A 72,089-nucleotide genomic window follows, 5' to 3' on the forward strand; every position below is an offset into this window, starting at 1 on the left:
CAACAACTGATCATATGAATTTCTTTGTTAAACCATTTTTAAATAGAAATTTTATATCCTTTAAATTAAGTGACTACTCCTATTTTAACCATCTTCCCATGTAGAAGAATTTGATTGATAAATAAGGCTAAAGAATAAATTTTACTTAGAAGGAAAAACTTATCGAGATAATATGAATAAGAATATGATAAGTTAGATGTGATATGTCGAAGGGAAGCAATGAAACCAATAACTGATCATAGGAATTTATTTATTTATTTTTTTGTGTAAATCAACATTTTATATTAAGACAATAATACATATTTACAAAAGGTCTGCTCGTGCAGACAGAAGACTGCTTTCCTAGTCCGAATACAACCAATCATGACCAAAATGACCTCCTAAAGAACCCCAGGGCACACCACGCAGGGCGGCAGAGAAAGTCAGGGGTTGACAAAAAAACAAACAGTGAACCAGCAGAATAACAGCAAAACCATAGTATATCCAAATCCGAGGCTCACTGAGACCCACATAGAGTCTTAGACAACTACTGAGAGAAAAAAAACCAAAAAACTGACAAAACAGATAAGTTCCAAGGTCAGTGATCGAATGTACAGACCCATGCCCCAGGAACTCACCCAGTGCTTGCAGAAAAGACCCATTACATCTCGAGAACCACATAATTCTTGGTGGATTCCTGAAAAGTTGGAGCCTTGGCTCTGCCCGCCTCAGGAAGCGATGAGAGTGTGCCCTGACTGGTGCCCATTTTCTCCTCCGCCCTTTCCCCAGCACTCACAGCTTCCTGACAAATGGAGTGACGCAGAAGGCTAATCAAGATTGTTAACTTTTTGGAAATGCTATCGAATTGCTGCTCCAGACCGCTGATTTTAAAGTCCAAGGCTTCCAAGATCGCCGCATGCTCCGCAGAAGTTACAGAAATATCTTGTTGAGCCTGTTGAGCCTGGCTGATATAATCACCTTGCATGCTTATGGATTTTGCCAGCATCGTCTTCATCCGCCACATTTCTGCCTGTGTGCGGACATAGTGGGTGGCCCAAGTTGTAGATGTTCCAGGGTCCTGGACCCACTCCATATCCTTCTCCAGTTCATGCTCCTCCAAGTTCTCCTCTTCCTTAGCCACTATAGCCTCCAGCTCCTCAATCTTACGTTTTTCCCTCTGAGAGGTCCTTATTTCATAAGTTTCCCGAGCTTGCTTGAGATCTCGGTTGGCAGAAGCATTTCTACTACCCTCGCCCGCCATTGTCTTGAAATTAAGCACCGAACAACACCGTATTCTGAGGGCCGAGAAAATGAGTTTCTGCAGACTAACAGAATACACAGTGGTGCTACTGTTATTGGGGACCGAAGATATAGAGTAGAGAGTGGGTGAGTCACTTGCTGCGTTCCATCTTGTCACCTGCTGACCGCAAATTCTTTCATAATTATCCTTGCTTCGTGGTTCACACTTTCGATGATGTATCGGATTTTTGCTCTTAAGTTTTCCCCGCTTGAACCTCTCCGATGAGTGCCAAGTGTCCATACTTTTAAATGGGTGCCGGCGGAACTCATACTTTTCGTTCATGGATCTGAAGGGAGTACCTCCTGCCTGCTTGTGCATTGAATGCTCATTTCCTTCCTGTCCTTCATTCTTTTGCCGACCCTTAATTCTCCCAGCAGTACGATTGATAATAATCATATCCCAATACCTGCAAAGAGCGTCGTCCCTCTGGCCTTATCTTTCGTTAACCATGTCCTGCCTCGAGAGCAGAGTACACTTGTTTCTTACTTCCGGGCAGGTGACGTCCTGCCAACAGCTGTCCATGATGATAGTGGGGTTCTCTATACCATAATTTTCCAGATGATCCGCTACGGTATTAGCTTTGCGGCGAACTGCCTGAAAGATTAAACCATTCAAACGCACAAGATGTTCGGCAATACTCTTTGTCACCTTGGCCAGTCTCCAATGCTGAGTGACTTTGCTTGCTTTGGCTCCCGCATACATCCTTCTCGCTGCTGTGATTGCGAGCTGAGAGTCCCCTTCTACCACTGCTGCGCCCGCCTGTAATTTCCGAAGAATTCTCAGACCCTGTTCCAACGCTGCGAACTCCATCTCATTATTGGTTCCTTCCCCTAAGGCTCTGCTATAGATGTACTGAATTTCTCCTTCGTTGTTCCTGAGAATGCCTCCGATGCCGGCCAGACCTGGATTACCCCGAGAAGCACCATCGAAATTTAGTTTAAGGAAGCCTGAAGGTGGCCGTTTCCAGATACTTAAAGTGGTATTTATCTCCTGTTGGCGATTCACAGTAGCCGCGAAGGTTCCTTTATCCAGGTTGAAAGCTTTCAAGATTTGTAAGTCCCCAGTTGATGCTTTAGTATCTTGTTCTGGCCTTCCTTTGACAAGAACCAATTGCCTGATATTTTGTATAATAATATCTATAGAGTGATTAATATTTCTAGTTTCGTTTAAGAATACTCTTCTATTCCTTTCCTTCCAGATTGACCATGTAATGAATCCTGGCATGGTTTTCCAAATGATGTTAACCAATTGATTGCTGGAGAAATTGCCTCGCCAATTCTCGATGGTTTCTTGAATGGAATCTCTTATTCTGTCCGTTTGCTGCCAAATCACATGTGTTGAAGAGATGATTCATTGTTTCTTCTTCCTTTCCACACATGGGGCATCTAGATGGGCCACATAACCCTTTCTTTCAGAGATTCTCCCAAGTGAGAGTTTTCCTGTGCATTAGGAGCCAAAGGAAGGTTTTAACTTTCGGCCAGAACTGTGAATCCAAAACCTTGTTGCTCCATTTAACTTTTTCTTCTTGCTCCGAATCTTCAATGAAGTTTCTGGCTTCTTTGAGCGTAAAATTTCCCCCTCCTTTCCTTCCCCATCTTAGTTGGTCATTGTCTTCCGCAATTCTAATTCTTCTTTTGTTTAACAGTGTTTGCAAGTTCCTAATGTCATTGTTGGCTTCGGTCATGTGCTTTGTTTCATTGAATACCTAAGTTCTCCACTCCTGGTCCCTATTATTAGGATTCCAATATTGATTCACCGTCATTCTCCCAAGTCCCTGGTAATTTCTTTGAAGACCTGCAAACTTAGGCCTTTCCAACTTGGGGAGTTGTTGCAAGGCATCCTCCCAAAAAAGGGCAGTTTCTCCATTGCAAATTTCCCAGAAGCTATTCTCCTGTATAATGTGTGGGTTTTTTCTTGCTAGGTTCCAGATTGGTGAGCCTTCTGGGTTCTCTTGCATTCTGATCAGGTACTGTGTACTATGCATTGGAATGTATTTTTCCTTCCAATGTCTAGCCCAAGGAAGTTTGGGTTCCTTCAGCCATTTCCACCACAACTTAGCACCACAAGCCCTATTGATGGTGAAGGGGTCCTGCAAGTTTAACCCTCCCAGTTGTTTGGGCTTACACATTTTATTCCATGCCACTAGTGCCCACTTTTTCTTCTCTGAATTCCATGACCATAAGAAAGTTATCTGAATTATCCTCATGTGCTGAAGGACTCCTTTAGGAGCAGGAATTATGGAGAGCATATATTGAGGAATAGCTTGAAGGACTGCTTTGGTTAAGACTAGCCTACCAGCAAAATTGAGGGCCCTATGGGTCTAGTGACAACATCTTTTCTCCAAGTTTGCTAGGATCTTTTCCCAATGGATTTTTTTTCCCCAGTTTATCAGTTAGAGGAGCTCCTAGGTACCTAGAGGGCAGGCTGCTTCTCGGGAAGCCTAGGATGGTAGAAAGGTTTTTTTGCACTGCTAAATGAGTATTAAAAAAGAAGATGGTGGATTTAGATAGATTAACTTCCATACCTGAAGCTTTGCTGAAAAGATTGAGGATCCGTTTATAGCCCAAGGCTTCTTTGACTGTGGGAGTACCATGTAAGATCGTATCATCAACAAATTGTTAGTGAGTGGTCATTGGAATGGAAGGCAGGGGTTGCAATCCTTTGATATTTCCTTCCTCCTTAGCGCTTCGAATGAGTCTACTTAAACCTTCCATCAGGATTACAAAAAGGAACGGTGATAATGGGTCGCCTTGCCTGAGCCCTCGTGAGGGGGAGAATTGATCTGAAGGGGCACCATTTACCAGAATAGAAAATTTAGTAGATTTGATCAGAGCTAAAATCCACACTATCCATTGACTAGCAAAGCCAAAAGATTTTAAAATTGCTTCCAGGTAATTCCAGTTGACCTTGTCATAAGCCTTTGATAGATCAAGTTGCATCATCATACCTGCCATCTTTCTGGATTGAAGAGTATGAATCATTTCTTGAGCTAGTAAAATATTGTCCAGAATTTGTCTCCCCTCAACATATCCAGATTTCTCTTCAGAGATGAGGCCCGGAAGAATGGGTTTCATTCTGTTAGCTATGACTTTAGAGATAATTTTATATATAACATTGCACAGAGCTATAGGCCGAAATTTTGCAGGGGTGTTGGCTTCCTCTTCTTTTGGAATCAGGGCAAGGAATGTAGAGTTGAGGGACTTGAGGATTGAGGCAGAACGCCGAGAGTCTTCCACAACTTCCCAGACCTCTGTTTTAACAATGTCCCAGCAAGCCTTGTAGAAGTTGATGGTAAAACCATCAGGCCCAGGAGCTTTATCATTAGGCATATCCTTCACCGCTTCTTCCACCTCTTCCAAAGAAATTTCTCGAGTCAGTGCCAGGTTTTGCTCATTAGTGATTATCTTGGGGATGGAGTTGATGAGTTCATCAATTGCTTCTGTTCTGTCAACCTCTGGCTCTTGAGCTATGCTGCTGAAATGCATAGTAAGAAGGGTTGAAATTTCTTGATGTGTCTGTAGAATGGCTCCCTGTTCATTTTTGAGACTGAGGATTTTGTTAGCTCCTGTAGAAATTTTGAATAATTCAACACATATTCAATGGAGATTATCCTGATCATGTACTATTGCGGAAAACATACACAATGCATAAGCTCCTCTACGTTGATCATCAATATAGCAGCATCAATATCAATAAAACATCAAGAGCATTCACACATTAACACAGTATGTATCCCGGGGAAAGCATCTCGCTAAAAACCCCAACTATCTGTATATTAATGATTAAGTCATGTAACATTACACAGCATAATACTTCTCACAAGTATCTCCACCTCTGTTACACACAATACAGCTCAGATCTGATCTCGAAATCTCTTCCACTGCTTGCCTGCCTCCACTGCTTAATACCTGCTCAAGAACTGATGAGAATGGCTCACCAAACTCGTTTTTCACCTGAAAAATAGTCACTCACACTTTGTTGGACGTGAGCCAAGCTATAATGTGGGCAAATACGTGAGCAAACTCATTGGCATACTCAATCCCTTGATTGTGCAAGATCTAGTGCACAACTATAGTCACAACTGATAGCAATCTGATTCTCTACCACCTGTCCCTGTTGAACTGAACATGCACTGACATGCAACTGAGTTAACTGATGTATTCATTAGTTGTATTATGAGTTAATAACTTGTGAATTAATTAATAACTAATTCACCCAACTCATCTCTAGTCTATTTTCCAGTTAGACTAAATACAACCAGTTTAACAAAGCTAAACTGAACACAACTCCATCAACTCCACAATCAACTCCACCAAACTCAAATGATTGAGTTCTAACTGAAGTCATGCATGCAACAACTCAACTGAATCATAAGAAAAGCGTATTTCCTTCTGACAGCTGCATGTGCCACCTCTGTAGCTCAAACTGAAGTGCTCCAAGAGAATAAGATTAAGTTTATAGTCCAAATATTATTGTGAGATAATAATATTTGACTTTTCTATTTTTGACAGCCAGTCTAAAAATAGACTTTGATCACTCACACTGTGATCACTCACACTTTCATCAAAAATAGAAGTCCATCTATTTTTTCCCAACTTGATCAATCATCCATAAACAACAACCTGCAATCCATAGACATGATCCATATGTCTAAAAATAGACATAGTCTAAAAATAGACTTGTGCCAAAAATAGCCTGCGGGCCCACTTAGTGAAGGCGACTCTTTTCACTAAGCTCCATCATCTTGTTGCAATCTCAACACTCCCTCTTGACAAGATATGGATTATCAGCAACCCCTATCCTGCCTCGGTGGTACTCGAATTTGCTCCTGGTGAGAGCCTTCGTCAGAATATCAACATCCTGATCCTCCGTTGGAATGTACGAAAGTAACATGATCCTCCGCTGCACACAATCTCTGATATGATGGTACCTGATGTCAATATGTTTAGATCTATCATGAAATACAGGATTAGCCGAGAGTTTAATGCAACTCTGGTTATCACAGTAAATCACAGTAGGATCCAAATGAGAACCGAACAAACCAACTAGGATCTTCCTCATCCATATACCCTCGCATGCAGCCAAACTTACTGCCATATACTCGGCCTCCGCTGAACTGAGTGCCACGAATCTCTATTTCCTGCTGTACCAAGAAACTGCTGTCGATCCAATATTGAAGACCCCTCCTGATGTGCTCTTTCTGTCTGTTGGGCTCCCTGCCCAATCTACATCCGTGAAGCCACATAGCTTCACCTCATCCTCCTGTCTATACCACAAACCATATCCCGATGTGCCTCTCAAGTAGCGCAATACATGCTTGCCCGCCTTCCAGAAGAGCTTGGTAGGCTTAACCATAGCTTGTGAAAGCTGGTTAACTGCATAGCATATATCAGGTCGTGTATTGACCAAATACATCAGCGACCCCACCAACTGTCGATAAACAGTGGCATCCACTTCTTCTCCCGAAGTGGCATCCTCCTTCTTCCAACCTCCGGGAAGAGGAGTATCAACAGGCTTGCAGCCATGCATGTTGAACTTCTCCAGTATCTCCCGAGCATACTTGCCCTGAGAAACAAACAGTCCACCACTGCACTGCCATATTTCCAATCCTAGGAAATAGTGAAGGAGGCCCAAATCCTTCATCTCAAACTCTGTAGCAAGATCCTTCTTGCATGACAGTATCAACAGCTCATCACCCGTTAGAATCAAATCATCAACATACAGTACAATGATAAGCAACTTACTCTCCACCACAATCTGGTATAAGTTCGGATCCGCCTCGCTCTTGGAGAATCCAAGTCCTGTGAAATAGCTGTCTATCCGTGTGTACCAAGCACGTGGTGCTTGCTTCAACCCATACAACGCTCTCTTGAGCCTGCACACATGTGACTCGCTGCTGAAGACTTCAAAGCCTTCGGGTTGCTCAATGTACACCTCCTCCTCAATGACTCCGTTGAGGAACGCAGTCTTCACATCCATCTGATGAATGTGCCATCCCATCTGCGCTGAGGGAGCAAGAATCGTCCGTATGGAAGAATACCTTGCGACAGGTGCAAAGGTCTCCTCATAATCGATCCCCTCAATTTGTGAAAAGCCTCGGGCAACAAATCTTGCCTTGTACTTCTCCATACTCCCGTCAGCTACCTGCTTAACTTTGTAGATCCATCTCGAACCCACCACTGATTTCCCTTCCGGTCTAGGAACAATCTCCCATGCACTGTTTCTGACAATAGAATCATACTCTTCCACCATGGCGTCTACCCATGCGGGATCCTCCACAGCTTCCTCGAAAGAGGATGGCTCAGTCACAACACGCTTGCTCATAAGAGCCATGTATCCAGTGTACCGATCAGGTGACTGTCTCTGCCTGCGTTGGGCTGTAGGTGGTCCTACAACTTTCTCTGCATCTTGAGCCAGTCGCTCAGCTTCTGTCAAGCGCTTTCGCCCTCTGATGGTTGGCGCTGCATGAGTGGTCTCTTCCACTCCATGAACCTCGTCCTGTGGCTGATCCACGTCCTGAAGCTCATCCTTAGGAACTAATAGCTCCTCATCTGCATGCAAGTGTAGCTCCCTCTCAAGCGAACACTTCATGGCTTTCTCCTCCTGAAATTTTATATCCCGTCGCACAACCGTTTTACCACTGTCTGGAAAATACACACAATAGTTGTGGGGCGTATCAGTGTACCCCACAAATATCCCAACCTCTGTGGTCGGCTCCAACTTCTTCCTGACATCCTTCGTCACATGCATGTAAACGTTAGCACCAAAAATCCTCAAATGAGAAAGATCAGGCTTGTTACCAGAATAAGTCTCCTCAGGTGTACTCATGCCAAGTATCCTATGAGGACAACGGTTCTGCACATAAACTGTTGTATTGCATGCTTCCGCCCACAAGTGAAGGGGTAGGACCTGATCATGCAACATTGCCCGTGCAGCACCCACAATCGTTCTGTTCTTCCGCTCAGCTACCCCGTTCTGCTATGGGTTATGGGGAGCTATGAGCTCTCTACGAATCCCTTCTGTCTTGCAGAAATCCTTGAACTCGTCTGAGATGTATTCACCACCATTATCGCTCCTAAGAGCCTTCACCTTCTTCCCCGACTCCTTCTCGACTAGTGCTTTGAATTCACAGAACTTTGAATATGTCTCGCTCTTCTTCTGCATGAAGAAGATCCAGCACTTACGAGGGAAATCATCAACAAAAATCACATAATACCTGTGTTTTGCTATCGAAGCAACTGAGAAAGGTCCACACACATCTGTGTGAATTCTCTCAAGGATCGTCGTGGCGCGACTATCCTTCTCGTGAAAGGTGGCTTTCACAAACTTCCCCAAAGTACACCCCTTGCACTGATCTGACTGCGCAAGTGTGCCTTTAGGAAGCCCTGTAGTGATCTGCTGCAGTATCTTCAAGGCTCCATGGTGAAGGTGACCCAATCTCCTGTGCCAAAACTCGCCATCATCCCAGCTCACCAAGCCTTCTGCCTTGCCTACCATTGCTGCGCATCCATCTACATGCAACTGATAAAGGTTCCTTACTCGAACCCCTATCTTCCGGGTCTCACCAGTTGTCTTGCTGCGCAGGAAGGCCTTTCCCTCGCTGAAAACAACATCATACCCCTTGTCTTCTAACATCGCCACTGAGATGAGATTCTTCTTCAATCCTGGAACATGCATGACTTCCTTCAATACAAAGGGTTTACCAGACTCCCTCTCAAAGGAAATGGTACCGATATCGGTCGCACTGTATCTACCATCATCGCCCATCTCAATGTGCACTCCAAGATCTTTGTCCTCCAGATCAGAGAACAAATCTCTATCTCCCGTCATGTGAAAAGACGCACCATTGTCCAAGAACCACACTGATCCCATCACACTTGAAACCAAGCATGCGATCAATGAAAAATCAAGCTCAAACTGTGAGGCTAGAGCCTCTCCTGCTGAAGATCCAGCAGCTTGCTTGTTCTTCTTCTTCTGCGGATAATTAGTGGCATAGTGTCCGTGCTGGTGACAGTGAAAACACTTCACCTTGGACATATCCTGCTTCTTGCCTTTCGCACCGGAATGAGAAGCTTTCTTGTTCTTCCCCTTCTTTGCTTTGGCAACCAAAGCGCAATTCTCTTCATCAGATACCTTTGATGAAGATCCATTCTCACCTTTATTGTTTCTGAGTTTATCCTTGAGCGCCAGGTCGCTCTTGCTTTGGAATAACATTTGCAATCCGTTGAAGGACATTTTCAACAACACTGCTGCAAATTCGAATTTCCACCAGCTCCAACTCAACCGCTTCCAATCTAGAATTCGTGAGAACACAATATTTCTCGTACAGAGATTGACTGTATGAGAATTCACCGGATATCTCACCTTCCAAAGGAAGGATGAATCCAGAGGCTACCTGGCTCGATTACAGACTCTGCCTGAAGAAATAGAATGTAAACACTTCCTGAATAGTAGATCTGATGATCAACAGCTTCGATACCATGTAGAAACTTTTTCTACAATTATCTAGCTCGCTCCGATACCATGTAGAAATTTTGAATAATTTAACACATATTCAATGGAGATTATCCTGATCATGTACTATTGCGGAAAACATACACAATACATAAGCTCCTCTATGTTGATCATCAATATAGCAGCATCAATATCAATAAAACATCAAGAGCATTCACACATTAACACAGTATGTATCCCAGGGAAAGCATCTCGCTAAAAACCCCAACTATCTGTATATTAATGATTGAGTCATGTAACATTACACAGCATAATACTTCTCACAAGTATCTCCACCTCTGTTACACACAATACAACTCAGATCTGATCTCCAAATCTCTTCCACTGCTTGCCTGCCTCCACTGCTCAATACCTGCTCAAGAACTGATGAGAATGGCTCACCAAACTCATTTTTCACCTGCAAAATAGTCACTCACACTTTGTTGGACGTGAGCACAATCTATAATGTGGGCAAATACGTGAGCAAACTCATTGGCATACTCAATCCCTTGATTGTGCAAGATCTGGTGCACAACTATAGTCACAATTGATAGCAATCTGATTCTCTACCACCTGTCCCTGTTGAACTGAACATGCACTGACATGCAACTGAGTTAACTGATGTATTCATTAGTTGTATTATGAGTTAATAACTTGTGAATTAATTAATAACTAATTCACCCAACTCATCTCTAGTCTATTTGCCAGTTAGACTAAATACAACCAGTTTAACAAAGCTAAACTGAACACAACTCCATCAACTCCACAATCAACTCCACCAAACTCAACTGATTGAGTTCTAACTGAATTCATGCATGCAACAACTCAACTGACTCATAAGAAAAGCGTATTTCCTTCTGACAGCTGCATGTGCCACCTCTGTAGCTCAAACTGAAGTGCTCCAAGAGAATAAGATTAAGTTTATAGTCCAAATATTATTGTGAGATAATAATATTTGACTTTTCTATTTTTGACAGCCAGTCTAAAAATAGACTTTGATCACTCACACTGTGATCACTCACACTTTCATCAAAAATAGAAGTCCATCTATTTTTTCCAACTTGATCAATCATCCATAAACAGCAACCTGCAATCCATAGACATGATCCATATGTCTAAAAATAGACATAGTCTAAAAATAGACATAGTCTAAAAATAGACTTGCGCCAAAAATAGCCTGCGGGCCCACTTAGTGAAGGCGACTCTTTTCACTAAGCTCCATCATCTTGTTGCAATCTCAACAGCTCCCCTGTGGTCCATTTCTGATATATGGAAGAATTTTGTATTATGTTCCCCTTCCTTAAGCCACTGAATGCGGGACTTTTGTTTCCATAGGGTTTCCTCTTGTTGGCAACGAAGCTGCCATTGCTGCATCAACATTTTTTCTTTGTTTACTGTTTCTGGATTAATATTCCTAGTGATCCAACCTTTGTGTATCTGCTCTAATTGCTCCTCTAATTTGGCTTTTTCTTTGAATATGTTTCCAGAGATTGTTTTGTTCCAAATTTTGATCTTGTATTTGATAATCTATACATTTTGGTACCTCTGATGCCTACTGGTTCATTCCACCATTTTTCAATGAGTTGAATGAAGTCTGGATGGGTAAGCCAAAATTTCTCAAATCTAAACGACTTGTTTCTTGGAGTGCCCTGGATAGCTGCAATCAAAGAAATGGGCCAATGGTTTGACCCTCCACTAGGGAGTATATCTGATTCTACTATAACTCCCTCCAACAGAATACTTTCGGAGATTAGAAATCTGTCTAGTCGAGAAGCAATTTGTCTTTCACCTCCCCTTTTGTTATTCCAAGTGTAAGCCCCACTCTTGGGGTGGACATCCACTAGATTAGCTATTTTGATGAAGTCTAAGAAAGCTTCAGAATCTTTGTTGAGTTTCCTTATCCCTCCTTTCTTTTCCATGAGGGTAGTTATCATATTGAAATCCCCTCCTATGACTGCCTTTGCTCTGGGATATCTTAGCTTCAGATTCAGCAGAGTTCTCAGAAAAAGAAACTTCTCTTCTAGCTTCTGAGGCCCGTAGACATTAGTACACAAATAGGTTTCCGAATTTCCTACCACCTGAGCTTCTACAACTATGAAAGATCTGGTCGCTTCAGAGGAGAGGATTTTGATTACTTGCGGATCCCACAGGGTGATTAAGCCTCCCTCCCATCCATTGCTGGCAGTTTCCAGGTATTCCATGTGTTTGCCTAATTTTTTGCTTACATTATGAATAGTACTACTTGCACATTTGGTTTCTTGCACAAATATAATGTCTGGTTTTTCCTTTTGGACCTTCTTCTTTAAAAGTCGTTGTTTTATTTGGCTATTAAGCCCTCTAGCATTCCAAGAGATGACTTTCATTTTAAAACAAGATTTAGTAGTTTAGAGAAAAAGCTTCTAGAGCTTTCATCTTACCAGAGTTTAAGAGCATTTGTCCCAATTCCTGCAGTGCCTCATTATTGGTTCTGCGTCCTCTCTTTTTCCTTTGTTTGGAACTTGTGGAGGTTTGAAGTAGACCTTTTGTTCAGAGTCCCATTCCTTTGGCTACGCCCAGGTTCTTGCTTTGCATTTCTATTTCTACTCTTTGTCATGCTATTAGTATATCATTAATTCTCCTAACTTCCTCTTCCGATATGTGTTCCATCCCCTTCTTTTTCCAGTTTTCCACCATGTCTGGTAGATTAACTCCTTATTGCTCTAGTTGTCAGTAAGTTCCATCTCATCACTTCCGATGTCACTTATGAGCATTTCTGAGTCTTCATCAACCCCTTCTATTACCTCTTGGTTCTGTAGTGTAATGCTTGGAGGATTTTTTTCCATTGTTTTAGTTTCAGGCTCTGTTGTAGTTTTGTTTGCTTCAGAGGTGTTTTGTTCCTTATTGTTGTCCTCTGATTCGGTTTCAGTTTCTAGAATTTCGAAAGCATTGCTATTATTACCTTGTGAAGTGCTTGCTTTGGTTAGGCGTTTCCTGTTAGCTCTTTGTCTCGCTCTTGGTCGAGTGAAGAATTCCCTGTTCTTCTCTGCCTTGTCTACCTTAAGGTCTTCCGCTATTTTATTTAATGGGAATTCTCTGATTAAATGTCCATGCTCATGACATTTTCTGCATCGGAATGGAATTTTCTCATAATCAATGGCTTGGAAATAGTCTTCATCCCTATATTCCAGCCACAGTCCCTCATGCAGTGCCCCCGACACATCCATTTCCACACAGATTCTGGCACAGGAGGTGTATCTTCTCTGCAAAGTAGCTTCTGAAGCTTTGATGAAGGTCCCTAATTTATCACCTATTTGTTTTAGAGCTGCATATCCCCAATAGTCTATTGGCAGGGAGAAGAGGCGTATCCAGACAGGCACCTGCTTGAAGGTTTCTTTTTCTGGCACAAAATTGGGCTTCCAAGGCCTAATGTATAGGCCCGCAGAAGTGAAGAAATAAGGTCCGCCATCAAATATTCTATCCTTATCCTCTAGATTTGAGAAAACAATAGTGAAAAAACCTTTGGCTCCTAAGTGCAGTCTAACATCACCTTTGGGTTTCCATTGCTGCTTTATCCATTGGCACAACGCCCTTTCTGTTGGCCAGAGTCCCATGAACTTGCAGATCACTGCATGTTCGATCATGTGATCCCGGTAGGCTTGAATGTCTGGGTCTGTTATCACCACCCTTAGGGTTTCTGCCGCCTTAGGTTTACATGGGCCTTGAGTTTTTTTACCATTGAATGTTTCTGTTTTGTCTCCTTGTTCCTCCTTCTCTTTATTCAGAGCCCCTTCTTCTTCTTCTGTCTGCTTCTTTTCTTGTTTGTTTTCATGGGCGGGATGTGCTTGCGTTGGCTTTTCCCTGCCTCTGTTTTCTGTTCGACTACCGTCCGCCTTTCCTTTCAGCTTTTGAGTATTGTGATCCTCATTGCCTTCATATCTTTTCCTTCCCTTGTTGGTCACGTCCTCTTTCTGTGACCTTTCATACCCAGCTATTTGCACACCTTCCTGTGCTGTCTGTTTGTGCATCATTATTTGTTTATAAGATGGGGTCCCTATGGACCCCTTGTTTTCCATCTGTCGGGTCAGGATCTGTCCTCTTCTGTATAGCTCTGCCACTCTGACCCTGTTCTTTTCCAGTTTCGAACCCTAGATCTGATGAGTCCGTGAACTACAAACCCTCGTTTTCCCCTGTGCGCTCCCCAAACATCCATTTTGTGAATACTTCCATAGGAATTTCTTTGTTAACCATTTTTAAATAGAAAATTTATATCCTTCGGTTAAGTGACTACTAATTTAACCATGTTTCTATGTAAAAGCATCTGATTGAGAAATAGGGCTAAATAATAAATTTTACTTAGAAGGACAAACTTATAGGGATCATATGACATAAACAAAAGATGAAAACAAATATCCAAGTTTGTAGGAAACACTAAGCAAGGAGGTAACACTTTGAATTGACATGAAACCATTCCTACTTAGATGCCTTAGATGTAATCTTGGATCTCACCAATTTCATGTTGCTAAGATCCAATAGAAAAGTGGAGTGAATTACCTTGATTGTTCTCTAGTTAATAGAAGTTCTTTTGAGGAGAACATGACAATTATATGCTAGAGGTTAGTGTTCCTAAAGTTCAATGATTTTTGCTATCAACATAATTATACATAAATAATAATAAATTAATTAATTAAATGAAAATTCAAGGGGGACGTACCCTTTCACCTCATGAATAATCAATGCTATAAGTAAACCTTCATGAGGGTTTTTGTATCATCAATCATCCTATTATTTATTTACCAATATATTTAAAGAATTACAAATACATTATCTTCAAATACAAAAGAATAAGCTATATATGCTACATTAGTATTAGAGTCAGTTTCTTCATTCTACTCATGTAACACCATCTACTGTCCATGCCAATCCATACTAACCATACAACTCCAAATGTTATTGCCTATCTTTAGCTAATATGATATGAGAGCCTTGGCGAAGATTGTATTCTCATGAGTTATATCAAAGAGGGGAAAGAGACCTATTATGTCATTTATTGTTCTTTAACCTTGTTCATTTTGTTCCTTAACCTTGTTTATTTTCATCGTTTCTTTATTTCATTAATTAATTAACATTTCCATCATATTTTAGCTCAACTATAGAAATTGAGTGGATAGTAAACTACTATGTAAATTGAATGGATGGTAAACTTTATTAATGAGACTATAACTTTATTATTATAGTAAACTATAGCTCAACTATAGAAATTGAGTGGATTGTAAACTACTATGTAAATTGAATGGATGGTAAACTTTATTAATGAGATTCTTAACCTGTAAATAGGTATTGTGTCAATATCATGGCCAATACTATGACTTATTAATAATATATGTCCAAAAAACCATAGCTCATTTCACAATCAAAATATTTTATATATATTTTAATTTAATTTAATTTTATATGAATTTTTGAATTAAATTAATAGGATCATAGCTACCTTTAAAATAAATATCAACCCATTATCCTTACTATTATTATAAATATTTCATAGATATTTGTCAAGATTAAATCCCTACCATTTATTAAAAATATTCTATATAAATATTCCATAAATGTTAAATCCCTATCATTAATGTATTAGATATTAATAATTAAATTAGGATTTTGGAAACCACATTTCAAAATAAACATCCTTATCAATGTAATTAGTTAATATAATGTTAAATCATAATACATTAATGCCAAAAAAGAAGAATAATGTTTATTACTATTTTTTTAAAATAATTAAATGGCAAATCTATTGTGTAAGTTGTTTTTGGTTTTGCCTAACTATCATAAATTTTATGAATATTCCATAAATATTAAATCCTTATCATTCATGTATAAGATATTAATAATTAAATTAAGATTTTTGGAAGCTACATTTCAAAATAAACATCCTTATCAATGTAATTTTTTAATATAACCTTAAATCATAAAACAGCTAAAGCCAAAGTGAATAATTTTTTTTTTTTAATAATTAAATGTCAAAACAATGGTGTAAATTGTTTTGGCTGGTCTAACTATCATAAATTTGGGAGTTTTTGGTTAGAATTGATTTGAAATCATGATACATTTTGGAGTTTTTGGTTTGAATTTGTTTGAAATCACGATCTTTTGTATTTTAAAATATGTTTTGACTACATATATAGATTCAACACCCTAAAAAACTCATGGGACACTTAAATTGTGGAGAGTTCACAACTCATACTTGTCTTTATCTTTTTTTTGTGAACTCATGCTCTAAATTTCTATTAAAATAAATTTTTTTACATTCACCTCATGTTGTAGTGCCTTAGAAATATCATCACCCAGACTACAAAAATCACTTAGAAATATCACCACCAAAGCTACAAAAATCATCTTCATGCTACAACATAGAAACTAGAACATAATCAACCTAGATCATACATATAAACAAAAACAACCAACCAATAACACAGATACATAGTTTCAAAAACCAAACAACAAGAGTGTAAACTAGCAACCCATTAATCATTCCAATAACACGTGGAAAAAATATCAGCCAATCATCCAAAACATTATCCTTAACCATTAAACTCCTCATCAAAATTCCAACAAATTCTTATAAAATTCTAGAGAACCCATTAAACTAGCAACCCATTAAACTAGCAACCCATTAACACGTGGAAAAAATAGCAGCCAATCATCCAAAACATTATCCTTAACCATTAAACTCCTCATCAAAATTCCAACAAATTCTTATAAAATTCTAGAGAAATTCAACCAAAACATAAATCCAAAAACACTTAAAACATACAACGATTGTTTTTTACTATTCACATGTTTAGATTGAACTTTACCTGCAGCAAGGACATGCCATTGTGATGTCTACCTGTCCAATACAGCTTTACACTGCAAAAATAACGTGTGAGGTCGTCAAATTCCAGGCGTGGTTGAAATGGACGACTTCCTACAATGATAATGCACTGCATAAATACCACGTTTTTCAAGGGTCGGCCTGGGTGTGCAATACAGCTGTCATTATTTGGTACATGAAAATTCAATCAATTATCAAACCAACGAGTGATCAGGTTGCAGAGTCTACCATTTTAGGTTTTGTCGCTTTCCTTCCCGTGGGGACTGCACTGGACAATTTCCATGTGTTTGAAGGCTCTGCGTTGTGTTATATAACACCCCGCTCCCCACTGTTTGGGTCAGGCTAAGCGTCAAATATATCTCAATTCTTGCCATGGCGTTCATGTTGGCATCGGCCACCATATTCAAGTTTCTTTTGTTCCTCTTCCTGGTCCTGCTCAGCACGGCTGCAGCCAATGGGTCGTCCAAGTCGAAGCATTGCGGCCGTTCTGCCTCCTCCCGGTGCCCGGCCTGGAGATTGAGCGTGGAGACAGGCAACCTTAAAGATTGGGATGTCGTCCCAGCAACGTGCGTGAGCTATGTGGAGAAATATATGAAGACAGGAGGCCAGTATTGGGAGGATTCCAATGTAGCAGTCGTAAATATTTTGAAGTATGCGGAATCGCTCACACTCGCGGGAGACGGGATGGATGCGTGGGTGTTCGATGCTGACGAAACTCTGCTATCCAATATCCCTTATTACGTAAATTATGAATATGGGTATTACTTTACATATCGTCCATCCTTCTCGCTCCCCTATATATATAATCTTTATTTTTCAAGTATATGTGTGCCCGGCAATTTAGATGGGGTTGATTTTATTATTTTGTTTTAACAGGGGCTTGGCATTCGATTCGAAAACATTTGAAGCGTGGGTATTAGAAATGAAAGCACCTGCGCTGCCGTCGTCTCTGCTACTTTTTGACCGTTTGTTAACTCACGGCTTCCAGATCTTCATTCTAACTGGCCGAGACGAAGCCCAGCGGAATGTATCGGTCCAGAATCTGGTTGAGGCTGGCTACAAGGGCTGGGCTGGTTTGATACTGAGGTACAACTTTATATATTTATTTTAATGTTATTTATCTTTTTGTTGTGAGGTTTTTGTGATCTATATTGCAATCTATATTTTGTGTAGTGTTATTTTCTAAAATCATCGCATTCATGTTTGTTGTTGGAATAGACGTTTTATGTTTATTGGAATAAACATTTCGAATCAATCTCTATAATTTATTAAAAAAAAACTAGCTTTAATAGATATACCTATGTTTTCACTTTTACTATAATGGCTAAATCGCTGGCTCAAACTTGAAACCTAGTAGAAAGGATTGCAAACCACCTTCTCAATAACTAGAACTAAGAACCATTGACTAGTCTTATTGCTATTTATTGATAGAATCCTAATGAGAGTGGACAGGGAATTAATACATATATGGAATGTCTGAATTGCAAGGCAGGAGAGCGATCAGGGTACCTCGGCGAGTGTGTACAAGCCCAAGAAGAGGGGAGAGCTGGTGAAGAAAGGTTATCGTTTATGGGGAAGCGTGGGCGATCAGTGGAGCGATTTGAGCGGACCCTATGAGGCATCGCGGTCTTTCAAGCTTCCCAACCCTATGTATTATATTGGTTGAAGTAACCTCCAGAAGTACATCTCGTATCTTACGTGACCGATACAATCCGTTTTCGTTTCAGCAATGCGACCTCATCTAATTTCCTCCATCTCCATCTATCTGTTTTTATGAAAAAGTAGTGTTTCTGAGCCAAATTATTTATTTTTTACCTTTTGTCATGGACTGACCATGTTAATGAACATGGTTATTCTCTTTATGTGATTGCTTCACAATGTCAATGTTGTTATCTCTCTAAATCCCTGTAATGTTGATGCCAAAGTTTTCCATTATGTCCTGTAATGTGAATGTCAAGTTTTTATGAAAAAGTAGTGTTTCTGAGCCAAATTATTTTTTACCTTTTGTCATGGACTGACCATGTTAATGAACATGGTTTAATGAACATGGTTATTCTCTTTATGTGATTGCTTCACAATGTCAATGTCGATGTCAATGTTGTTGTCTCTCTAAATCCCTGTAATGTTGATGCCAAAGTTTTCCATTATGTCCTGTAATGTGAATGTCAAGTTTTGTATTAGGTAACTAATACTCCTTTTCAAAACGAAAAAAGGAAAATAATTCCCTTCTTTTTCACCAACATGATCTTATCACTGTAATAATCTGCGTAATATTCTTTTCTTCTCTGTAACAGTTTTGGTTTTAAATCATTTACAATATTATTTCTAATTTTTTATTGTTATTTAAAATGTGTTTTTAATAAATAAATGATGTTTTTTTTTTTAATTTTTAAATTATTTAAATTATACTAATTTTATAATCCAAATTTGTAATTTCAACACATTTTTGTTAAAGAAAAACAAAAAAATCTGATATAAAAAACAATACAAATTCTTTACATCTACTAGCTAAGCAAATAAGAAAATGAACTATGATAAATTTACATTTAGTGAAAAAAGTATGCTCTAATAAAAGTAAGAGATAACTTTAAATTAAAATTGTGTTGTAAAGTGTAATGTGACATAAAAAGTAACACTTATTCCTTATATCTATGACACTTTCCATCTAGACAAATAAGAAAAGGAACTACCATCAATTCACATTTAGGTAAAAGAAAGTATGCTTTAATAAAGGTAAGAGGTACCTTTAAATTAAAATTGTGTTGTAAAGTATAATGTGACGTTAAAAACAACACAAATTCTTTATATCCAAGACACTTTCCATCTAGACAAATAAGAAAAGGAACTACAATAAATTGACATTTAGCTAAAAGAAGTATCTTTAAATTAAAATTGCATTGTAAAGTGTAATGTGACCTAAAAGCAATACAAATTCTTTATATCCAAGACACTTTCCATCTAAACAAATAAGAAAAGGAAGGAACTACAATAAATTGACATTTAGCTTAAAAAAAAGTATCTTTAAATTAAAATTGCATTATAAAGTATAATGTGACCTAAAAAGCAATAGGAATTCTTTATATCCAAGACACTTTCCATCTAAATAAATAAGAAAAGGAACTACGATAAATTCACATTTATCCAAATATATATATATATATATATATATTCAAAACACTTTCCATCTAAACAAATAAGAAAAGGACCTACGATAAATTCACATTTATCCATATATATATATATATATATCCAAGACACTTTCCATCTAAAGACACTTTCCATCTAAACAAATAAGAAAAGGAACTACGATAAATTCAAATTTATCCAAAAAAAAAAATATGCTCTAATAAATGTAGAAGTAGCTTAAATTAAAATTGTGTTGTAAAGTCTAATGTGACACGACCTTCAAAGCTAACAAATTTGTTTTTTTTGTAATTATATAATTTATCTGGTTTATTGACATTTTAATATTAAAAAATAAATCTGATTTATTAAAAATAAAAATAAAAAAAAAAATTTAATATTTTTTTAACATTTTTCTTATTTTTATATATATATATCCAAAAAAATATTTAATCCAATCAAGTTGAAATAAAATAAAATAAATTATTTTTATATATTTATATTAAATTAAAATATAATTATCAACTGTAGTTAGTTATATAAACTATAAGAAAATATTCTATAATAATTATAAACATTTATAAGAAAATATTATATAATAATTATAAACTTATATAAAAATTGTATTGGGTGAAATTTATAGAATAACAAAATTACTATCAAAAGTGTATAATAATTGGTAAATGGGTGTACTAGTAAGACACTCTTTGTGTATGTTAACTAGTTTGAAACATTATGGGTATCTCGCTTGACTAATTATTAACTAAAAGTTATAGTGATAATGATGAAAACAACTCATGTAACACAACTACAAAATCATATATACTTACTTTGAATAAAAATAGTGAGAAGCAATAAGATGTCATCCTAACCAATAAAAGTTCAAAGGTTAATAATTTGAAGATAAATATTTCTGGTTGAAATTTCAAAATGGAAAAGTTCATAAAATTTAGAATTTTTAACTATTTGTTTTTATACCTTTAATCAAAATTAGTAATAAATTTAAAAAACAAATCAATTATATTTAAATAACAAATTAACTTAAAACAAAATTTAAAACATATTATTATAATAAAATAATAAGTTTCACAACCGCCCACCCATCATATTATCATATTATTAGTAAAAACCAAAACCCAACAGGGCTACGAGACCAGTCTTTAAATGTGTTTCAAATTATATAGAGTATAGTATCTTGCTATTGTGTGGAGCTTAAGGAGTAGATTGCCCCGAGTCTAGGCTCTTGCCAAAATCATAAGAAATTAGTATATCCAGCTTACAAGTTGTTGGATGTATTTTTGATGTTATAGTGAGTCTCACTTAAATTAAACCTGACAAAAAACCAAAACCCAACACACGAATTTCATCACTGCTAACAATAATTTCTTTAGTACCATTGGCTTACAAATAGTAAGCAATCTGTTAATCGAATAAATAGAATATCCCATTCAAGGAAGAATATTATTCACGATGTTAACCGAACAAATAGAATATCCCATTCAAGGAAGAATATTATTGCCGATGTTAACCGAACAAATTGAATATGACTTTGAAGGAAGAAAATTATTCACTATGCTGCGCATCATTGCTTTGGATGTGCATCATTAGTTTGTTTATTACAACCATGTATATCCACATTCACACTGCAATACTGATTGGTAATATAGATATTGATTATCACTTTTAATTGTTACTTTATATGTTGTGATATGGGATATCTTCTCTTCTGTCTTGGCCCACCACAAACACATACAAAACACACCCTCTGCCTGCTGCCTTAGTTGGAAATAGCAAAAATAAAATTTAACTGAGTGGGAGTGGGTGGGCTTTAGGTTGTTGTGATTCCAACTGATTTTGTGGGTTTCAGGGTTTTTGATGCAGAGACGAAGACACAATTATGAGGTTGATCATCATAATTTGGTGGCCTAAATGTCACAAGGAACTGCCGATTATACGACACTGATCTCACGAATTCTCCAGAATGCTGGTCCACTTACTGGCTGACACCATGAATTTTTTTTTGTGATCAGTAGGCGACCCAAAACGTGTAATGTCTGTATTTTGTCCATATTGTGCAGAGTAGAGGCAACATTACAGTTTTTAAGATAATTATTTTATGGTTTATATTGGTTTTCAAGGGAATATTAATTTTAATGTTTATCAAGGATTAGAGTGTGTTATATAGTTTGTTAGGTTGCATTGATTTTTAATAAATTTAAAAAATTAGTTTAGTGTGGCTATTAATTTCAAATGGATTTGAGATTATTCCAATTCTAATAAAATGGTAAAATGGTCCATTTTACAATAAAATGTGTAATTCTTTTTCTCAAATTAAATTAGATTCAAGCCACATGACTCCCGGCCTACCAATTTCTTAGGGATTTGAGATTATTCCAATTCTAATAAGATGTGTAATTCCTTTTTTTCCTCAAATTAAAATTGACCCATAACTTTTTTATACATGATTAATCAGGGAAATATGTACATTATAAGATATTCTTTGTGTCGTAATAATTTTTTTGCTATATTTATAAAACTTTTAACTATATCAACCACATTAATATTTTTAATATAACTATACTATCTTTAAAATTATTAAATTTAATTTAATAAATTATTGGCAGTTTCACCATCTAAATTAACCACCTGCTTTTTTAAGACAGAAAAACCGTTTTCATTAAAACACTTTTTATCTTTAATTTTTTTTTTAAGGCAGAAAAACCATTTTCATTAAAACACTTTTTATCTTAAATTTTTTTTTATTTATACCGTTTGGAATATAACAATTTTTTTTGTTTGATTTAAATTGAATTTAAATTATATATTTTTTAACGAATAAAAAATTATTATAATTATTTTTAATAATATTAATAGAAAAAGAATACTAATAAAAAACAATTAAATTTGTTAAAAGGTATATCGTTTAATTTCTTAAAAACACTTATGATACAATTCAATTTAAACAAAACATCACGACGGAGAAAAACTTTAACCAATCAATATGTACAATGGAAGACCATTATCTTATTAACAAATTCATTGGTCATTATGACGTATGTAGGGTCGCTTATATATACAACTTATTTTGACTAGAGAGAAATGCATAAAGAAACGCTCTTGTTATTTGATTGCTACATGTATGAATGTTAAATAGTTTTTTTATTCAATTATTTATCAATATTTATTGATAAATTTTTTAAATTTTTTTAAAGATTATTAATAAATATAAAATAAAAAAATTATTATAAATTTTAATAAGGGTGAATATTTAATAAAATATTATTACTATTATTTGTTTATGAGATATTGTGAGTTTTGAGATAATCAATAAGTCTAATATGTAGTTTGAGTAGCTATAATTTGGGGATATCTAAGCTATCACAATTATTCGGGGATAATTTTTGGCTTAGGTCACATGATCCTTTAGCATGAGTGGATTATTGCTCTCTAATGAAATTTACAACACATAGTGCCTTAACAAAACACCCTATCATAATATCTAAGTGCGTGGGGTAATAAAAATTTACTTTTAATAAAAATGAATTAATCTTTTTTTTAAGATAAATTAATATAAAGGTGCAAATAAATTAAATTGAGTTAATTGGAAAATTAAATTAATTAAAAAATACAATAATCAATTATGTTGAAAGTTGTAAATGATTTGAATTAAACTAGCAATTGCACCACATGTTTCAATGGAAAAACCATAAGGTTGTAGTATGTCATAAGAAATTTTAGAAACTCCATAAATATTGGATCATCCATATGAAGTTTTCTTTGACTTCTTACTAAAATAACTTATATAGGTACTTTCCACTTACATTACAAAAATCAATCCAATGACTTAAAAAATCAAGTTATATATAAAAGCATCGCAATGCCTAATAAGACCTATGAGGCTTGCAATAATAAAACTTAAAAGTAAGAAAATATGAATGATCTAAAAAATATTACTCATAAACATGTTTTTATTTATAATATGTCTCAAAAATTACCACAACAATTTTTTGCTATATTTACTTTCATCTCATTCAAAAAAAATATTGTGATTTTAATTTTTCAAGAATATAATGCATATCTACAGAAAAAAGTGAATGGAAAACTACTGAATGCCATGCTAAAAGAAATGTCCAAAAAATTGCACAAGAAGAGTGCCATGCTAAAAGAAATGTCCAAAAAAGTGCACAAGGAGAGAGTAAAAAAATAAACATAATTGCATCACAAGAGGATCCATCCCATTGATGTATCAAAAGTATGTAATCATTGATTTATTCTTTTAACTACATTGAATATAATTATTGCATACCATTGATGTATCAAAAGTATGTAATCATTGATTTATTCTTTTAACTACATTGAATATAATTATTGCATGAAATATTTTTTTTAATTGTTCTATTACAATAAATAAATAAAAATGGAACCCATTCAACACATAAGACAAAATGAAAAGGAAGAAAATGGTTGATCACAAAGTTTTCACATCCCTCTAGTACACATGGTAATATAGGCATGAATGCATTCATATGAACAACAAAAAACTTAATACACACCAATGCTTTATTTAGGCATATGAGCAATTAAAAAAAAAAGAAGGAATATGCTAGAAAACAAAAAAGAATGACACAATGCATAATATTTATATGAGCATTAGTGCATCATATAATAAGAAAGAAAGAACCTTACCAAATATTTTTAGATTTAGGTACACATCGAGATATGATAATTAAACATGCACACTTATTACCAATTACAACATTTAAAAATAAAACTTATACTAAAAGCTCTAATGGCTCAAAATTTTTAGTTGTAGGAAACATTTGTTGAAACCTAGACTATGAATGACATTGGTTGTAGTAAATGGTTTTTGAAAAACTTTCTTAGTCGTACTACACCAACATTACTTGTAAAAACATATGGGACAAGGTGTTTTTCTCCCGGTGATTGGGAGGGAGGTGCAGGTTCCTAGTTCTAGGTCCATCCATTAAAGCACCAATAATCACACTCATTCAACCATGAGTTAGTGTCATCTTAGCTAGTACCTATAGATTACCTAGTAGAAGACCGTACAACATAGGGAGGAATACAAGTAGCATGCCTTACAATTTCCTTTTAAATTTGATGAGTTGATGAAATACCTAACAATTTTGGTTAAACTCATTTCTATTGCTCCTAAATTCATCTAATATTGATCCAAATTATCTATCCCCTCTCTCAATTATATATAATCAGTAAAAAAAATAAAAAGATTTTATTTATCTCAATGTAATAAAAATACTATTTAAAACTATAATTTATAAATAATATAATAATATTTATAAAATAATTTGTTTTATTAGTATTAAAAATGGTGACTGAAACCATTATGGAGTAATTTACTATATTTTTAACTTGTTATTACATCCTTTGTTTGTATACTAAGTAATAATAAAAGTAAAAGGAAATCATAAATGTACAAACTAGGCAGCGACTCGGAGCTATTTTGACTCAAGAGAGGAGCTATTTTGAGTCAAGAGGATGCCCTCTAATCTCCTTGAGCATTCAATCGTATTGAATAGAAGCGCTCATAATGATGTGTAATGTTGGGGAAGCCATACCAATTGGGTGAAGACAGTTCTCGGGTTCCTCGAATCTCTTAGATCTTATGCATTCACGAAGAGAAAGGAATATGAATTGGGGAAATCTATTTGGCGTTCCATTCCATTGATAGTTATTTGGTTCATATAGAAGTGGAGGAACAAAAGAATCTTCCAAAACAGTAGTGAGAGTTTTGGAAGTATTATAGACAAGATTATTTCATATTACTTCTTTTTTCTACAAATCATGCCACCACAGAAAAATCAACAGATGGCTTCCTCTGTCCAACAGCAGCTCATCTTCCCAAGAGCTCACTTCGATGGTGCGGCAAAGGATGGCATGTGCGCTTGTGGTGTTTACATAGGTATTTCAAATGATCTCCAATTCTCCATATACTGGAATGGTGGCAAAGGGTCAAATAACAAGGCAGAGGCCATGGCCCTGCATGGCCTTCTCATTTTCTGTACTTTCATGGATATTGGACCTATAAATGTATATGGGGACTCGAAAATTATCATAGAACATGTGAAAGGCAAGCAGAAAATAACAAATGACAGCCTTACAGGATGGCTGGGCAGGATTGCTTCTCTATGGAAGTCTGCTACTTTTCCTATCCAACATATAAAGCGCAATCAAAATGTTCAAGCGGATGTGTTATCAAAGAAAGGAATGCATGCTCCAATCGGTATATGGCATCTGGTCATCTCTATGGATTCCTGTACATATGATATACAGCCCTTCTCTATGCCCGGCATTTAAAGTTTACATGTTTCTGGTATGCGATAAAACCTTTATTTTTGGATATTATCTCTGATCTACAGGTATTTGACTACCTCGATAGTCCTATAAATTTTGCTAATAATTTTTGTATACCAACTATGAGCCACTAATGTAATATCCATAGAATATGAGGGCATAATCCGGGACAAAAAGTCCACCATTTTCTGTATATCGTTTCTGTTTCTCTCAACATAATATAAATCATATATTGCTTTTTCCTCTGAAAAAAAAGAAGGTTGTCAGGATGAGAGGTGAGGGTGAAAAAAAAGAAGGTTGTCAGGATGAGAGGTGAGGGTGGCTAGGGAGCAAGAACGCCCTGTCAGGAGCAATAAGACATAGCGAAGGGAGAGAGGTATAAGTTTGAGATAAATAAATTACCAGATTTACACTCAATTCATATATCCCATTCTTGCTGTGTAGATATTATTTACCATTAAACCACTAATTTTAAATAGTTGTTTTGAGTCACGTTGAATTATGAAAAAAGAAAAATTATTGAAACGTTAAATATATTATTGTTGGTGGCATATTATTTACCATTAAATCACTAGCTCTGAATAGTTACACGTTGGCCACCAATTCTGATAAAAGAGAAGATTGCTACAAAATCAACATGCTCCCCCCCCCACACTGGTGCGATGCAGCCGAAGAATTAGCTTCTCCTCGTCGATCAAAATGTTTCCTAGTTTAATGTTGGGATGAAGATAATTCACCCAACGTAATCCACAACTCTTTCCACAGTGCTTAAGACCCGCAAAGCAATTTTTGTCACCTTAGTTAGTTTGTTCATAATATCGATATTTGCATTACTATATTACAGCGTAGTAGTATTTTTTTTTCAGAGAGAAAATTATCATATGACCGAAGCTAGTAGATTTTTACAACATATGGCCGAAGCCAGCAGAATTCTTTACGGCATAGCCGTAACAAATATGACCAAAGCCAGCTGATGACCAAATCGTAGTAATATTTACAGCGTAGTAATATTTACCTATGCATTTGTGTCACTTTTTTGAGATCCATCCATCGTCGCAATGGTAGAGGTGAGAACAACAAGAGAAGCCAGAAAAAGTAAGAGAGGGAAGAAGGTAAGTAAGAATGCTTTAGGAAGGTGTTATGACAGGAAGGTAGAGCGATTTACAGGGGCTTGCCTCTACCGAAAGTACAACAAATTGAGGGGCAGACGACTGAAACACCTACCCTCCAAAGCGAGAGGGCTTCTCCCCACTGCACGAATCGAATTAATCCCGACCGCCTTTGGGGATCTCGGGCGCTTTTGTTTACTTTCTTTTTCTACTATTTACACGCTTATTTTTTAGATCGTCAAATAGATTGACGCAACTATAGTTTCGGATTCGCTGTCTATAATTTATGGTGCTCCGCCTTCACATAAGTGATTGCGTGCGTTTGGATGAATTGCAGCTGAACCGCAGCTTCTCCTCCACAGTCCACGACCCCCGATTGAGCCTTTCTTTTCTGCAGCACGAAGATCTACAGATCACAGATACTTCTTTTATTGCCTCATCAATATTTTATCTATCAACACTTTACATGTAAAAAACAACACCCTTATTCCCTGCAAGCTTTTCAAATGATCGCTGAGGCCATCGGGGAATGAATTGTAATTGAATATGAGATTGGATTGAAGTAACTAACTATACAGGTTTTCAATAGGATGGTATACACTATTTCAATCGTCTAACACTAAAATCATTGGGTTACGATTTCATAGATGGCATGGGAGGGAGATTTTCTTAGAGAATGCTTAATTAAAAAATAATATAAATTATTTAGATAAAATTATTAAAAAATAATAAATTCATTAATTGTAAAATTAAAATTAGTATAAATAATTAATCATTTAAAAAATATATGTAATTACTTGACTCGACATCCACAATATGTGTTCATGAAAATATCATGTTTCTATTTTATTAGGGTCATAATTTTGAAGAGATGTATTTAAATTTGTTCATGTAAAAAGAAAAACATATTTAAGAACAAAGTAGTTTTTAAAAGTGATTTTTTGGAGTTTCTAGCAGATTTCTGAATTGAATCCAGCTAAAAAATAGATGGCCATTTCAAATAGCCTTGGTTATCATAGATAGTATATTTAATCATCACCAATGCATTGATATGTCTTGGCATTTGGATTCCTTGCTTTTTTAATGATTTTTTTTAACAAATCATAAAATTTAGATATTTTACATTTAATGATAACATTGATTAATAATAAGTGTTATTTTTGGTAAGATTTTCGGTGAGAAGTCTCAATCAGGTATTACATTGTTTGGAATAAGGAACTTGTCTAGATTTTAACCACTTTTTGAGTTTTATTATTTGTAGCTCGATGTATTAATCATAATTTTTAAATTAAAGAATGAAATGCTATTAATTTAAAATGAAGATGCATGCATCACATGACGCTGGCCATGGAAAAATCCAAATATAATTGATAATAATAATGATTAGTAAATTATGAAGACACTTTACTCGCAATTTGATCATATTAGTTTTCGTACACTTTATTCAATATATAATATTTCAATCTTAAATAGATTTATTTATATTCCTAATGTTTTGTATATTTAATCATTGAGACATATTGGTTCTCGGAGTAAGAAATGGTTCATTGAGAATAAAAACAAGAATATTAGTAAATGACTACAAACTCAAAATAGTCCACATTAGAAAACCCATCCACATTTCTATGCCTATAGATTCAAAAAAACTTTTTCATAAAAAATGGGAATGCAACAACTATATGCAAGAATATTTTATAATGTGATATACATTCTTACACAAATTCAATATTTAGTAAGCGTGGAAGAATAACCCATAGTAGGTACACATAGGAAATAAATTTCTCCAGAGCTTTCTCCATATTAGTTCCAATAGTAGCATATAGAATCTTCAAGAGCCAAAAGTCCATAAGCATTAAATCATAATAAGAATCAAGACACTTACATCATGATATATCTCACATATCTAATAGTTTCCCAAATCATGTACATTTACACCTCAGTTCTATTTTTGTCCAACACTTATAAGTTAACATGATTTTTTTTGACACTAGATTATGTCATATAATGCAATCATGTCATATAATGTAATATATATTCCACATATCTATTACGAAACTTTATACCTTATTTTAAATTTTCATTTCATGTCATTTAACCTTCATTCTTATCTAAAAGTGGCTAGAATATGTGATCATGTGGTAACCTATTTCCCTGTGTAAAATATTGTTGATTTCCACATTTCCTTTCATATGTAAAGTTATTTTGAAAGGTGTTAAATATTCATTAACGAATTTACTCAGCCTTCCACTATTCAACATTCAGACCATAGAGCTTCATTATTATTATTTAATAATTCTCATGTGATGGTACTTGATTTTTTTTATAAATAACATTTACAAAGCCACTGTTATGTATTAGTGGGTCATGGGTCTTTTTGGTCATAGTGTTTAGCATTTTTTTATTATCCATTCCTTTGTACATTATGTCTTTACATTAAAATATATAACTCTTTTTATTGTAAGCTTGGTGGGACTACATATAGTGTTTAGCATTTTTTTATTATCCATTTCCTTTGTACATTATGTCTTTACATTAAAATATATCTCTTTTTATTGTAAGCTTGGTGGGACTACATCTTCATCATGTCCAATATATCACCCTCATCAGGGTGGGGAATTAAACTGATGACTTCACATCAATGAGTGCCTTAACAAAGCACCCGATCACCATCTATCCAAAACTCTGTGGGCAACACCCTTTTAGTATCAATAGCTAGATGTTGTTTATTACAAATGTATGAGTTACAAATATATAAAACTCAAAATTATACCTATAAGAAATGTATTCAAATTAAATCATTTTAATTGACAATTTAAGGAGTTTGATTTTACTTTTTTTTGTTAGATCTTTGGTCTCTTTCATAACGATTTTGTAGATATTTACATTGAAATTTGTGTTATTAGGTTTTTAAATTATTGAGAGTAATTTTTTATTCAAGTTTGTAAATATAGAACAAATGGTAGGAATTCTCTTGAAACTTTTTTTAAATCTTTACAAGACTTTTCCAACAATATAAAATCACACAAAATATAATTCAAAATAAAAAATATAACTAAAAATTTTAAAATACAATAAAATATCACATGACATTTTGGTTAAGACTCCAAAGCCCCTTTTTTATGAAACATTGAACAAAATTATCATGAACCACATCTTTCACTTTTCCTCCCTACTTTCATTTTCATAAGCCCTCTTAGTATTGCGTACAAGTCATTGATTTGTCTTGTGTACATATTCTAATGTTGGTTTGATGAAATCTACTTATTCACATCATTTTAATGTTCTATGTTTAAACTTGATTTTTTTAAAAATTAATTTAGATTTATTTTAATTCTGGATTTATTAAGAGCCAAGTCAAATCTCTCGAGATATAAATTATTTCTCAAATTTTACATTAAAAATAAAAAATTTACACCTCACAAAATTTAATCCTTCTTAATAATTAATAAATCCAAAATTAAAATGAAACTTAATTTAATTATACGACCTTGAATAAACAAAACCAATATAAACTTTTTAATTATTTCCCTAATAACTTAAAAAAACAAAGCCAAAATGAACTTTTTAATTATTTCCTTAACTACACTTTTTCTTTATAGCACTTAGAAAATATAAACAACCAACGTCATACAAAATTCAAAACCAAAATGAACTTCTTAATTATTTCCTTAACTACAATTTTACTTGATGGCAATTAGAAAATATAAACAACCAACGTCATACAAAATTTTAAGATTCACTGATGTATGGTTCGGCGAGTAAGCACGGGATCAAAAGGCTATAATAAACTTATGTGAAATGTGAAATGGTCCGAAATCACAAAAACCAAAAGTGGGAATCAAATTGTATTTTCATTTTTTATTTTTTTATTTTTATTTTTAACACAAAATAAGGACCATAAAATTTTAACATTGACGTTACACTCTAAAATGAGTCCATTCCGAGGACCACTTTGAGAAAAACGACTCGGCCTGCATTTAAAATCTATCGATGGATGGGATGTGATTTGTCCGCAAACATTATCCATCCACACACACATAGATGCGGAGCTAGTTTAAATGAGCGAATGTATTTAGTCGTTTTTTCATAACATTTAATAAAAAATACTATCAGCTAAATTTATCTTAAGTACGGATTTAATATGAGTCAAAATACATCAAATTTTTTTCAAGCCTAAATTTGTTTAGAGTGTAAAATACAATATGTCATTTTTTATTGTTTAAATTGTATCTCTATTATATATATAAAAGCAAAAAAATGTTTTAACAATGAAAACTTAAATTTTTATATCAATACATTTTATTAAGCAAATTAAAATGGTTTTTATTATTAACATATTTTAAAATATATGTCAATATTAATTTGTATTAAAATATTTTATCAATAACCAAATTATAAGATTTAAACATCTTACTTGCACATTTTTTTTTTTTTTTCTACAACATATTTTTTTAATTTATAATAAGTAGTATTATTTTCTATTTAAAAAGTAATTTTTAACTTTTATTTTTATTTTAAAAAAATTAAATGGATAAATAAACTTACACATCCCCTTATAATGTGCTATAGAATAAGCTTTTCGGCTCAATAAAAACTATATATAATTGTTATAATCTTTTATAATTTTTATTAATTCATTCCATAATAAAAAAATAAATAATATAAAATATTATATATATTTTTTATAATCTTTAGAGAAACGTAGAGAAGAAGGAGAAGCCAAGCTACAAAAAGAGTTAAAAGCCATGCTGGAAAATAAATTTGCATCTTTTGAAGACACAACCCAAAAACAAATATAAAATAAAATAGAACTACTGAAGAATAAAATGGAGGCAATGGAGACTAGATTGTAGGTTATAGAAAAACAAAACCAAGATACTAACCAACCATCTCAGCAAGGAGATGATGATACTTTAGAGAGTCTTAAAATGAAAGACATGATTAAAGAACTAGAAGAAAAAGTTTATAGCCGCCTCACCCTAAATAATGTGGTAGATAAGTTAGATATCAAACCAATTAAAGATGAAATGAAAAAATTAATAGAATTAGACCACGAACGTAAACCTTATAATCTTCAGTTTAAAAGAGGAAGTAGATGAGGATACTTTAGCCTTAGCCCAGACAAAATTACATAATAGATTACAAATTGAAACAATGTGTCTCACAGAAGCAACAAGGTTGGGGAAATTAACCGAAAATAAAGAAAGACTAATCCGCATAAAGGTGAGCTCCACTGATCATAAGTACGACATACTTAGTAAAACCTCAAGTCTAAAAGGAACAGGAATATTCATAAATGAAGATCTCATTTCAGAAGATCAAGCAGAATTAAGAAAGGAGGTTCAAAAGGTAAAAGAAGCTAGAAAGGAAAGAAAATGGGCAATAATCAGAAATAGAAAGCCTTTATTCGAGATAGAAACCAAAAAGATAGTAATCAATAGCAATTAAACATGCTCCGGATCCTTTCTTGGAACTGTCGGGGCTTCCCATGGAACAAAGGCCCCAAGCTAAGTTGGATTTCAAATGATGTTGATATTATTTTGCTTGTTGAAACTTGGGAGCACGAAGAATCTAAGGTCCCTAACATAGATGGCTTTACGCTATGGTCTACCTGGAAAAAGCGATCCTCCTGTAGAGGCATTGGGGGAATAACTTGTTACATTAAGAAGAACATCTCCCCCCATGCTAGGATTTATAAAAATGACCCTCACAACCAATATAGTTGGATAGAGATCAAAGACATTAATGATAAAAAGTCCTACATAGCAATATGTTATTTCCCCCCCATAAATTCTAACTTTTATAAGAAGAAGAATCTAGATAAAACTAACCCTTACAATGGTTTAGAGAATGATATTGCTAGCCTAAGGAATGACGATAATATCCTTTTAATAGGAGACTTTAATGCTCGAACTTCAAACAACCAAGCTATTATTCTAAGCAATCATTCCAACCCTAATCCTCTTTGGTTAGACGAAAACCCTACTCTGGCTAGTAGGTACAAAAGGAGCTCTGAAGACCTCGGGGAAAATTTGTTTGGGTCGGAGCTAGTCAAGCTCTGTAGTGCTCAGGATCTCATAATCTGAAACGGTCTAAAGAAGTGGCCCAATTCCAGCAAGATGCCCTGCATCCATGGACTTGGTAGCAGCGTGGTAGACTACGTTATTTCCGATCTCCCATTATACAACAAAATAATAAATTTTGACATCTTAAACAACCACGAACTTGACTCTGATCATAGGCCTTTACTTATAACTCTCAATTTTGTCATGCATAGACTTCCCACAGAAAATAATACTTACAGCAAAGAACATAATATTTGATAGAAACAAAAATGATCTCTTTCTAAATGAATTAAAAACTAATTTGCTTCCTTTATCTAGTATAGACAACATAGAAGACCTCTATCATAATTTTACTACAACCCTCTCATATTCTATTAACAAGTTCTCAATTGATGTTTCAAATACTAAAAGAAATAGCAAAACCAATCCATGGTATGACAAAGATTGTAAAAGTGCGAGGAGAGAAATTAAGGAAGCTGTTGATGAATCTCTTAAAATGGACAAGATAAAAATATACAAAGTCCTAACTAAAAGGAAAAAGAGGCAGTACATTCATCAAAGATAGGAGAATCTCTTACACCTCTCTAAGGTAGCTCCTAAAAAATTTTGGAGGCAGATTCTGACTAGGAAGACTAAAGATAATAAGAAAATTGCTTTTCACGATTGGAATTCCTATCTTAAAAAGATTTATGAATCTCCAAATGTCTTGGATAATTTGGAAAGCCTGCTCATAACGAAAGAAATTTTCTCTTTAGAAGACATTAAGTTTGGGGTTAATCGCCTCGCTAATGGGAAAGCTAAGGACATTGAAGGTTACCAGGCAGAAATCTTAAAAATTGGAGGTCCTGTCCTCATCCCTCACATTCAAAAGCTTTTCAATCAAACAGTCAAGCAAGGGTTCCCTAAACCTTGGACTGAGAGCCTCATTATCCCTATTTTTAAAAGTGGGGATACAAATAACCCCTCTAATTATCGGACAATTATGATTAGCCCTCTCTTAGCCAAGTTATATGGTAGTATTTTGGAAAAGAAGTTAAGCATATGGCTTGAAAGTGAAGGTAAGCGGGCTAAAGGCCAAGCAGGTTTCAAAAGGCATCACTCAACGACAGACCACCTCGTTACGCTTAGGATCATTGCGGAGGAATGTCGTAATGATAAATCCAATTTATTTTGTTGCTTTGTGGACTTTAGAAAGGCTTTCGATACGGTTCCTAGATACAACCTTTGGAATAGACTAGAAGAGCTAAAGGTTCCTCTTGAGTTGAGCGCTGCCGCTATAAGGTTATACGAGAATGTAATTGCCAAGCTAAAGAGCAATGAGGGGTGGTCGAAAAATATTAAATGTAACATCAGAGTTAAACAAGGTTGCCCCCTCTCCCCTACCCTATTTGGCATTTACATCGATAAGCTTGAAGGCTATTTAGAGGAAGCAGGATGTGATGGCACGATCTTAGCTGGGATAGTTGTCATCCTTCTTCTCTATGCTGACGATATTGTTATTTTGGCAAGGTGCCCTCTAATCTTGATAAGCAACTCAGGCTTCTTAAGGATTTCTGCTCTACCATGGGTATGACTGTTAACACTGACAAAACAAAAGTTATGATTATCAAATCCAAGAAGGACACTTACGCTAATTTTATGTATGACAATAATAACTTGGAAGAAGTGTATTCTTACAAGTACCTAGGAATTGATATTCATCACAAGCTCAACTAGAACCATAGCATTGAGAAAAGGATTAATGGGGGGTGGAAAGCTTATTTTGGTCTTAAAAATAATTGTAAAACAACAAACCTCGTAATGTGGGATAAAAAGAAGTTCCTCTTTGAAACTTTAGTCACTCCTGTTATCTTATATGGCTATGAGGTTTGGGGTTGCAGCATCTCCAGAGAATCATGGAGAAAGATTGAGCAAATCCAGAAGCGTTTTATAACTTATAACCTGAAAATTAAAAGTAATACACCCTATCCTATTCTCCTTATAGAAGTAGGTCTTTCCCCTATTGAGAGCCTAGCTATGATTAGGTTTCTGCTGTACAAGCACAAACTCAATAACATAGATGATCATAGACTTCCTAAGCTAGCTTTAAATTCCAGCCAAAACCACCTAAGGCTCAATCGGGGGTGGCATAAAGACACAAGGGCCTGGTTAAACTATTGGGAGATCAACAAGCATGATGCATTGCAAAACATAAATAACATTAAAGATATTGTTACTTCTAAGTTCAAAGAAAAAATGTGGTGTGAGAAAGATTTAGCGGCTAAAAGAAAATTAAGTTATTATAAGAAGGTCATCAACCCCACCCTAAAAGATCAAAAATATCTATCTATTTTAACTAGCTCAAAGAAGAAAATTAATATAGCAAAGATTAGAACGAATTCTCATGAGCTCCATAGTGAAACAGGTCATTGGGTAGTTCCTAAAACGCCATGGATGGAAAGGATTTGCCATATATGTGAGAATAGGAACATCGAGGATGAAAACCACTTCCTCTTAGAGTGCCCCGCGTACAACCACATTAGATCCCAGTTTCACAATCTTTGTTACAATACTGACCTTTCTAGCCTTTTACAATGTCAAAATTATAGTGAGCTCGGGAGGCTTCTCTCGAAGCTTTTTGAGCATAGGGATAAAATCTTAAATCAAAATAAATAATTTGTTTCTTTAGATCCGATAGACCAATGTTTGGTCTCAACGGACATTAACCACTATCATCATCATTATATATATATATATATATATTTATAAATTGAAATAATTTTTTTTAATATATATTTAAAATGTTTCATATAACTTAAAATATAATTAAATGTAAATACTTTTAAATTCAATTATCTACCTCAAGTTTTACAACATTTACTCATCAAAATTATAATATTCAACCATAGCTGATAGTGTTAAAGAATTTGAATGTGTACAGAGATTATCTGGAATGTCTTCCGTCGTCTCTTTCTTGTGGCTTGGATCTCTTTTTCTCGATTGGTGTGCAGGGCCAGACAGATAGCTTTATTGAAAATTGAATTTTGCTTCTAAACTTATAGAAATTATGTATTCCGATTGTATAATTTGATATAGTGATTTTGAAAAGGTTTTATGCATTTAATTTCTTTTCGTTAATAAGATAAAATTATTTAGTTTTATAAAATAAAGATTATTAAATAAGAAATATAATTAATAATAAATTTTAATGATTATTTTGATAAAAATTGTAAAAATAATTTAAATGTTTATATATTTTATATTTAATTTAATTAAAAATGGGGAATGGTAAATTTGAGTTATTTATATTATTAGATTTTTAATTTAGTTATTTATTTAAAAATATAATTCAAATAATAAGACTAATTATTATATTTAAAAAAAATAAATAAATAAATAGATGTTTAATTTTTATTTTTATTTATTTATTTATTTATTTTTTTATCACCCACTAAAATATTTTTAGTTAGATTGTTTTTTTAGTTGTTTAAAATTAATTTAGATACACTTTAACTCGGGATCTATTAAAAGTTTATAGATCAAATATTTTTCTATTTTGAAAGAGATTTATCTCTTTAAATACTTGATAAATCCAAAATTAAAAAATAAATCTTGGTGATATGTAATTTTCTAAACCCACAACTTAATAATTTCATCTACTCACTATTAATTAAAAATTAATTATTTTTATTGTGCACAAAACGAAAATATTATGAAGGTTTTGACGGAATCTAATATTATGAAGGTTTTGACGGAATCTAAAAAGTTGATTTTTAACGAGTAGGCGGTTTTGAAGTTTTGAATTAATTAGGGGTAAACGATTCTCATTAACATTTTATTTTTACAAAGGATCTATGCTCTGGAAAAGAAAATTATCTAGTGACGATTGAACATGCACATATTCTTCACAACTAGCTCAAATCTTCTAACACATAAAACGATAAAGAAGTCTGGTATAATGTATTGAAAATATTGTAGGTATTTGGGTGTAGAAGTTTAATTATTTTTGGAAAAGAAAAAAAACACACTTGTTTTCATGCTTTAAAGTTAAGGTTATTCTAGCATACAAGTATGGTATAAGAGGATAAAAAAGTCTTGTATAATGTAGTGAAAAGATTCAGGGATTTCTTTGTAGAAGTTAGATTATTTTTGGAAAAAAAAAAGAAATATGTGTTTGCATGCTTTAAAGTTAAAACTACAAGCATGGTAAAAGTAAAATTGGTTTTCAGTAAAAAAAAGTGCACATAATTATTATTTGCATAAAAGATGAGCCATGTTATTTTAAAAGATAAATTAGTTGTGCTAATTCTTTGGAAAGAAAAATATATGAATTCTTGTGCATTAAACAATAAGGACCATGATTATTTTCTTGAAAACTTGCTTATAAATCATGTGCATATATAAGAGAACCCATGTTGGTTTTCAGAAGAGATTGTGTATTTGTATGCGTAGAAGGAATGACAATTATATTAAAAGAACACATGTTTCATGCACAAAAAAAATTAAGAAGTCGTGTTATTTTTCATATTTTTCATAGAGAATGCATGCCAGCTTTGTTTGAGGCAAGATAAAGAAACTGAATTATTTTATTAAAAAGAAAAATGTTTGCATGGAATTATGTGTGGGAAGTTAGACTATTAATTTCTTTGAAGTTATTCACATGATTCCTATGCATTAGATTCCTAAAGAGAACCACTAGAATATGTTCTTATTTTATTAGATTTTCTTGATGAGAAATATGCACAAAATAGAACTACTATGCTTAATATTTCTTGAGAAGAAATAAGTTCTTTGCATGCACCAAAATAGACTACTATGCTTGATATTTCTTGAGAGGAAATAAGTTATTTTCATGCACAAAATATGAATTCTATGTTTGATATTTCTTGAAAAGAAATATTTTATTTGCTTGCACGAAAAATAGAAATATTGTGTTTGATCTCTCGAAAGGAAATGTGATCTTTGAATCTATGAAAAATACACTCATGATATTGGATCATTTGAAAATAAATAATAACCAACATGGTAGTTATCATTTAGAACATAGCATATAATTGTACGTACAATAGACTTTGTAAATAGCTATATCTTGGAAAGGATGTTTTTCAAAAAGGGACTTGCATTTGCATGCACCATAATAATATCTATTATGTTAGTTTTCCCTTAGTTACATGCATAAAGAAAAGCTAAAGGGCTAACTTTCTTGGAATAAGTTTTGTCTAATTATATGCATGGAAATCTAAGCTACGATTCTAGTGGATGGTTATAATAGTTATCCTTTGGAAAGAACAAGTGTTGGTGCAAGAAGAATCATAGTAATTTGGTATTTATTTTGACATGTTTTGATAATGATTTGCTTATAATCAATGCATGAGTAACTTTATTAGAAGACACATGTTGTTATATTATATTTATATTTCATGTATGCACATGAATAGATGTTGAAGAAACACTATTAAAGATTAATTATTTGTTGATTAATACTTTATGTAACTATGATATCAAAATATGCTAATGAAAACAATGGAAAGAAATGATGGTGACTTGTGCAAATGATAGATTATGTTTAACATTGTGACAGGTAAAGAACTAATGGTCCATGCAGATGACTACGAGCTGTAGGATGGTACACAGATGAAACAACTAGGCCACAAAGATATAAAGATTGAAGATTTGTGGGTAAATTACATCATGATGATTGTAATAGCTTTTAGCTAGATATGTTCTATTTAATGATATTTCTTTGTAAGATTTAATTATAATGGTTAAGGGATGGACTCCCTTATAAGCGATTGAGTGAGGGTTGAACACCCTCACGAGTGTTTAATAATAAAATTAAATGTTTGCTAGTTTCCACCCTGTGGGGTTCTAAGGTGTATCGATGTTCAATGATGTTATGGATTATTGTGTCGGTTTGATGGTGATGATTCCTTACATGGTCTGATGTTTATAATATCAAATATGAGATTAACTAATCTAGTTAAAGGAATTATGAAAATAATTCAATATTATGTCATAATTTTTATGTTAATATACTAAAACAGTGGTTGTTAATGGTTATGTAACTCACTATTCCTTACTAAAGTTACTCTATGTAATGATGAAGATTCTATCTAATGGTTAATGAAGAATCTGGAATAGTAATCTGGATAGTTACCCATGGGTAAATTGTTTAAAAAAAAAATCTAACTCCATGTATTTTCATGCGAGGTTATGGGGGAATGTTATAAGTGGTATTAGAGCCAGGTTGTAGCATTGACGCCTTTGGGAATTTATAAGTAGAAAGGAAATCAAGGTATGCTACTAGTGAGAATAAACTCAGGAATGATTCTAACAATCTACATATCGATATATGCAGTAGACTACTTTTGACTTGAGATGCATGATGCATGTTTATAACTGCATTGAAGAGTAATAAGTAATAAAGTCTGTTGCAAAACTGTATTCATGACATTTGAATCCCGTTGAGGATAAAATACAATAAAATCTTTGTTGCATCTATGAGCAACCTGAGTACTCACTAGTGAAAGTGAGAATTGACTACCAACCTTTACAAATATGACAATATTACTGATACATTAATGAACATCACTAAAGTTACAATGCACTATTGATAAATAATAAATGCATGAATGAAAAAGATGGAGAATTTCCTTGAAGAGTATGATATAGTGTTTTAAAAAGGACATTGAAAGAACCCTTCTCGATGTTAAAAATAAACCATGAGTCGAGTAGTGAGATTTGACTATAATAGCTAGTTGTTGATTGATTTTTGTCATGGATGATTAGTTAGTGTTGTAGTACTAACTATTAAAACTTATATGCATGAATTGGATTTGATTTAAGCTTATTGCAAGTGATTATGGTAGTTACTTCATGTACCAGTATGTTGGTAACAATACACTATGGGAATTGGAAATGTTTAGATTGTTACTTGACTATTATTGACATTTACACATTAATGAATATTTGTATATATTTTTATGCATGATAGTGTTGTATGCATGAAACTAAAATGGTTGCAAAAGTGAATACTTGTTTAAACAATGCATATTTATGACTAGCATTGTTGATGGGATTAAGCAGGGGTAACTTAATGGCAACAAGAAAACCTATGAAGGTAAAACATTGCAATGTAAATTGCAACCATAAATGAGGAAGTATAATTTTATGATATGCACGATTGTGTTATTTGGAAAATCATAATGTATACAACTTGTATGTCAGTTATGTTTCATGTCAATCTAGATTTTGTGGACCCATTTTTTATGAATGCACGATGTATATAAATGTTTTTTGTTTTGTTTTAATTGATAATCTGCATATGGTAAATTATGTAAATCACTATGGGAAAGAGTGCTAAAAGAGAATTTTACATGCCAGATAGTTGTGGACAGTTGTGAAAGGCTACGAGGCCTTGGGTTGATGGCGGTTGCTTGCCCGTAGGGGTTGATGGCACTTGCCTGCCCGAATTTCCTCTCCCTAGAGATAGATGAACTCAGTAAGGGAAAAGGGTTGGCCAAGATGGTGAAGAGCGGAAAAATCCTGAGGCAACTCTGTTGATTTTGGAGACTGTTGAAGGAGGCCCAATGTAACATCCTCCTTCCACATCCACCCAAGTAACCATGCCAACCGGGGTAAACATGAGATGAGAGGCTACTATGATCAGATTCAACCTCCTATGTGACCTTAAGGAAGTGGAATCGTACACACAATCATCCTACATCATCAACAAAACCCTCAAGAGATAATTCAACAACTTAGATAGCTTGTCCCTTGGTCCCACTATTGTTCTGGGTCTCTTAGGCAATAGTCACTCTCATGTTATGGGTAAGGGAGCGACCAAAAACCCAAAGTCTCTCTGACAGGCTTTCCTACCAGTGACTAGGGTTTAAAATTACCATTTCTATGCCAACGACCCTGAGATTTAAGCCACTTTATCAGGCCTAGAGCCTAGTCCATTGCCCAAAATGGAGTGATAACTTAGAATTAGTAAAAGTATAAGGAAACAATGATGCAAAAGAAATAAATTGAACAAGACCATAACCAGACCCCTACTGGCCATGACATGCATTTTGTCAAACATATCATCAACATGTAACCTACAGGTGTAAACAAAAAAATTAAGTGTAGGGATCTCATACTTATCTGAGAGTCATTATGAACCATTGTTCCCTCATTTCAATTGTTGCATTATCCTCGATTAGGTCATAGACACATTATCCATTTATATGCAAGTAAAAACATGCTGAGAGCCATACATAACTGCTGTCATAAAATATACATATAGCCAACATAATAGGAACATAAATACCATAAACATATTAGCCATCAAAATCCACATATACATTAATACATTTACACATGAAAATCAAATGAATTAATTTCTCATTAATGAGTGCAATGAACCAACCAGAGATGGGACTACCACTTTCCACGCGACAATGGATTGGCTGAGCCAAGTCTCTCTTCAATCAATCACCCCCGTGCCATATTCCAAGCATGAATGTGGGACTCATAGAACACATAAAAAACACCAATCAACATCGATTCCATAGGAGTTCTCCTCCTACACCGTGAGGAATTTGAGTGCCTCCTAGTCTCTTAGGATTTACTGTGCATCCAAAGTCTGATCTAGGGATCACTAGGCCCTACACCAAGACATACTCTCCAGGATTTACTATGCATCCCATCTCGGGACCACTATTCCCAACAGAGGTAAACTTCACCTCTTGGTTTTTACTGTATATCCTACCATTCACCGGCAAGGATTCCTAGGCCCACTGAGGCACACAATCTGGCTTTACCGCAACCCATAGTCCGGTTCAGGGTTATTAGGCCAGTAGCTTCGTAATCCTCAGTCCGGTTCAAGAACCACTCAGACCATGTGTTCTTCAATTTATAGATCCACCCCACTCAGCTTAGAATCCAATCCGACCATCCCACATAAACTATATGAGAGAACCCATCTCATCAAATCTATCAGGAAATGACAAGGTTAGGCTAAAAATAATGTCACACCTGGAAAAACCCATGCCATGGTAGAAAAGAAACATATGAAATCCCATGCATGCCAAGTCTAGCAAGGAAAATAAACATGCAAGTCGATACTTGCAATGAAGCATGTTGTAGCTGCTTGATCCTACATTTCCCTGCTTGATCTTTTCTTCCTCTTGCCTTCTTTTCCTTTCTTGCTCCAATGCCAAAGTGCTCGAAGAAAACTCTAAGTGTCCAAGAGTGAGAGAGAGAGAGAGAGTAATGAGAAAGCTCCCAAAACTCAAATGACAAAATGTTACCAACTAATCCTTAGAAGCCTTTTTATGAATGAGGCCTCTATTTTCTTAATTTTCCATTATTTTCCTCCTCACATGCAACTTGTGACCTTTCACCTTCATTTTCTCCTAATTTCCATTATTTTCATAAATAATTGTGCCAAAAATGCCATTTTCCCTTGCCAAAGCCTTAGCCATAAACAACCAAATGAACACCCTCTAGGATGTCTTACCCAACATTCAACTTGGAATAAGTGTCCCATCAACTGTGGTTATTGTTTTTAACTTTTATTATATGGAATTTTCAGCAGGGATGTTACAGAACACTCCCCCTTAGGGGACACCGTCCTCATTGTTCAATCACACATATAATTTAGAAACTTGTTGAAGGAAGACATACTTCTCATGGAGCTTTATAACACAACTTGTTGCAGTATTTACAATGAAAGAACTGCTCAAAAGAAAAACATCATGGAAATATGAAAACATACCACATAGTGGAGCTTTATAACACAACTCATTACAATATTTACAATGATCATCCTGCTGAGTGCCAATCCAGATAACATCATGATAACATAACCACATGATAGCGTAGTAATATTATGACATAATCATAATAAGATGAAACCCATACTGCATAGTGGAGCTTTATAACATAACTCATGGCGATATTTACATCCATACACATATGCACATATAGAAACATCATTAAAATATATAACAAAACATATGCCAAATCATATACCAAAGAAAATACCAAAACATATACTAAACACCATATCTAAGCATATATCAAAACATCTTAACAAAGTATATACCAAAACACCATAAAGCATATACCACACCACCATAAAACATATGTCAAACCACCATAAAGCATATACCAAAACACCATAAAGCATACTCCAAACCACCATAACGAAGTTGATTTGCCTCAACCTACAAACAAGGAAGGATACATAGTCCGCATCTGACCCGCCATTTCCCATGTAGCTTCATCGGGCCCAAAGTCCTTCCATTGCACTTTAACTTACTCGATTTCTTGGTTCCGAAGCATGAGTACATTTTTCTGCAATATGCACTGAGGCTCCGGCTGAAATTCTCCATCTGGTTCCACCTACAATACAGACAAGTCAATCACATGATTAACATCCTTAACATACTGCTTAAGCAATGATGCATGGAAAACATCATGGACTTTCATTGTCGAAGGCAGTGCAAGTCAATAGGCTACTGGTGCAATCCTCTCAATGATACTGAAGGGTCCACAAAACTGTGGTGCCATCTTGGCACATGACCTAATCCGCAAGGAGCTCTTCTTCTATTTGACGCGCAAGTACACCTGTTTCGCAACCTAAAAATCCTTGAACAACCTATTCCTATCTGCATAACTCTTCTTCCTATCCTGTTCTGCCTTTAGATTCTTCTTGACCACCTGCATATCCTATTCCATGTCTACCAACATCTCTGGTCCAATCAACACCATGCTAACCAAATCACTCCAATTTATAGGAGTGTTGCAACTCTGCCCATACAATGCCTCAAAAGGACTCATCCTTAATGACTCCTGATAATTGTTGTTGTATGCGAACTATACCAAAGGGAGATACTCTTCCCACTTCCTCTGTTGATGCATCACATACATCCTCAACATGTCCTCTAATACCCTGTTGACCCTCTTTGTCTATCCATTTGTTTGCAGATGATAAGCTATGCAGAAGGCCAAATCTATGTTCAACCCTACAAATAACTCATCCCAAAACATGGAAGTGAACTTCACATCCCTGTCTGACACAATGTTCTTTGGAACACCATGTAGTATAACTACATTTATGATGAATACCTATGCCACATCGCTAGCTGAGAGTAGATTTCACCGGAATGAAGTGTGAAACCTCTGTTAACCTATCTACAATTACCATAATGGAATCATGTTGTTTCACTGTCTTCGACAACCCTTTGATGAAGTCCATGGAAATAACCTCCCATTTCCACTCTGGAATTATGATCGGCTGTAGCAATCCACCTGGATGTTTACACTTTTCTTTCACTCGGTGATAGTTGAAACACCTCACCACAAAATCTACTACATCCCTCTTCAAATTCGCCAATAGTAATATCTCTTCACTGCTGTCAGTGTCTCTTGATAACCTGGGTGACCTGAAAAATGTTTCACATGAAACTCCCTCAAAATCACCTTCTTGAGCTCACTACTATTCGATACATATATCCTATCTTGGAACCTAACCAACCATCTGTTGTAAGGCAATAATCCATACCCTGTGCACCTGCACCTGTACCTGTGCCTGTACTCATACCCGTGCCTATACCTGTACTTCCATCTGTATCTATACCACTACATGTACCTGTAGCTGTAATATCACTTGTACATGTACCAACACCCTCCTGCAACCTGTGCACAATCTCCATATACTTCACATCCTGCTGACCGGCCTCCAAGGTCCTATCCTGTAAGTCCATCCCATAGGAGCTCACAACTACCAAGTGATGTACCTGTACCCGTTTGCTGAGAGCATATGCCACCCTGTTCTCTTTACCTTTGATGTACCTGATCTCGAAATCAAACTTGCTGATCGTGGCCAACCGTCTAGTCTGCTTGGCATTCAAATTCAACTGATCAAAAAAATATCTCAACCCAATATGATCACTCATAAGTACAAACCTCATGCTAAGGAGATATTGTCTCCACATCTTCAATGCATATATGATCGCTACTAACTCAAGATCATGTGTCAGGTAGTTTTGCTTGTGCTTGTTAGTTTCTGAGACTCATAACATACTTGTTGTCCATCCTGCACAAGGACTCCACCAAACCCTCTCTTGAAAGCATATGTGCATACCACAAACTTGATCCAGATATGCAATCTGTAGCACTAGTGCATGTGTCAACAACTACTTAAGCTCCTCAAATCTTGCCTCACATTCCTCTATCCATTCAAACTTCTTACCTTTCCTTTGAAATGATGTGATGGGATAAGTAATCTGCGAGAAGTTCCTGGTGAACCTCCTGTAATAGCCTTCCAGGCCCATGAAGATATCACCTCATCTACAATCTTAGGAGCTACCCACTCCATGTTGGCCCTTATCTTCTCGGGATCTACTGCAATGCCCTCCTTAGAGACAACATGCCCCAAGTAGTGTACCTCACTCTGAAAGAAAATAGGCTTGCTGAGCTTAGCATGCAACTGATTCTCCCTCAACAACCTCAACACTGCTACTAAGTTCTTGACATGCTCTTCCTCATATTTAGAATATACTAGTATATCATCAATGAACACAATAACAAACTTATCCAAATATGGATGCAACACACTATTCATCAAACACATGAATGTAGCTGGAGCATTAGTTAAGCCAAATGGAACAACAACAAACTCATAATGCCCATACTTGGTCATGAATGTAGTCTTGTAAATGTCCTCCTCTTTGATGTGTACTTGATGATATCTGGATCTCAGATCAATCTTCGAGAACACTGCTGCTCCCTTCAACTGATCAAACAAGTCATCAATCCTCGGCAAAGGGTATCTGTTCTTGATGGTAACTTTGTTTAAATACCTATAGTCAATGCATAATCTGAGAGTACCATATTTCTTCTTCACGAGAATACCGATGCGCCCCAAGGTGATACACTTGGCCTAATGTATCCATTGTCCAACATTTCCTTCAATTGCAACTTCAGCTCAACCAACTTAGGTGTGCTCATCCTGTAAGGTGCTTTTGATGCTAGAGCTTCCCCTGGCACTAACTCAATAAAAAAGTCTACCTCCATGTGAGGTGGAAACTCTGTAATGTCCTAAGGAAATACATCCTTGAATTGCTGCAAAACTGGATACCTATTCAACACATCTGCATCCTCAACCTCCTTACCCTTATCACTAGAAATGTGCACTGCAAATAACACACACCCTTTCCTACGGCTAAGCTTTGTTTGCATATTTTTCACCATCCTAACTGATGTGGCTTTCTTCTTACCTTGTAAGACTCTTGGTTCCCTATTGTCATCAAGACACTCAATAGCTTTATCATAACAGTCTACCTTGGTTCTATGAAGATACAACCAATCCATGCCAAACAACATATTGTATGATCCCAACGGTAATACATTTAGATGTGATGTGGTAGGCATACCATTCAAGTCAAATGTGCAAGCTCTTACCCAATGATGAAATCACTTCTTTGTAACTGTAGCCAATTGCACTAACCAAGATTCTACATGCAATTCCTTAAACCACACTTATCCACCAAGTCAGGACTAACATAACTATAATTAGATCCAGGGTCAATCAAAATAGAAATAACATGATCGCAAAGCTTACCATCCATCTCAATGATAAAGGCCTGGTGTTCTACCTGTTGTCCACTATTGCATAGATACGTGGAATACTCTGACCAACATCCCCAATAGTTTGCCCCACCTATGCACTGTATATCTTAGGCCTTCCACCCTGATGCTGCGGAAAAATCTCTCCTAAGGTATTCCTCACCATATGTCCAACACTCAAACTGACCAGTGCCCTCACCTCTATGCTACTGCTGTTGTGACCCATGTCCTTGTCTAGCTACATTAAACTTATTTTGCGGTGCCACATTTTCTTCCCCATCTGCATTTTGAGGCCTTGTCCTCTTAGGCTGCCATTTACCTCTACCTTTGTATTTTCCCTTCCATCCATGCTGAGATTCATTCTTACGCTTTGACTGCTCAAAACAATGCTTCAATTTACCAATAAAACCCTCAAGTGACCGAGGCTCATCATACTCAATCCGATCTATAAATGCTAGTGGAAAACCATTGACAAATATATAAAATTTAGCCTTCTCATTAGTAAGATACGATACAAACCTCAATATCTCCAGAAGCTTGGTCATGTATTCTTCATCAGTCATTGATCCCATCTTTAGTTCATAGAATTCTTTAGCCTTACTATCGTAGTACCTCTATGACAAGTATTTCTCCCTGAAAATCCTCTTGAACTCCCACCAACTCAAATAATATGTCTTGATGTATCTAACCCACTTAACATCTTCCCACCAGATGTTTGCTTTACCTTTCAAGTTGAAGATATCTATTTTGGCCTTCATGTTATCTATGTACTCATGCAACTCAAAGAATTTGTTTATCCAGAGTATCCAAGCCTCTGCATCTTCTGGGTTCTTCACATCTCCATTTAAAGTAGGTTGTTTTTCTTTCTTGAATTCATCCGACAAGTATATCTCATCATTCCTCCTCTAAGGATGATAGCGATGATGATCATGATGTCTATCAGAACCAGAACTAGAATAGTACTTGTACTCATCGCCCCTCCTATCCAAAGTATCCAACAACCTGCCATCTCTCACTGTATTAGATCTATATGGCCTGTGTCTACCAGGAGACCTATTTCCATATGCCCCACTAGTCCCATCTTCATTTCCATGGCTGATCCAAAGCATCCTTTTCGTTGTAATTCCGACAAACTTTGAAGAATTATAGCATTAACCTCTGCTTTCTTTTCTTGTGCCTGTATGATCCGATCATTGTCTGCCTTACAAATCCTTATCTCTTCCTTTAAGTTTCTCAATGTAACTACCAAATCAAAAGGATTCCCAACACCATAATGCTCTTCGGATTCATAGGGAGAGTCCTTGTAGTCAACCATCTTGCTAGCCATTTGATATTTCTTCTTGCAATGCATAAGATGCCAGATAAACTAGATCAAAATAAATCAACGTACCTTAGTATAGATCGGGGAGGATACCTTGTCCACAAGATCACCAAATCAGTGTGATACATGTATAACATAATCATAATAGTATATAGACATACAAAATTAAATGTATCAACACATAAGCATCACTCTAGCTAGGGTCCAGTCATCAATGCAAGGTCATATCAACAATGCATACTATGACCTCATGCATGATAACAACCATTAATCCATTGTAAACATTTCCACATGCAACCAACAACATGCATAGGCAATGCCTAATCAACTACACATGCACATAAACACATGTAGTCAAACATAAGCGATCAATTCTTGTAATCAACATACAAGACTAATACATGCAATCAAAACATACAAGAATGTAACCTAACATACAAGGATGTAAGTAGGTGACATAAAATTAACATGTAAGCGACATATAATCCATATGCAACCAGTCACATGCTCATGAAAAATACATTACGAAGATCAATATCAAATTTTCCATATCAACCATACTACAACCATGATCAATCATTAAGCCAATGCAACAAACACATGAAATGCAAGTGTAAGAGACACACATGCAACTGACATGCATGCTTGAAAAACATACATCGCCCATCCAGTCCGAGAGTTAAGCCCTGCTCTGATACCACTCTGTAACACCCTCCTCCCACATTGACCCAAGTAACCATGCCAACCAGGTTAAACATGAGACAAGAGGCTACTATGATCAGATTTGACCTCCTATGTGACCTTATGTAAGTGGAATCGACGGAACATCACACACAATCACACACAATCATCCAACACCATAAACAAAACCCTCAAGAGACAAGTCAGCCACTCAGACAGCCTGTCCCTGGGTCCCACTACTATTCTGGGTCTCTTAGGCCATAGTTGGTCTCATGCTATGGGCAAGGGAGTGACCAAAAACCCAAATTCGCTCTCACAGGCTTGCCTGCCAGTGATCAGGGACCAAAATTGCTAGTTTTGTGCTAGTGACCCTGGGATTTAAGCCACCTTTTCAAGCCCAGAGCCCAGGCCACTGCCCAGAATGGAGTGATAGCTTAGAATCAGTAAAAATACATGGAAATAATGATGCAAAAGCAATAAATTGAAGAAGACCATAACGAAACCCCTATTGGCCATGACAAGCATTTCGTCAAACATATCATCAAGATGTAACCTACATGTGTAAACAACAAAATTAAGTGTAGGGATCTCATACTTATCTGAGAATCTCTATGAACCATTGTTTCCTCATGTTAATTGCTACATTATCCTCTATTAGGTCATAGACATATTATCCATTCATATACAAGTAAAAACATTTTGAGAGCCATACATACTTGCTGTCATGAAATATACATAGAACCAACATAATAGGAACAAAAATACCATAAACATATTAGCCATCAAAATACATATATACATCAATACATTTACACATGAAAATCAAGGGAATGAATTTATCATTAATGAATGCAATGAACCAACTGGAGATGGGACTACCATGATCCACCCAACCATAGATTGGTTGAGTCAAGTCTCTCTTCAGCTAATCACCCCTGTGTCATATTCTAAGCATGAATGTGGGACTCATAGAATAAATCAAAAACACCAATCAACATGGATGCCACCGGAATTCTCTGCCTACACCGTGAGGAATTTGAGTGCCTCCTAGTATCTCAAGCTTCACCATGCATCCAATGTCTGATCCAGGGATCAATAGGTCCTACACTGAGACATATTCTCTAGGATTTACCGTGCATCCCATCCCAGGACCATTAGGACCAACGGAGACAAAATCCACCTCTTGGCTTTACCATATATCCTTCCATTCACTGGTAAGGATTCCTAGGCACATCGAGGCACACAATCTAGCTTTACTGTAACTAACAGTCCGGTTTAAGGTTACTGGGCTAGTGGCTTCGTGATCCTCAGCCTAGTCAGGAACCACTCAAACCATGTGTTTGTCAATTTAGATATCCACCCCACTCATTTTCGAATCCAATCCAACCATCCCACATAAACTGTATGAGAGAACCTATCTCATCAAAGCTATCCAGAAATGGTAAGGCTAGGCTAAAAATATTGTCACACTTGGCAAAACCCATGCCATGGTAGAAAAGAAACACATGAAATCCCATGCATGACAAGTATAGCAAGGAAAATACACATGCAAGTTGATACCTGCAATGAAGCCTGTTGTAGCTACTTGATCTTGCCTTTACCTGCTTGATCTTTACTTCCTCTTGCCTTCTTTGCCTTTATTGCTCCAATGCCAAAGTGCTCCAAGAAACTCTAAGTTTCCAAGAGTGAGAGAGAGTTAATGAGATAGCTCCAAAAACTCAACTGACAAAAGGTTACCAATTGATCCTCATAATCCTTTTTATGAATGAGGCCTCTATTTTCTTCATTTTCCATTATTTTCCTTCATTTTCCTCCTCACAAGCAACCTGCAACCTTTCACCTTCCTTTTCTCCCAATTTGCATTATTTTCATAAATAGTTGTGCCAAAAATTCCATTTTTCCTTTTCAAAGCCTTAGTCATTGCCTTTGCCAATTTCCTTAGCCATAAACAACAAAATGAACACCCCCCTAGGAATTCTTGCCCAACATTAAGCTTGGAATAAGTATCCCATCAGTCGTAGTTATTATTTTTAACTTTTATTACATGGAAATTTAAATAGGGCTATTACACCCAAAATTCCTCATAAACGAGACACTGTCGGAGGAATAGGAAGAACACTGCCAAGAGAATTCCTGTATTGGACCCTTTGTCATTGGAATTATTGGGCTGGTTGGCCAATTGAATTCCAGATTGGACCTGGTATGGTCTCTGTTAGAGAATTGCCTGGGTGTGAAAATGACTCAATCTAGTTGTGGAAACCAATTCCCATTGGTTGGGAGGAGCATTATTTAGCCTACTGTGGTTCTCATAGCTAAACAAATTAACCAATCAGTTATGTGTTACGTTAAAAGTGAATTTTCTATATAATTGTGTAAATATTTTATGTACATCTTGACATGGAAGGAGCCTAGAGCTCAGAAATGAATTATTGGAAGTATAAGTTTCTTTATTGTATTATTAATCTTTTGAATGTCTTAGGAGGGGCTAGGACAATATGAACTTGATACATTTATTAATAATTTCAACAATTAGAGATCTAGGTGCTCTCTGTGTATTTTTAGAAGTACTCTGTGGATGTCTTTAGCGGGAGCTAAGACAGTGTGCACGTGGTGTAGTGATTTATCATTTTGATGATTAGAGGGTTGGTGCTATCTCAACACTTGTAGAAGTACTGTGATTAAAATAAGACGTGACATTGCATATTTGATTGATAGTTAAAGGTATTTCATTTGATTGAAAATGTGGTGACTAATATGACTATTTTGGATTTGTTAGTCATACATTGTAGGGTGCTTGCAATAGTGTTAATGGGTTGTCAAATCATTCTTAAATGTTTGCGTAAAAGTGACCATGAATTCCCAAAGTAATTGGTAAGTAATGGTAAGTTGGTATAGAGAATTTGTTTTTTATTTTGTGAAATTGAATAATGGCTAAGTGAAGGAAAGTAGAAATTACTTAATTTTGCAGTTGTAAATGCTTATGACTATTGATAAAATTTTATTGTTTTTACTTATGAGTATTTCTTGGAAATAAAAAATTTCATTTTGAAAGGTTATATCCCCTTTGTGATTGTTTATATTGTTATATCATGAGTAAAGGATAAAGTTCCAGTGAGAAAAGAACACTAGGGACGATGTTCTCTTTAAGGGTGTGAGTACGTAATTGATCCAGGTGGATCTCTAGATACAATGGCATGGAAAAGCTCAAAATTCAAAGTGGCATAAAGGAAAGTATCTTGACATTAGATCGAAGTTCTCGTCACCTGATTCCAACGGTGTGAACGAAACTCCAATCCAAGTCCGGATGATGAAGTTATGGCAGAAAGAAGATTGCCTTGTTCCTTTGGAAAATGAGGCTTTTTCCCTAAAAAATGGGTTTTTAGCCTTAAAAAGGAAAATCGCATTGGAGGAGTCAAAACGGAATATTAAAGGCCAGCGGGATGAACCCCCGATCAGCGATCTTTGACTAATCGCAATCAGGGGCAGGCTATCGGCGATATCGGGGACTTAAGACATGTGATGGAGCAATCGGCATCGACGAATCAGGTTGGTGAAACACAAGGCATAAGACCAGGACTTCTGAGCCGTTGCAATTGCGATATGTCGATGAGCGACGCACGATCTCCGCCGTCAGATTGGAAAACAGATCAACAGCTAGGATTAAATCGGCGGTCGGGAGATCGGCGATCCCAGATACCAAGGGGCGATGCGATAGCGACATGCGATGCAATCTGGACCGTCCGATCAAGGAACAGATCAATGATCCAGATCTAATCGACATATCAGCGTTTGGCGGATCGGTGTATCGGCGATCAACAGATCGACGTATTAGCGATTGGCGATCCCCCGATATACAGGGCCATTGACATCAGCGATAGCGATTTACGATAAAGGGGTAGACCCGATGGGTTTATGGACCCAATTTGATAAAACTTGAAATCTGGGGTTTTCAGTTTTTTAGTGTTTCCTTATGTATTTATGCATAAGCAAAAAAGGCCTATGCTCAGGGTTTGTTGCGCCCGCCGATCCTTCTACTCCACTGGCTTCTATTCTGAACAAAACAACCCCCAATTTAAGCGGCCTTTGTCATAAAAGAGACATTATAAAAGCCCGATGATTGGAAAAAGTACGGGGGAGAGGATTTTGGCATGCAGTTCGAGGCAGGAGCAGTGCAGGAGGGCCGATAGTGCATTTTGTCTGAATTGGACAAATCTTATATGTTTTCAGCCCCTCTCAATGCCACGGACGCAGTGGTGCTATCCATTTCTCCATCTAAGTTCTCCATTTCTCAGCTTTTTCCAGAATGGAGGTATAAGACTCCTTTTATGTAACTGATGATTGTATTCTCTTCTTTTCATGCCATTTAATGAATGAAGGCCTCCCCATTGATCGAGCAGGGCCCGGAGACGTAGTCCGAGTTGGACAAACTCCGTTATCAAGTCTTGTTGTCTTCTTTTTATGCCTTATGTGTTTCTTCTTCTTCTCTCATGTGCACATTAAATTTCTATGTTAAGCTGCAATTTCTACATGTGATTCTTTTGATACATCTATAAGCAAAAGATCCCTGGATCAAGTGGTATCAGAGCAGGTCTTTTTAGATGTGAATTGCATGTTTGTATGCTAACAAGAAATAGGCTCCAAAGAGGCGAAGGGGAACTAGAGCCTTTCGATCCCGAAGCAGGGCGTGCACATCGAAGGAGAAACATGGCAGATGAAGAGGCTCATATTGAAGAGGAGCGCAATTTCCGCAAGACCTTCTATTCAATGGCAGAGAATGTTGGTTAGTTGGTTTTAAGGCTGGGGAGAGTAGAAGGGAGAAATCCAAGGTTCAACGCATGGAAATGGTGGAGAAGAACCCCCTCCTTCTCCTTCCACGAGTGAAAGTTCTTCTTCCTCTCACCACCATAATCGTAGAAATTCAAGGGATGCATCTAAGAAACCTTTCTTTAAATTAGATGTTAAATTTGATCTTCCCATGTTTAATGGTGAAAGTAACATAGAGAAGCTTAGTAATTGGATTAGGCAGATTGAGGTCTACTGCAGGATTCAATAGATCGTGGAGGATGAGGCAAAGATTCAGCTGGCCTCTCTACGGTTGAGCAACACCGCTCTTGTTTGGTGGGAGAGAAAATTGCAAAGCAGTAAGAATGTGGGTAACCTCTTTTCCTCATGGCTTGATTTTATTTCTGCGTTAAAGGAATAGTTTTATCCCTTGGGTTACAAGCAAAAAGAATTAATGAATTGGTAGTATTTAAGGCAAGGCAAAGGTCAGGATGTTCAGAGTTTTACAGAGGAGTTTAGAAAGCAAGCACTGAATTTGGGTATTGCACTTGATACACCTGAAATAGTAACTAAGTACATTGGCTCATTACATAGTTACATTAGGCATTCATTATTGTTGTTTGAACCAACCACTATTGACTCAGCCAGCGTAAAGGAAATTCATATTGAGAACAGGGGCAAAAATGAAAGAGATGATCATTCTAGAAAACCACCGTTCAAACCTCCCAATGGAAAATCTAAAGTGAAATGGAAAGGAAAGGAGAAGAAAATGGCAGCAACCAAAGAAGGAGAAAGGCCGTATTGCAATCACTGCAAAAAGGAAGGCCACGATGACGATCACTATTGGAAACAACACCCATAAAAGAGACCGAAGAAGTATGGAGGAAAAGGAAAGCAGAAGATAGTGGCAACTATGCAGCAAAACCTTGGATCCGATTCGGGAGATGAAGCGTTGATCACAGTAGCAGGAACAAAAGGTACTCTTACACCTCGTGTTAATTCTGAATCGCATGAAGGCACTAGTTCTATAAATGAGTTGCTTCCTAATGATCAAAAGAGAATTGAACTGTTTCATATCAGAGTTGTCATAAATCATACTAAAGTAGAAATTATGTTTGATACTAGATCCCAAGCAAACTTAATTGCAGAATCCTTGGTAAAGAAAATTGGCTTAGAAACAAAACCACATCCAAAACCTTACCCGCTTGGATGGATACATGATAAAGCAAAACTGAATGTAACCAAGCAGTGTAAAGTAAAATTTGTAATCGCTTCTAAGCTAGTGGATGAAGTAGAACTGGATGTGATCCCATTGGATATCTGTGGCATGGTGTTAGGGAGTCCGTATCTATATGATAGAAAGGCAGTCTTTTTCCGTCATGAAAACAAATACCAAATCACAAAAGATGGGGTAGAATATATAGTAAGGGCTCATCAAAATAAAATCAATGCCAACCTTGTAAGTGCAGGACAAATGAAAAGGCTGGTGAATTCCAGTAAGGGTTGCATGCTTATGGTTGTAAGGGGAAAAGAGGCAGAATTAGCTGATGCTTTCCAAGGTTGTGATCAGGAACATAAACAAGAATTATGTGAATTAATTTCTAATTATGATGAGATGTTTCAGGAATTGAAGGGATTACCTCCGAAGAGGGAAATCCAACATGAGATCCATTTGCAGCATGATGCTCCTTTACCAAATATTAGCATGTACAGGATGTCAACCATTGAGATGGAGGAAATAAAAAAACAGGTGCAGAAATTGTTGGACCAAGGGGTCATCAAGCCGAGCACCTCTCCGTGTGGTTCACCGATTGTCTTAGTGCCAAAGAAAGACGACACATGGAGGATATGTGTGGATTACCACGCACTAAGCAAAATCACAGTGAAAAATCGTTACCCTCTTCCACGTATTGATGACTTATTAGATCAGTTAAAGAATGCTATTTATTTCACCAAATTGGATTTGCGCAGTGGTTATCACCAGGTCCAAATTGCAGAGCAAGACGTGTGGAAAACTACCTTCAATACCAAACAGGGGCTGTTCGAATGGATGGTGATGCCATTTGGACTTTGCAACGCTATAGCCACTTTCATGAGGGTCATGAATGATAGGCCTTTCATTGATGAATTTGTTCTTGTATATCTAGATGATATCCTTGTCTTTAGTAAAAGTTGGAATGAACATGTGTGTCATGTGAAGAAAGTGCTTGATGTATTGAAAAATGAAGAACCCTATGTAAAATTGTCAAAGTGTGAGTTTGGGAAAACCCCTCTGGGTTACCTAGGTCATATTGTTGGTCATGGTCAGTTAAAAATTGATCCCTCTAAAGTTGAAGCAATTGTAAATTCGCCTAAGCCTACTAGTGTAACCGAGGTCCGCAACATTTTAGGTGCAGTCCAGTATTGGAGGAGATTTATTACCAATTTCTCTGTTATTGCAACACCTTTGCACACATTGAAAAGTGTGAAACAGGTCTTCCAATGGGGAGGAATACAACATAAGTCCTTCAAACATTGAAGGAAAAGATCAACACTGCGCTAGTCTTAGCCTTACTTGATCTCCAACATCCATTCGAGATCGAAATTGATGCTAGTGGTTATGCCATGGGAGTTATACTGATGCAACAAAAGAAGCTGATACGTTACCATTTCGAGAAGTTTTCTCAGGCTATGATCAACTATCCCACTTATGACAAGGAGCTTTTTGCCTTGGTGCAGAGTGTGAAAAAGTGGAAACGCTACCTGATCGACAAGGAGACCATCATCCATACGGATCATCACCCCTTGCAGTATCTTCAGTCACAAACCAAGTTGCAGCAATCTCGTCATTTCAGGTGGATGAGTTTTCTTCAACAGTTTCATCTAGTAATAAAGTATAAGAAGGGCATTAGCAATAAAGTGGCCGATATGCTATCTCGCCCTCCTATTTCTGCTTCTGTTATTTTGCATAATGCTTCGTTATCTTTTGAGAGTTATGTTGAACAATATGCTAACGATGATGACTTTAAGGAGATTTATGCAAAACTAACCCATGGTTCACAGGTGGACAGCTATCACTTGCAGGGGAAACTATTGTATCACCTTGGAAAATTATGCATTCCCACAAGGGAACGAGTACATGTAATCCGAGAGGCCCACACCTCTCTTGTGTTTGGACACTTTGGTGTCGAAAAGACTTTATGTCATGTACAAAGATTTTGTTTTTGGCCTCATATGAGGAACATTGTGACTCGCTATGTAAAGGGTTGTGTGATGTGTTCTATTTCAAAGCCCTCTAATAGAAAACTCGAGCTCTACACACCACTCCCTATTCCGAGTCGTCCATGGGAAAGTGTGTCGATGGAATTTGTAGGAGGTTTGCCTTTGGTTGCACCAGAGTATCTCGATGAGTTACCTGAAGACATCATCCTTGACAAGAAGAACCAGGACTTCACGGCGAGGAGATGTGGAATACCTTCGAGTTGGTTTCAAGGGGATGCACCCCAACAAGGCAAAATGGCTAGAAAAGGAAAGGGTGAGGGAACAATTCCCTCACTTTCCAATTGACTAACAAAGCTTTTGGCAGTCCAAAAGCTCCTTAATGGGGAGGATTGATCTAGGTGGATCTTCAGATACAATGGCATGGGAAAGCTCAAAATTCAAAGTGGCAGAAAGGAAAGTATCTTGACATCATATTGAAGTGCTCGTCACCCTGATTCCAACAGTGTGAACGGCACTCCAATCCGAGTCCGGATGATGAAGTTATGGCAGAAAGAAGATTTCCTTGTTCCTTTGGAAAATGAGGCTTTTTCCCTAAAAAATGGGTTTTTAGCCTTAAAAAGGAAAATCGGATCGGAGGAGTCAAAAGGGCGGATTAAAGGCCGGCGGGATGAACCCTCGATCAACGATATCTGACTAATCGCAATTGGGAGTAGGTTATCGATGATATCAGGGACTTAGGACATGCGATGGAGCAATTGACATCGGTGGATCAGGTCGGCGAAATACAAGGTATAAGACCAGGACCTCTGGGCTATTGCAATTGCGATATGCCGATTAGCGATGCACGATCTCCGCTGTCGGATCGGAAAATAGATCAATGGACAATATTAAATCGACGGTCAGGAGATTGGTGATCCCAAATACCAAGGGGCGATGCGATAGCGACATGCGATGCAATCTGGACTGTCCAATCAAGGAATAGATCAATGATCCAGATCTAATCGACATATCGGCGATCGGTGCATCGGAGATTGATGATTAGCGTATCGGCTATCGGCGATTGGCGATCCCCCGATATATCAGGCCATTGACATCAACGATAGCGATTTGTGATAAAGGGGTGGACTCGATGGATTTATGGACTTGATTTGATAAAATTTGAAGTCTGGGGTTTTCAGTTTTTTAGTGTTTCCGCATGTATTTGTGCATAAACAAAAAAAGGCCTATGTTTAGGGCTTGTTGCACCCGCCGATCCTTCTACTCCATCAGCTTCTATTCTGAACAAAACAACCCCTGATTTAAGTAGCCTTTGTCATAAAAGAGACATTATAAAAGCCCGATGATTGGAAAACGTACGGGGGAGAGGATTTTTGCACGCAGTTCAAGGCAGGAGCAGCGCAAGAGGGCCGATAGTGCATTTTGTCTGAATTGGACAAATATTATATGTTTTTAGCCCCTCTCGATGCCACGAACACAGTGGTGCTATCTGTTTCTCCATGTGAGTTCTCCATTTCTCAACCATTTTCCAGAATGGAGGTATAAGACTCCTTTTATGTAATTGATGATTGTATTCTCTTCTTTTCATGCCATTTAATGAATGAAGGCCTCCCCATTGATCGAGTAGGGCCCGGAGACGTAGTCTGAGTTGGATGAACTCCATTATCAAGTCTTGTTGTCTTCTTTTTATGCCTTATGTGTTTCTTCCTTTTCTCTCATGTGCACATTAAATTTCTATGTTAAGCTGCAATTTCTACATGTGATTATTTTGATACATCTATTAGCAAAAGAACCCTGGATTAGTAATATCCCTATTTCATGTGCACAAAACAAAAATATTATGAAAATTTTGATGTAATAAAAAGTTAATTTTTAATGAGTCAGAAGTTTTGAATTAATTAGAGGTAAACGATTCTTAGTAACCTTTTTTTACTAAGGATCTATGCTCTAAAAAAATTACCTAGTGATGATGGAACACGCACATATTATTCACAACATCTACATACACATGACAATTGGAATGGAATTTAGTTAGGGTTGGTTCTTCATAACCACCTCGTCTTTCTTTATTCGAGGGAACAAAACATACAAGCGTACCTCCAGTCTCTGATTCTTGTCAGTCATTCACAGAATAATCTCCATATGCTACCTCCTGAACCATTTAAGTTTTACCTCCACCGTTGAGTTGAAGGCACATAACTAATGGGAATATCACTTATTACACAGTGAGAGACACAAGTATCACAAGGGTGGAAATATAATTATTGGGTAAGCATGACATTCGTGAATATCTAGAGAGGATTCCAAGGCTTTTCCAGACGAGTTATGCTTGGCAAACTATAGGAAAATACGAGCCCAACACAAAAAGGAGTTGAGCTAAGAGAATGGCCTATTAGTGAGAATGGAAAACAATGGTTTCACCAACTCCGTATCATGGCATTTTCATTTTAGGAACATTCTATGAAAAGAAAATTGCATTCTAAGAAAATAAAAGCTCAAGTTGCGACGAAGAGTCAGCTCTTTAAGAGATAAGTATACATGATAATTACCTGCCATTTCATGAAAATAAAAGATGGAATGATATATTTTTGCTTAAAAATATATAATACATAATAAGTATAAATGTTATTGAAGCTTTTGCAACTTACCCAAATCTTCTAAAAAATGAAATTATATAGGAACCTTACACATAAGAGGATAAATAAGTCTTATATAATGTATTGAAAAGACTGAAGGGATTTTTGTGTGGAAGTTAGATTATTTTTGGAAAAGAAAAAAAAAAAAAAAACATTTGTTTGCATGCTTTAAAGTTAAGGATATTCTTTCATACAAGCATGGTAAAAGTAAAATTGGTCTTCAGTAAAAGAATACACATAATTACCATTTTCATGCAAGATGAGCCATGTTATTTTAGAAAAGATAAATTAGTTGTGCTAATTCTTTGGGAAAAAAAAATATGAATTCTTGTGAATTAAACAGTAGGAACCAGGATTATTTTCTCGAAAACTTGCTTATAAATCATGTGCATATAGAAAAGAACCCATGTTGGTTTTCAAAAGAGATTGTGTATTTGTATGCATATAAAGAATGTTGATCGTATTAAAAGAACACATGTTTCATGCACAAAAAGATTTAAGAAGTCATGCTATTTTTCATAAAGAATGCATGTGAGATTTGTTTGAGGAAAGATAAAGAAACTGAGTTATTTTATTAAAAAGAAAAATGATTGCATGGAATTATGTGTGGGAAGTTAGACTATTAATTTCTTTGAAGTTATTCACATGATTCCTATGCATTAGATTCCTAAAGAGAACAACTAGAATATGTTATTATTTTATTGGCTTTTATTGATGAGAAATATGCACAAAATAGAACTACTATGCTTAATATTTCTTGAGAAGAAATAAGTTCTTTGCATGCACCAAAATAGACTACTATGCTTGATATTTCTTGAGAGGAAATAAGTTATTTTCATGCACAAAATAGGAATTCTATGTTTGATATTTCTTGAAAAGAAATATTTTATTTGCTTGCACGAAAAATAGAAATATTGTGTTTGATCTCTTGAAAGGAAATATGATCTTTGCATCCATGAAAAGTACACTGATGATGTTGGATTCTTTGAAAATAAATAATAACCAACATGTTAGTTATCATTTAGAATAGAGCATGTAATTGCATGTACAATAGACTTTGTAAATAGCTCTATCTTGGAAATGATGTTTTTCAAAAAGGGAACTACATTTGCATGCACGATAATAATATCTATTATGTTAGTTTTCCCTTAGAAGAGGACATGCATTTGTATGCATAATAATAATATTAATAATAATATATATTGTATTGGAAATATTACTTAGTTACATGCACAAAGAAAAGCTGAAGGGCTAACTTTCTTTGAATAAGTTTTATCTAATTATATGCATGGAAATCTAAGCTACGATGCTAGTGGATGGTTACAATGGTTATCCTTTGGAAAGAACATGTGTTGGTGCAAGAAGAATCATAGTAATGTGGTATTTATTTTGACATGCTTTGATAATTATTTGCTTATAATCAGTGCATGAGCAACGTTGTTAGAAGAAGCATGTTGTGATATTATATTTATATTTCATGTATGCACATGAATAGATGTTGAAGAATCACTATTAAAGATTAATTATTGGTTGATTAATACTTTATGTAATTATGATATCAAAATATGCTAATGACAACAATGGCAAGAAATGATGGTGACCTATGTAATGGATAGATTATGTGAACATTGTGATAGGTAGAAGAACTAATGGTCCATGCAGATGAGTGCGAGCTGCAAGATGATCCACTGATGAAATAGCTAGGACACAAAGATATAAAGATTGAATATTTGTGGGTAAATTACATCATGATGATTGTAATAGCTTTTAGCTAGATATGCTATATTTAATGATATTTATTTGTAAGAATTTATGACACTGGCTAAGGGATGGACTCCCTTATTATCCATTGAGTGAGGGGTGAACACCCTCATGAGCGTTTAATAATAAAATTAAATGTTTGCTGGTTTTCACCCTACGGGGTTTTTAAGGTATATCAGTGTTCAATGATGTGATGGATTATTGTGTCGGTTTGATGATGATGATTCCTTGCATGGTGTGATGTTTATAATATCAAATATGTGATTAACTAATCTAGTTAAAGGAATCATGAAAATGATGCAAGATTATGTCATAAAGTTTATGTTAATATGCTACAATAGTGGTTGTTAATGGTTATGTAACTCACTATTACTCACTATTACTTACTATTGGTTATGTAATCTGGATAGTTACCCGTGGGTAAATTGTGTAAAAAAAAAATCTAACTCCATGCATTTTCATGCGAGGTTATCGGGGATGTTACAAGTGGTATCAAAGCCAGGTTGTAGTACTCGCACCTTTGGGAATTTTTAAGTAGAAAGGAAATCGAGGTATGCTACTAGTGAGCATCTACTAAGGTACGAGTCTAACAATCTACATATTGATATATGCAGTAGTCTACTTTTTAATTGAGATGCATGATGCAGGTTTATAACTGCATTGAAGAGTAATAAGTAATAAAGTCTGTCATAAAACTATATTCATGAAATTTGAATCTTGTTGAGGATTAAAGACAATAAAATATTTGTTGCATCTATGAGCAACTTGAGTACTCACTAGTGAAAGTGAGAATCAACTACCAACCTTTGCAAATATGACAATATTACTGATACATTAATGAACATCACTAAAGTTAAAATGCACTACTGATAAAGAATAAATGCATGAATGAAAAAGATGGAGAATTTCCTTGAAGAGTATGATAGAGTGTTTTAAAAAGGATATTGAAAGAACCCCTCTCGATGTTAAAAATAAACCATGAGTCAAGTAGTGAGACTTGATTGTAATAACTAGTTGTTGATTGTTTTTTGTCATGACTAATTAGTGAGTGTTGTAGGACTAACTATTAAAACTTATATGCATGAATTGGATTCTATTTAAGCTTATTGCAAGTGATTATGGTAGTTACTTCATGTACTAGTATGTTGGTAATAATACACTATGGGAATTGGAAATGTTTGGATTGTTACTTGATTGTTATTGACATTTACACATTAATGAATAATTGTATATACTTTTATGCGTGACAGTGTTATATGCATGAAACTAAAATGGTTGTGAAAGTGAATACTTGTTTAAACAATTCATAATTATGACTAGAGTTGTTGATGGGATTAAGTAGGGGTAGCTTAATGGAAATAAGTAAACTTGTGAAGATAAAACGTTTCAATGTAAATTGCAACCATAAATGAGAAAGTATAATGTTATGATATGCACGATTGTGTTATTTGGAAAATCATAATGTATACAACCTGTATGTCAGTTATGTTTCCTATGAATCTAGATATTGTGGACCCATGTTTTATGAATGCATGATGTATATAAATGTTTTTTGTTTTTGTTTTAATGATACTGTGCATATGATACATTATGTAAATCACTATGGGAAAGAGTGCTAAAAGAGAATGTTACATGCCAGATAGTTGTGGACAGTTGTGAAAGGCTAGGAGGCCTTAGGTTGATGGCTTTTTCCTACCCAGAGTGGTTGATGGTGCTTTCCTGTCCAAATTACCTATTCCTATAGATAGATGATCTCAATAAGGGAAAAGATTTTGCCAAGATGGTGAAGTGGGGAAAAATCCCGAGGCAGCTCTGTTGATTTTGGAGCATGTTGGGAGAGGTTCAAAATTCCTCATAGACGGGACATTGTCAGAGGAATAGGAGGGACACTGCCAAGAGGAATCCTGTATTGGACCCTTTGTAGTCATTGAAATTCTTGAGTTGGTTGGCTAATGGAATTCCATACTAGACCTAGTATGGTCTCTATCAGAGAACTGTATGGATTTGAAATTGACTTGATCTAGTTGTGGAAACCAATTCCCATTGGTTGGGAGGAGCATTCTTTAGCCCAATGTGGTTCTCATATCTAAACAAATTCAGTAATCAATTATGTGTTACATTAAAAATGAATTTTCTATATAATAGTGTAAATATTTTTTGTACATCTTGACAGGGAAGGAGCCTAGAGCTCGAGAAGGAATTAATGGAATTATAAGTTCCTTTATTGTATGACTAATCTTTTGAATGTCTTCGCCGGGGCTAGGACAATATGCGCTTGGTGCATTTATTAATCATTTCAACAATTAGAGAGCTAGGTGCTCTTGGTGTATTTTTAGAAGTAATGTGTGGATGTCTTTAGCAGGAGCTAAGACAATGTGCATGTGGTGCAATGATTTATCATTTTGATGATTAGAGGGTTGGTTCTCTCTGAGTACTTGTAGAAGTATTGTGATTAAAATAAGGCGTGACATTTCATATTTGATTGATAGTTAAATGTATTTCATTTGATTGAAAATTTGGTGACTAATGTGACTATTTTGGATTTGTTAGTCATACATTGCAGGGTGCTTGCAATAGAGTGTTAATGGGCTGTTAAACCATTCTTAAAATGTTTGTGTAGAAGTGACAATGACTTCCCAAATTAATTGGTAAGTAATGGCAAGTTGATATAGATAATTTATTTTTTATTTTGTGAAATTGAATAATGGCCAAGTGAAAGAAAGTGGAAATTTCTTAATTTTACAGTTGTAAATGCTTATGACTATTGATAAAATGTTATTGTTTTTACCTTTGAGTATTTCTTGGAAATACAATTTTTCATTTTGAAAGGAAATATCCCCTTTGGGATTGTTTATATTGTTATATCATGAGCAAAGGATAAAGTTCCAGTGAGAGAAGAACACCAGGGACGATGTTCTCTTTAAAGGGGACTATATGTAATATCCCTATTTCATGTGCACAAACGAAAAATATTATGAAGGTTTTGACGTAATATAAAAAAATTATTTTAAATGAGTCAACAATTTTGAATTAATTAAAGGTAAACAATTTTTAGTAACTTTTTTTTACCGAGGATTTATGCTCTAGAAAAGAAAATTACCCGGTGACGGTGGAACACACATATTATTCACAATGCCTACATATACATGATAGTTGGAATGGAATTTAATTAGGGTTGGTTCTTCATAACCACCTCTTCTTTCTTTATTCGAGGGAACAAAACATGAAAGCATACCTCTAGTCTCTGATTCTTGTCGGTCATTTAACGAATAATATCCATACACTACTCCTAAGCCATTTAAGTTTTGCCTCCACCGTTGAGTTGGAGGCACATAACTAATGGGAATATCACTTATTACACAGTGAGAGACACAAGTATAACAAGGGTGGAAATATAATTATTGGGTAACCATGGCAGTCGTGAATATCCAGAGAGGATTCCAAGGCTTTTCCGAACGAGTTATGCTTGGAAAAATATAGGAAAATACGAGCCCAAAGCAAAAAGGAGTTGATATAAGATAATGGCCTAGTAGTGATAATGGAGAACATTGGTTTCACCAACTCCGTATCATGGAATTTGCATTCTAGGAATATTCTATGAAAAGAAAAGCGCATTCTAGGAAAATAAAAGCTCACTAAAGCTTCTTTAAAAAGTTACCTACCTCATTTACCCACCCAAAGACCATATTTTTTTATTATTATTATAAAAGCAGTTGTCTATAACACGACTTTTTGAAAGCCTTTCCGGCGGGTTTTTCCGGTGAAAATCCGGCAGCAATTTATTGGAATCGCAAGCTTGATAGCTAGTTTCTGCACAATCAAAGCGTCCCAGGGGTTTTTTAGGGTGCTGAATCCAAATATGCAGTTAAAAAACCATTTTAACTGCAACAAATCATGATTTAATCTCAATTTCTTCCACCGGATTCTGTCACCGGAATCTCCAAAAAGTCGCATTATAGACAACTCCATTATAAAATGGTGAGATTCTATTACATGAGGATTTTAATGCTATGTTGATGTAATCGAAGGGATATATTTTTGCGAAGGAAGTGATTTTTGATGCGATAAATATGATACTTTTTTTTTTTGGTAGCAACGTTGTTTTCTTTTTTTATACATTTTTTTGGGGTGATATATTGAAGCAGGTTTTGGTGTAGTTTGATTAATTTGGTTTAGAAAACTGGTAACTTGATGTTTAATAAATATTCTAATTTTTTTAATGTAGAAATAATACGTGGAGATTTTCGAAATCATTTTAATATTTTTATTATCTATGAAGTTTGTTTGATGGGAAATCTTTGGTAAACATTTTTGTTCTTTTGGAGCCTAGACTCAGATTCTTTCAATTTTGTTGGAATCGTAAGCCCGAAAACATTGTAGTAGGCCAATTTTGGAGGTGAAAAACTCATTTTGAGCTATGCCCACAAGCATGGACAATTTTTTTCAATACAGGTTTAGGTCCTATTATTGACATTGCTTTGCCCAAATTGTGTTCTTGTCAATTTCACTAACATCTATGTTATATAGGTTCTTAATATGTAGATTGAAGTTAGGGTTATTTATAAATAACTGAGAGAGAGTTATTATCTTGTGAAAAAAAACTAACTGACATGTGGAGAACTTGGTATTAATTAATTGGCAAGAGTACTAAATCTTTATGAAGAACAATTCAGAGCCAACCTATGTTTTGCAAATGATGAAATCAACCTAGGTGATGATATATGGCACTTTTATGAGTCAGGGTTAGTTAGAGAGACAATAGGCACAAAAATTACATATACATGACACACATGCAATGATGACCATTTGTGACGCAAACAAACTAAAAAAGTTTTGGGAGGCAGGGTAGGGTTTGAACCTGAAGTCTTTAGGTCATGGGCTTGACGAGTCGACCAATTACTCCACCCCCTAATGGAGAGTTGTTAAGTGCTCGAAAGGCATCCCTTTGGGGGATTATGACCTCGACCAAAAAGCAATCTCCAGACGTAGGTCCCCTCAAGGTGCAATCTCAGTCATGATTGTAACATGAAGTGAAATAAAACAACATCAAGTTGGACAATAATCACCCATTTAACCAACAAACACTCAAATTAATATCCGGGAGAACAAGATTAATGGAAAGATGATCAAAATATTTGAGTGAAATTTTTTAGAATAGTTTCAAAGCTAGTGGGATGGTGGGGGTTTGAGGGGGGGTGTTGAGGCCTCAACAAATGGTGGAAGCCCAAATCCCTACTAATCTTCTTTGAATTATAAGCATAAATTATAGAGGTTTATGTTCTTACCTTAAGAGTCATTCTAGAATAAGTTTGAAGCACATAGTTGCAACCTTTCATTGTGATGGACTTATAGGTGATGCTTGCCATAGGGGCTTCACTCAATGAACCTATGACATATCATGTGTGTTTATGGCATACTAAAAAATACCCCTAATTTGACTACATATTGGAAAATACCTCTAAAAATCACATTATTTAACCCTCTACCAATACAAACCCAATACATCTTCCCAATTTATAAAACCCCTACTTTCACTAGATATTGTAGGTATCCATTTTTTCATTAACATTATTTATATTCGTTTATGTTTTTTATTAACTTTGAGCTCCATTTTTTATACTTGTCGTTTTAGAAACCCTTTATCCCCTATTATATGCTCAATATATTATGCCATTTTTTCATAAATTTATATCCCCCAATATGAACGCACGTGGTATGGTATTTCTCCCCCAATGAAGCACCAATGATGGTTGCAAGCCAATTAGTGGAGATTGTTCATTATATTAAGAGGAGAATCATGATGTCGTTTATTTCCTTAAAAAACATTGACGATACAGGCTGACATCTTCATCATAAAGCCAATATATATTTGAGATATAAATGATTTTTCACCAAGAGCATCTATTTTTCCCTTAGATGTTACTCCACTTCCCACAAGCTTCCATAGCCTCAATGGAGTCACCACGATGTCAGAGGATTTTATTTACAACCAATGAGTGTCCACGACTCTGGTAGAGATATTATCATGTTTCATTATCTAATTGAGGTTCCTTTCCCATTCCTTATTAATTTATTCAATGCATACTTAACATGTAGTGTGTGGGGAAATGGTGGCTTTCATATTTTTTTTCTATTTTTATTTTATCTTGATAGGGGATAATTGTGAGCTATTGGGATTTTTCTTATAAATTTGCTATAGCTGACTAATTTAAATAATACCTTTTTGGTTTTTAACCCATAGACTTCAACGTTTCACTCTTCACATGAGAAGCCTCTTAGTGTGAGTGGATACCTAGTTACATATGACCTTTTCCCCAAACAACATGTAAGGAGAACCTCATATTAGTCATTCTCTTATGTCATAGCCCAATCATTATCACATTATTCCAAAGAATTATTAATTTATCTTCAACATGGCCTTTTAATTCATCTCATAAACCAAGAAATAATTTAGGCATGTTCTTTGTGCAAAATGTTGCATAGGTAAGACGATGGAACCGAGAAACATGTATACCAATAACTGCAATTAGTGAGTTTGAAGAAAATGAATCATAAAAGTAGGATTTCCTTATGTGAGTAAACAATATCAAATAAACCTTGTAGGTACATTTGGAAACAAAATATGAAACAAAATTCAAAACCAAAAATATGATTGAAAAATTAAATCTTTAGTAAATGATGGGTAAGCACAGACAATATGTTAGGAAAACATTATGAAAGCAAAAATGCGTTGAATGTAAGTTCCAAAAGTGGCTTAAAATTTAAGCATCATAACACAATGAGTATTTATGCAGCCCCTTGGAACGACATCTTTTTGAAAGACTAGACACATAACACTTTCTCCAAATGAGCTTTGTTGTTAGGTTATTTGATAATTAAATTACACATTCAATTTCTTGAATCTTGATAACTCATCCTTGTGGCCTTATGTTTTAAGAAGGCATTGTGTAGAGCTTCCTTTTCTACTTTTTTTGCAACATTTCTCTAGCCTCGCATTATCATAAAGCTTGTGGAATATGTAATCGGTTTTTACTCTCCAACTCCTACAAATGAATTCAAAGCATAAAGATTCTTAAATAATCACAAGTTTAAGTTAGGTACATGATATCAATTGGGCGCTTGTACCTAGATAAACAAATCACTTAAGATATAAGACCAATTTAATATACCAAGAAATGAAATCGATTAAGAGAAATATAGAGAATTGAAAGTAGAATACAAAATAAATTCATGAATAATATTTTTCAGGTGTTATGTCCCATGGATGTGCTAGATTTTCTAAGGTCTTTGCCTTTCTCAAATGTGTCCTTCTCTTAGGTGAACAAAATCTTCAATGATTGAGGTGTACACCTAGGGAAATCATAATATAAGACTATGATAAGTTAAATGTGATATGTTGAATTTATTTTTTAAACCATTTTTAAATAGAATTTTTATATTCTTTAAATTAAGTGACTACTCCTAATTTAGCCATATTCTTATGTATATACATTTGATTGATAGTTAGTGCTACAGAAAACATTTTACTGAGAAGGAAAATCTTATAGAGATCATATGAACAAATAAAAAATGAAGGCAATATCCAAGTATGTAGGAAACATTAAGAAAGAAGGTAAAATTTTGAATTGACAAGAAACCTTTCCTACTTGGATGCCTTTGATCTTATGTTGAATCTTACCAATTTCTGTTGCTAAGATCTAATAGAAAAGTGATAAAACTTGAATTGACAAGAAACCATTCCTACTTGGATGCCTTAGATCTGATGCTGAATTTTACTTTGAATTGACAAGAAACCATTCCTACTTGGATACCTTAGATCTTATGTTGAATCTTACCAATTTCATATTACTAAGATCTAATAGAAAAGTGATAAAACTTTAAATGAACAAGAAATTATTCTACTTAAATGCTTTAAATATGATGTTAAATCTTACCAATTTCATATTGCTAAGATCCAGTAAAAACTTAAATGCCTTAAATATGATGTTAAATCTTACCAATTTCATATTGCTATAGAAAAATAAAGTCAAATATCTAGAGTCTTCTCTAGTAAATAAAGATTCTTGTGAGGAAAACATGACCATCGTAGGCTAAAGGACAATGTTCATAAAATTAAATATTTTAAATTATAAACTTAAGTAATAATAATTAATAATATTAAAACTAAGGGGCATGTACCCTTTCACCTCATGACAAATCAACACTGTCCTGAGGTTTCCTGTATCAACATTCATTCTACTATTTATTTATCAATACATTCATACCATTATAAATATATCATCTTCAAATACAAAAGTGAACTATTTATGTTACATTGGTGTCAGCGCTGGCTGCTTCGTTCCACTCGCACAACACCATCTGTCACGCCCCTACACCTACAGTAGTCTTCCAACCGCTTGTAGCGAGGTGCGGCACCACCGAACGCTTTCTTTTTAACAATACTAACATTCGTGGACTACGCCTACTCCAACATTAACATACTTAGTTTGTGTTTCGCAACCAAGTAAACTTATTTATCCTTTATACTTAATGAAGCCCATACTCGTTCATTATCCATATGAAATTAACCGAGAACATCAACAATTGCAAACAAGTATAAAGGGAGGGGCAACTCCCGAACAGTCTGCCCAACAATTTTATTAAGAATATTAGATTACAATACAACAGTGTGTCTTGGCTGAACCAAGTCTCACACTTAACCAATTTTTACAAAAGACATGCCACCTGCCTTTTACAACATGTTCTGCACCCTTGCATGAAGGGATTCTGCACCCTTGCATGAAGGGAGGTGCTCACCCGAGCCACCCAAGACCCTTTGCCAAGTCCTGCATAAAACCATACACTAAAACCTCCTCAACCCGTGGCACACTTGCCAACCTTCCACCAAGATAACTTGCGCAATTTTTCCAAGTCTAATGCGCATGAGATGTGCGCATCTCCTCACCCAAAACTACACACCTTCTTGTCTTATGTGAAGGCTTTATGAGCGAAGTCTTCGTTGACCAAATGAGCTCTCCTCACGTTCATTTATATGCATATTCATGTGGGTTTACATGGGGGTGTCAGCCCCTTGGCCGACCCCACAACTACGCCCACAAAGCTTCATTAACAAGTCGGCCACGCCCTCACGCAACCTCGTTCCAAGTCGAGTATAAACCATGCTCTTCATTTCGTTATTTTTCCAAGTGTCGCATATGTATCAGCCTTCGTCGCATTATCGTCGAATGTGGAGCGCCCGCTCGTCGCAAGTTCGCACGCCTGTCGCACCAACGCGCGCCCGCCGTGCCCGTGCGCCCATCGCACCCGACGCCCAACTGCCCAAGTTTGCGAAGGCCTTACATCCTCCTCCACCTGAAATCGTTGTTGTCCTCGACAACATACCATCCCGGTAGCTCTCCACCAAGATCATCATCCATCCACGATGTCGACCTTTCTACACAAGGCAAACATCCTTGCAACATATGTAGAGACTCTTTCTCCACTATGTCCCGGCCTAGTGACCACTGCCACCAAGCTCACCATACCAAAGTATGTATCTCCATAATCCATGCTCAGGTCCATGGAAACTCCATCCATCTCATCTACAACATGCTGTCCATGTGTGTGTCTCCTCCATATGAAGAGATCATCTCATCAAACCAACTCTCGATGTGCCCCATTCAGGTCCATGAAGCCTCTTCATCATCTGCAATGTGCCATCCCTCAAGTCTCCATAGAAACAAGTATGCACTTGTCTCACCTATCCATGTGCTGTCCATGATCCTTGATCAAATCAGCTCCCATGTGTAGGAAGTAGTTGAGTCTCGGCTCAACTCATGCCCAAGTCAAGGCATCATCATCACCATCGTTGTAACTCCATCACTCCAAAGTGCCTCATCGATCCTCCACATCAAGTCACTCTTCCATACATGTACTTTGGAAGTATGCATCCCATATTGCATCAAAGTCACCTGACCTTATTTCCTCAATGCATCAAATCCTCTAAGTCCACCATGTATGAAGTCCCTAAAAGTCACAACAATCTCATGTCATCATGAGCTCCATGAGTCATCTCCAACCAACATCTCCATGTAGTAGGAATGCTCCATAATCAGCTCACAAATCCATCCAAGTCCGTGGTCTTGTTGCATAAGAGTGTACAACCTCTCCATCAACTCATAAGTAACAAGTCTCCATGTCACACTAGCAAATCCATCTGCACAACATCCTTGTCTTGGCACTCCTCATTGGATGTCCATGACACCTCTACAAGTGCTCCCACATAATGTCCCTGCATAAGATTGCCATGCTCCATGCCTCCAACCTGATGTTGTCCATGTAGTCCAACCAAGTAGACTCATCACAACCATCAACCATCCTCATCCAAGCTGCTACAATCTTCGGTTTAGTGAACTCGATCACCCAACCATATCATCATCATCACATCATGAGTCCCTTCCATCATAGCTCCTCCACCAGAGTGTCCACCAAGACTACCTCTTGGTCTCGGCCATGAGAAGTCCACCCAATCATCACAAGTGTGTGCCCTCTTCAACTGTCCATGAGTCATGCCGGGCACTTAGCCAATTCTCCATGTGGCTAAATCATGACCCATTCCTCCATAACGATCATCAAGTTCCACCCTTGTCAAGGGCCTTTGTACCTTCTACCATAAGGTCACAAACAACCCCAACAAGTCCAGCAACAATCAATAATCCTTGCTTCTCCATACAAGGTTCCATCATAGTCATCCATGGTAAGATCCTCCCTAGCATAGGCAAATTGGCTTTGCCTTTCGGTCCATCCACCAAATGCCCAAATGAAACACAAGTATCAATACTTACTTCATCATCATCATGAGGCTCTTCCTCATTTGTCCA

General features: G+C 35.8%; 2 protein-coding genes across 2 annotated transcripts; both read left to right on the forward strand.

Annotated features, from left to right (window-relative positions):
• Positions 1 to 16,950: 16,950 nt before the first annotated feature.
• LOC149154142 (acid phosphatase 1-like) lies at positions 16,951 to 18,746 on the forward strand. Its single transcript, XM_089439986.1, has 3 exons — positions 16,951 to 17,380; positions 17,499 to 17,708; positions 18,111 to 18,746. The coding sequence occupies exons 1-3, from the start codon at positions 16,995 to 16,997 to the stop codon at positions 18,286 to 18,288; spliced, it is 774 nt and encodes a 257-aa protein (XP_089296112.1). The 5' UTR covers positions 16,951 to 16,994; the 3' UTR covers positions 18,289 to 18,746.
• Positions 18,747 to 25,592: 6,846 nt separating this feature from the next.
• LOC149154143 (uncharacterized) lies at positions 25,593 to 26,081 on the forward strand. Its single transcript, XM_089444059.1, has one exon. The coding sequence runs from the start codon at positions 25,593 to 25,595 to the stop codon at positions 26,079 to 26,081; it is 489 nt and encodes a 162-aa protein (XP_089300185.1).
• The last annotated feature ends 46,008 nt before the right edge of the window (positions 26,082 to 72,089 follow it).

This window comes from Pinus tabuliformis, chromosome 9 (assembly GCF_031772625.1).
Source record: "Pinus tabuliformis cultivar Carrire ecotype Pingquan chromosome 9, CPIR1, whole genome shotgun sequence".
NCBI classification, from domain to species: Eukaryota; Viridiplantae; Streptophyta; class Pinopsida; order Pinales; family Pinaceae; genus Pinus; species Pinus tabuliformis.

What these genes read in the sequence shown, in the direction of transcription:
- LOC149154142 (XM_089439986.1), top strand. Translation starts at nt 16,995, where the DNA reads ATGGCGTTCATGTTGGCATCGGCCACCATATTCAAGTTTCTTTTGTTC. An exon ending in TACGTAAATTATGAATATGG is followed by an intron (nt 17,381 to 17,498) that starts GTATTACTTTAC and finishes TTGTTTTAACAG; the next exon opens with GGGCTTGGCATTCGATTCGA. An exon ending in TGGGCTGGTTTGATACTGAG is followed by an intron (nt 17,709 to 18,110) that starts GTACAACTTTAT and finishes CTGAATTGCAAG; the next exon opens with GCAGGAGAGCGATCAGGGTA.
- LOC149154143 (XM_089444059.1), top strand. Translation starts at nt 25,593, where the DNA reads ATGGCTTCCTCTGTCCAACAGCAGCTCATCTTCCCAAGAGCTCACTTC.